This window comes from Dermacentor andersoni, chromosome 10 (assembly GCF_023375885.2).
Source record: "Dermacentor andersoni chromosome 10, qqDerAnde1_hic_scaffold, whole genome shotgun sequence".
NCBI lineage: Eukaryota > Metazoa > Arthropoda > Arachnida > Ixodida > Ixodidae > Dermacentor > Dermacentor andersoni.
Genome location: NC_092823.1, coordinates 109,710,634 through 109,781,529, shown reverse-complemented (window position 1 = coordinate 109,781,529; position 70,896 = coordinate 109,710,634). Strand labels below are relative to the sequence as shown.

The 70,896-nt window shown below is 48.6% G+C and overlaps 6 protein-coding genes and 3 non-coding genes across 9 annotated transcripts; 3 read left to right on the top strand and 6 right to left on the bottom strand.

Annotated features, from left to right (window-relative positions):
• The first annotated feature begins 1,130 nt into the window (after positions 1 to 1,130).
• On the top strand, positions 1,131 to 1,223 carry TRNAY-GUA (transfer RNA tyrosine (anticodon GUA)). The gene is made up of 2 exons: positions 1,131 to 1,167; positions 1,188 to 1,223. It is a non-coding gene; the product is annotated as a tRNA-Tyr (tRNA).
• Positions 1,224 to 9,350: 8,127 nt separating this feature from the next.
• Positions 9,351 to 11,189, bottom strand: LOC129388077 (solute carrier family 22 member 7-like). Its single transcript, XM_055078102.1, has one exon. It carries the CDS (start codon positions 11,187 to 11,189, stop codon positions 9,351 to 9,353), a length of 1,839 nt encoding a protein of 612 aa, XP_054934077.1.
• A 5,135-nt stretch (positions 11,190 to 16,324) lies between these two features.
• Positions 16,325 to 18,178, bottom strand: LOC129388076 (solute carrier family 22 member 7-like). Its single transcript, XM_055078101.1, has one exon. It carries the CDS (start codon positions 18,176 to 18,178, stop codon positions 16,325 to 16,327), a length of 1,854 nt encoding a protein of 617 aa, XP_054934076.1.
• A 9,727-nt stretch (positions 18,179 to 27,905) lies between these two features.
• Positions 27,906 to 29,606, bottom strand: LOC129388075 (solute carrier family 22 member 13-like). Its single transcript, XM_055078100.1, has one exon. It carries the CDS (start codon positions 29,604 to 29,606, stop codon positions 27,906 to 27,908), a length of 1,701 nt encoding a protein of 566 aa, XP_054934075.1.
• A 13,274-nt stretch (positions 29,607 to 42,880) lies between these two features.
• Positions 42,881 to 44,734, bottom strand: LOC129388074 (solute carrier family 22 member 7-like). The gene has a single exon (XM_055078099.1). It carries the CDS (start codon positions 44,732 to 44,734, stop codon positions 42,881 to 42,883), a length of 1,854 nt encoding a protein of 617 aa, XP_054934074.1.
• A 6,154-nt stretch (positions 44,735 to 50,888) lies between these two features.
• On the top strand, positions 50,889 to 50,961 carry TRNAA-AGC (transfer RNA alanine (anticodon AGC)). The gene has a single exon. It is a non-coding gene; the product is annotated as a tRNA-Ala (tRNA).
• Positions 50,962 to 52,103: 1,142 nt separating this feature from the next.
• On the bottom strand, positions 52,104 to 53,201 carry LOC129388073 (solute carrier family 22 member 7-like). The gene has a single exon (XM_055078098.1). The coding sequence runs from the start codon at positions 53,199 to 53,201 to the stop codon at positions 52,104 to 52,106; it is 1,098 nt and encodes a 365-aa protein (XP_054934073.1).
• A 3,120-nt stretch (positions 53,202 to 56,321) lies between these two features.
• On the top strand, positions 56,322 to 56,414 carry TRNAY-GUA (transfer RNA tyrosine (anticodon GUA)). The gene is made up of 2 exons: positions 56,322 to 56,358; positions 56,379 to 56,414. It is a non-coding gene; the product is annotated as a tRNA-Tyr (tRNA).
• Positions 56,415 to 64,767: 8,353 nt separating this feature from the next.
• On the bottom strand, positions 64,768 to 66,606 carry LOC129388072 (solute carrier family 22 member 7-like). Its single transcript, XM_055078097.1, has one exon. The coding sequence runs from the start codon at positions 66,604 to 66,606 to the stop codon at positions 64,768 to 64,770; it is 1,839 nt and encodes a 612-aa protein (XP_054934072.1).
• Positions 66,607 to 70,896: the final 4,290 nt, after the last annotated feature.

The following is a 70,896-nucleotide window of genomic DNA, read 5'->3' as shown; positions in this document are numbered from 1 at the left end:
TTGTTCCAAGTTCTCTATTAGGACACACCCAGTGACACGTACACCCAGTGGCTCAAGGGACAGAAGAGAACATTTCTAATTCGAGAAAAGCAGAGAAGCCTCCCGGAAAAACTTCGCTACTCTGAGTCGATAACAGAAAGAAGAGCAAGGACCAAGTTGACGTGAAAGAGGCTAAATGCGGATCGACGACATTCCCGGAATGTCGGGGATGTTATCTGATGACAAACAGACGGATGGGCATCCTGAGCGAGAACCTAATGACCTCTTAAATAGCCACTACCATAGGAAAAAAAGGATTTACGAAGGTTTGAAGTCCCGATAAATCCGCTCCTATACATTATCATTCTAATGCGTCTTTTATTTAGCGTTTTTGACTGAAGATGTTGAAGCAGTAGAAGTAGACGACAGTAATAAAAATTGTCGCGTATTTATGAAATCCTTCGGTCGAATGTCTATATGAATCTATTATCTTCATAGATCTGGTCCGGCGCCCTCCTCCTTATCGACGTGAAGATGAGTCGATAGAAAACTTCTTGTCATGCCGCGATTTCTCTCGATTAAGAAAGCATACTTGAGTGGGAGAATTTCACGATGTTGGATCAAATGTAGTCTTTCCCGAAATTCTATATTTGAAAGCCTCCTCGCTAGGACAGTATCATACGGATGTTGTTGCAGCTATTGCGAGGTTCGTAAATAATTCAGGACGACTTTCTTGCTAAATTTTTGAATATTTAAAATCTAAACTTATTATCTTCTTTTGATATATTCAAAGTTTATCATTAGTGTTTCTCTTTAGATTCGACTAATTGTATTCATGAATGATCCTATATTCTTTGTCAATCATCCATAGTGAGAACGAGGCACTCGCTGAAGAAACTCAACCAACACTCGCGTTTATACTTTGTTTAAACATGTGCACTTAGTAGTTCGCGACGACAGCCTCGATTACAAAGGAAGAAAGACGCATAGAAGGCGCGCAGTCGCTCTTTTCTCCTCAAAGACAAACGCCGCGACTCAAGAGACAACTTTGCAGTCTGTTCCACGCGCCAGGCCTCGATTATCTCGTTACTCGGCCACGTTGCGTGCTGCCTGTGCAGTCCAGACAAGGCGGTAGACGCGCTGACACCGTGCCGTCGATAGCTCAGTTGGTAGAGCGGTGGACTGTAGAGGTTTCATCCCAAGCGGACATCCATAGGTCGCTGGTTCGAATCCGGCTCGACGGACTTTATGTATTCTTTTCTTGATAATCCTGCAGACTTTTGTTTGGCGTTGTGTAGCAATAAAAAAAAATCCATTTGTGTCGAACAAACACAGGCGCTTTGAGCAGAAATGCTGTTGCCTGTAATTCCAGGTGTTTCGAGAACACCTTCAAAATTTTGGTGAGTTGGTCATCTCGAAGAGGCGGGCATTATGTGCAAAAAGGAATATTAAAGTAATGTAAAAGTGAACTAATTATGTTTTGAACTAATTACCTTACTGCACAAGTTGCAATTTACAAATTCTAGCCGTGTTGTTCACAAAGCGGATCCACTTGGAACAAATTCTCAGGATGACAACCTTTTCGAGAGGTTGACATCCAGGTACTTTTGTGCTTAAATGCAAATAAACTACGTTTTGATAAGGAAGTAACTGGAACGCGAATGCATTTCTCCGCAAAGTTTGAGAATGAATATCTCGAAACTGGTGTCATGCTGAGAATTCGTTCCAAGTGGATCCGCCTTGCAAACTCCCCGGCTATAATATGTAAATTGCAATATGGACAATGACTTAATCAGTTAAACTTAATTAGCTAACTTCTGTTAATTAGTCGATAATGCGTTTCAATTTCTTGTGCAAGTAGTGTCCGCCAGTTCGAGTAGACCAACTAATGAACAAGAATTGTATTTTCTGGCACAGAAAACCTTAAATAATTTCTGAAAGTGCTCGCTGAAACACCGTGTTTGTGCCACGGAATTGGTGCCAAGGAAAAGAAAATGCAACCGTAGAAGGCAGAGGACCACATCTCAATGAAGTTCATCTAATGGATGACACAGCATATAAAAACATACGCACAGTATATACATAACGTCACCTATCATGTACATTACTGTAACGGCGTACAACGTCAACACATCTAGCAATAATGCGAGCGTCCCCGTCAGAAAAAAAGAAAGAAAAATAAGTTTGTGTCCACTGATTCCCAGGTTGCGTTGGATCCGCATAACGTTTTTCCCACATTTACGCGACGGAAGTATAATTATTACTGCCGCCCAACATGGCAGACTGCACAGCAGTAGCCTCAAAACGGCCCAGAACACATTTCAAATACCGAATTAACCCTAATGGGGTTCGTAGAGTGCCCTTTGCCTCCTCGACCTTGAGTGACCTGCGCAAAAAACCTAACCTATTGCGACGCAGTGAGGATAGGCCCAGTGTACTGTTCGCATGCGGTAGTGCGTGCCAATTATGCGGTATAACTCACATTAGATAACAGACTTACGCTTCCTCCGAAAAGCTTCGCTACGGCTACTGCGCCTTTCCCTGTCTAAAGTATTCTAGAGAAAATTTCCGACATGTGCGAGAAGGAAGGCAGAGAAGCAATAGCGGCTTACTATAACCAACCTCGATATTAATTAGCGTCAACACATTTAGCAATAACATTTGTTTTTGGTTTAAACAATCAATGGTGTAGCAATCAATACCATGTATTATAAGTTTGCATCTGCTGTAGAGAGGCTGCGTGCTTCCAAGATGATTTTCATTGGGTATGTATAGTGGCATGGTCTCTTGAAGGTCACGGGAAATTTCTGTATGCAACTTTACACGTGTAGTCTGCGTGCAGGTACAGGCAATGACCGCAGACAGTTGCTCCGTCCGAGTATCTCTCTTTTTCCAGTGCGGAGATAAACGTGACGCAGAATAAGAGGCTGTCGAGCTGGCCTAAAATAAATCTGAAATTTTTAGCTCCAGCGTTAAAAAGTCAAGCCAAGTCAGTCATTAATGCTTGATAAGACAGGAAGGATGCCGGAACGGAATGGCGCCATCACATTGAAATTCTTGCAACAGATCCCTTTGACATCTTGGGTTTTGTAAGCGTCCGGTGGGTCTGTGTTAACTGCCAGTCGATAAAGAATAACAATCCCTACTCTGTATTTTCAATGTGAGCGAGGATAACTGAATCTGGCTGCCTCTTGGGAACTCTTACCTTGTGACCTTATCCAAGTACGTGGAATTAAACTGAAATCTCCCATGTTACGTAGATGTCATCCGCGTGGCGGAATTCACAAATTGAGAGTTTATTCATTTTCTCAACGGATAATCAACCTCATTAAGCCGTACAGATGCAAAAGATGTCCGAATCACACGCTGATAGTCTATATCAAGTAGTGCTACTCTTAATGGAATGCTTGCAGTAAAATTATTTATCCCCCCTTTTTTTAAAGTTAGAGTTCAACTTTAAAATAAAGCTATCGAACCTGCATTGGTCGAGTGCCACAAACAATTATTCTTTTTTTTTCGCGTGAGTTTCCACGGGGTATATAGCGCTAGAATGAAATTACGTGTAAACATTCACGCCTGCTTTATGTGGACAAACTACAACGAAGACTAACTAAATCAATTACATCAAGTTTTATGCGACCACTTCAAAGTGTGCGCAAAGTACTGCGCTGTTGGTGCTGAAAACAGCTACATCGGCCCTTCCTAATGTACGCCCATACACTAGAAGTAACTTTCTTATTCTAAAGGTTATGCGAATCTCACCTCGCAAATTAGCCCTTCTCTTTGCTCTGCAGCTTTTCGGCTGTGGCATTGCGCTGGTGAGCTCTATGTCATGGGTTCGAACCCCGTCGCGGGGACCGCAGATGAACGGGGGCGAAGCGAAAAACGCTCGTTAGGTGCACGTTAAGGAACCTTATGTGGTCAAAATCATTCTGCAGTCAAGTATTTCAAGCCGCGCTTCGGCAATGAAATCGTGGTTTTGAGGCGTAATTCGGCAACATTCCGTCATATAATTTCTCGCTGCACTGGACACGCATTTTGACGGGTTCGCAGTAGCGAGGAACATGGTTAATTGTCGGTTGTACTCACAATGAATTCAAGCTTGAAAGCATCATTATTTACTCGATTGTTTTTTCTTTGGGTTATAAAAAGAGGAAAGAAAATGGAGGAGGGTTAAGCTTCGCCTTTAGGAGTGAAACGCGACAGCGTTCGAAGATCCCTGACTTGATCCCACTCTTCCCAGCAATTGCAGCTCACGCGGCCGTAACGTTTACTGGGAAACGCAGGCTGTGAAAGCTGCGCACGAAGTCGAGCTGTTTCGAGGGCCGATCCCGGAGGTAGTGCACAGCGGCGAGAAATCTCAAACGGCAGCAGGAAAAAGGGGTTTGTGTTTGAGCTTCCGCGTAACATAATTATGTTTTCTCGAATATTCAAATAAATATCCGAAGGTATCAAGTCTGTAGGTTGTGTGTAAGTCGTACTTTACGAGTTTCCTGCCGCACTTTACTTTGAGAAATCCAATCAGTACACTAACGGCTCTGCGCCACGTGGAGAGCCTGCGTGGTTCGGGATGATTTTTCCCTGACAGACAACGTCGCCGATGCCGACATTGAATTTTCTGCGACACGCGCACACGCATACACACATGAACACACACGCACGCACGTCCGCACGCCTCCGTTAATTGTTTGTGGTCTCTACTTTTCTGCCACCAAACATCCAATCGCCTCTTATTACTCCCTATTGCACACATGTTTGCTTTCCTTCATGCTATCCCAGAACTCAAGGACTTCGAGGAGGTCTAAACCTACAGAACCTAAACCGACAGCTGGGTAGATATCTGCACGTTCTAAGACATGTTCCATCGTTTTAATAGCTTTTCCGCAGCAAGCGCATGCTTCTTCTTCCTTGGTGTACCTCGCTTTATAACTACGCGGTCTAAGGCATCCCGATCTCGCTACGAAAAGTAATTAGCTTCCCTTTGAGTTATCGTAAAATGATTCTATTCTGATTTCTCTTTTTCTTTTTAGGTAATTGTTCAGTGCAGGTTTCTTTTCCATTGCTACCACCCATGAGATTATCTCAGCCTCTATGACTTTTCGCTTGACGTTTTTTGTCGCCGTGTTGCTCAACGTACCGGTCACATAGCTGCGGTAAGCTTCCTAGTTCTTTTCCTCTATACTTGATATCAATGTTTTTCCTCTACAAATACCTGAACACTCTGATGTATGACGTATCAGGATCCCCTCTGAAACGCGGTATTGACAAATATTCAGGTAGCCTAATTGAATTATTAAAGTATGCTGTACATGCTATTTCATTGGAGCATTTTTGTGTAATCTCCTCAATCTTAGTCCATTTCTTCAAACCTTCTCTGTCTACCTTGTACCACTACCTATGCCTGCAACGGATCTGGTCGTATCAATCTCTTCCCTGGTTTTTTCCCACCAATACTCCTAACGATGCTTGCTTATCTCGACTGCAGACCGGTTGATGCTTCCTTCCACTTTAAATCCATGCGCTTCTGGAAAGTGCAAGTTACCTGCGAGTATCAATGGGTGAATTCCTTCGCATTCTATTAGCATGTCCTGAGTGGTCTTTGGATTTTGCTGTGCAGCCTACCCATGCGTCATCTAGGTGCGAAAATTTGCTCCTGCATGTTTTCGTCCTTAGGAAATCATCTCAAGCTTCAAATCGGGAGGGAATTCACTTGGTGTTACCGCACGGATTTTCCCTTCTGATTTATTTCTTCTCATTCTTGTAAATCTCCATGGTCCTTGTTGTTTTTATTTTTTGTCATCCAATCCATTGTCTCTGTTTCTCTCGCTTTCTTTTTGGTGGCTCCTGGTTGTCTATTTGCGCTTTCAATTTCCATCTGGTTGCCATGTCGGTAGGTAGGTAAAACTATTCGACAAAAGTGTCGTTCAAGGGGGGACGATAGCCTGTAATGTCTTGCCTTCTAGCCACCTCCCCGGCTCTGTTCACGGCCTGTAGCTGATCCTCCTTGCTTGTCCCGGCGAGGAGGGAGCGGCCATGATAGAGTCGGGAGGTGGGTGTTTCCTTCCTGCAGCACCGGATAATATGGTTTAGTGTAGCGATCTCTCTACGTAGCTTACAGTGGAGGTCGATGTTCCTTCGACCATTCAGCAAGAAGAGTAGTGGGCTGTAGAGCTTGCACCCAGAGGGGACATTCATATATCGCTAGTTCGAATACGGCTGTACAATCAACGGTTCTTTCTTTGGAGCACACGCCTGCCTTCCCTGCGCCTCTTTTGCGGACCGTGGCTGTCTGCTGCTACTGCTGCTGCTGCTCTTGCGTTCTCGCCGAAGAGCTCACAGTCGGCGGCGTGATCTAGGAGCGATGGCTCACGCTACTTCGCCCGCAGCTGTGGAAAGTAAAGGTGTAAATCGGGACTGCGCGTGCGGGTCGCTGGCCGCTGGCGGTGAGGCTAGGATGCCGCGATGAGGCGGGAGAGAGGCCTCTACTCCTATGGCGGTGGTATATGGCACGGCTGAGCGTGGCCGCGTGGTCTCTACCTTGAAAGCCATCTGAGGTGGGCAAAGTGTCTAGGCGTGCCGAGGGTTGGCGGCTTTATGCATGTATGATGTGTTCTCGGCGCTTAGTTCGTGTTGAACCGAGACGCAGTAGGAAAGGCAACTCGCTCGCGGCTGCTGCCGCGATTCCTCTCGCCAGTGTGTTGACAGAGAGTGTCCGCCGTCATCGAAGCGATTTGTGTTCAGGTTTGCCTGTGTGCGAATGACACCATGCTCGTTAATTTAATTACAAAGAATGCCGACATATTTATGTGGCCGATAGAACAACTATCCAAACTTCGTATAGACGTCTCGACCTTTCGTCTTTCGAGCGAAACTGCGGCATTTATTTCTGCACCCTTTGGAAATGAACTTCGCGCCTTCTTCATTGCATCTCATTGCATGAGAAGCAAGCACTGCATTGCATTGCACACTGAGAGCACGCTGTAAGAAGCCGTCGACGCTATCGAAGACCAGCTGAACGGTTCCGGTTTGATCTGCTCACCGAGCAAGTCAGAACTGCTTGGTGAGCAGTTCGAGCAAGCGAACTTAACAAGAGCGAACCAAGAAGACTTACCAAGAATACTTAACAAGAGCGAAGCGAGGGACTACGAGGCTATCAAGATCGTGACGAGGAACGGCCAAGCGATCCCGGAGGTCGACAAATTCCGGGTGCTCGGCATGATTATACATAAGCGACGGCGCAACGGCGAGACCATTTCCCGCCTCACAGCCAAGATTAGCAACGCAATGCGTCTCACCAGGCGGGTCGCAAACCACAATGCCGGGATGAAGGAGGAAAGCTTGATTCGGCTTGTGCACTCACTCGTAATCAGCTACGTCACCTACGTTGCAGCCTTGCACAACTGGTTGCACTGTGAAAATAATAAGATCAACGCCCTAATCCCGCGAGCTTACAAGGCGGTGCTCGGACTATTCAAGTGTATGAACAGCAACAAGCTCCTGAGCCGGGGGGTACACAATACCCTTGAAGAAATTGCGGAAGCGCAACGGACCACCCTGTTGGACCGGCTCTCTATGACCGAAGCCGGCAGGCGCATACTTCAACACTTCGGCTTCACGCCCGGGGCGAAAAAGGCGAGTAGCGACGTTCCTGTCCCGGACGGGACCCGGCGCGGGATTCGGGTAGACCTCATCCCGAGAAACATGAACCCGGAGTTTAACAAGGCGAGAAGAGCGGTGGGGGCCAAGGCCCTCATCGACTTTCACGCCAAGGACGAGCACGCAAGGTTCGCGGATGCGGCAGAATATCAGGGAGACAGCGCGGCGTTCGTAGCTACAGTCATCGAGGCGTCGTCCGGCGCGCGACGAGGGCAGCGGTGAGCTTACGGGGCCGAGAGGCGTGTCAGGAGGAGGTGGCCATTGCCCTGGCCATTGCCGACCTCGGGTGCCAGACAGTGTTGTGGGATTCGCGAAGGGCAGTGTGGAATTATGCCAAGGGCAAAATTTGTGGTGAGGCTGTGCGCGTTCTATGCACTACTGACCTGCAACGAGAGAATAGGTATGTTAAAATCAAGTGGTTCCCGGAGCACGCGGGCAACAATACGTCCTAGAAGCACGATAACCACAATGAGATGGCAGACTCAGCGGCACGAGCGCTAACCAACCGCGCCGCTGCAACCGACCGTCCAACATTGTGCAGTGCCATGAACCGCATGACGACGTTCAACGAACTTAAACAGTTTCACCGCCTGGCTCGAAGCACTTTCCCACCCCCGCACACGGGGCTGAACCGAGCGGAGGCGGTGCTGTTAAGACATTTACAAACTGGTTCCTTGCCCACCCCCGTGTTAATGAATCATCTGTACGCGAAAGTATATGAGTGATGTGTGCTGCGTGTCCCAGCGGGAGAGGGCCACCCTGACGCACATCCTATGGTATTGCTCAAAGTTCCCCGACGAAGTTTCGACAAGTTCAACGATTCCGCCGTGACTCGCGGCTGCGGCGGAATGCTACGACCACGAAATCCAAACCTGAGCCGTCCCGCAGGTCCGGCGGCTCTTTAATTACAAAGGATGAGCGAAACCGACGGGTCTGTCCCCCTCAGGGCGACAGACCGCGGGAGTAACACGCGCTGGGGTTGAGTAGAGACCACCCGCTGACCAGACGTCCGGGACCCACGTCGCGGCGCCGTTTAGTCATGGTGTCGTTCTACAAGCGACTAAATAAAGTTGTTTCTCTCTCTCATTGCATGGCTCTGTGCACATTAGTTTTATATTTAACTTATTAGGGGAACTCTGGCGCGGTGGTAGTACGACCATTGTGGAAATCATTTCGGAGTGTAGTCTTCAATTTGAAGTTAGTTACATTCGCAGGCCAAGGAACAAAGTCGCCTTTATCGGGGAATCCCTAGTCCACGTAATTTTGGTCAGGGTATTACGCATATATATGTGCGCGTGGTGATTATATCATGTGTGCATGCGTTTACGTGTATATTCGCAATGAAAAAAAATCATGCTTTTTTCCATTCCCAACGTGCAGCCTGCAATTCTGAAGTAAGTTTCAGTAGTCTCGTGGTCAAACACACACATCAACTTTCAAAGGGCCAATGCTTTAGCTGTCCAAAGGATAAAATTATATTTGCCAGATATAAAAAACGCTCACGAAACACACAAATATACTCTGTGCCGTCGAAGCAGAAAGGAATTAAGTTAGAACATTGAGTTCGTGCTTTTCATTGTTATGAGCGCAAAAGAATATTTGAATCCATAAATATAACAGATATGAACTCAAGAAACGAGTTTTTGATGTCGCCAACAGGACATCGCGCCCAGTAATTTCATACAAATCTTCCGGTGGCTTGACTTCAGCATTGGCTAGGTTTGAAATCGACGAGACACATTAGAAATGCCAGAACTTTTGCTGCCACCAGTCCTCCCACTCTTCCTGCTGGATGACTTGGAGCTCTCCAGGCTTCCAGTCTTGCACTTCTTGCGTAATATCCCCTGTACGAGGGTTCGTTTCATGTGATCCATGGCCATCCTGGAGAAGTCTGAAGTGCTCCTTGCCACGATTCGTGCTTCTTCCACCACTGTCGTGCGTGGCAGGACGCGGATGACGAGAAGGGAGACGAAGAGGAAAAGTCCCGCAATGGCGAACATCAGGTCTTCGTGTCCAGCTGGCTTCAGGACGAGGGTCATTGCCGCGCACACGGTCGCGACGCGCCCGAAGGCAAACGCCCAGCAGAAGACACCGGCTCGCACTGCCGTTGGAAAGAGTTCCAGGACGTAGGTGTAACAGTGTACAAGGACTACGTTAGAGACACCCTTGGACAGGACGAGTAAGGTCTTTGTGATCGTGACGTATCCACCGCCCACCGCCACACTCAGCGCGCATTGTATGGAGCCCGTCAAGAGGAAGCACACGCTGAGCACTCTGACGAGTGCGACGCCGGTGATCAGGAAGTGCATCCCCGCGTACGTCGCCAGTGTGATGACAACCGTGAAGCACGGGATCCAAAATTCGTTATACGACACCGTCGAAAAGGCGCCGATGTAAAATGTAAAAGACATGGAGAAGCAAACGGCAAACATGGCCAACGCTCGACGCCGGAGGGAGCGATAGTCGACCAAGTCTTCCGTGTCCGCACCTTCGCGACTTGCGTGGTGCTTTATCTGTTCTCTCAGCTTCTCCACGAGACAGGCCGTGACAGGAAGTGGGACATTGTTGGTTTCGGCAGCCTCCATCATTAGTGCTTCCACCGCGTCCAGTCTTCCTTTCGCGACGAGCCATCGGGGCGACTCTCGGGCGGTAGACAAAGCCGGGAGCAGGAGAGCCGTCGGGGCCAAGAACATCACCTGCTTCAGACGCCAGTCGATGACCACCGGTTTGACGATGACACTCCAGACCTCACATAACGTCATGCCCAGAACCGCCAGGAGGAGCACTTGCTGCGGCCTGTGCGCGTGCGTCATCACCTCGAACGGTATGATGCAAGTAAAGATCATGTGTACCGCGACACTGGCCCCGGTAAGGAAGCGCACTATAGCGTAGCCTACGTAATTAGTGGCCGCGAAGGTGCACACCGTGCAGGTCACTAACGCTGCGGCGGAGGACAGCAGCATGGCTCTCCTTCCGACGTAGTCAACGAAGACTCCGGCTAGGATGAGGGAAACAACGGCGCCGGCGTTCTGCAGGGCGACAAGAATGGCCGGCAGCAAACGTTGGTCGCACACCATGTTCCAAGAGCTCACCGCACTGGCCTTGGCCGTCCGAACATCGTAGTCCCACTCTTCACAGGGCACGTCGCGTAGGTCGCTGGTGTCCTGGAAGCATCGGCTGTACCACTCGTCGGCCCCGGTTAGAACAGCGCCGCTCTTGCGATGCTCAGCGGAATCGATGTGGTCAGCGGGCGGCTTGCAGCGTTCATAAACACGGCAGCGGCTGAAGCGTCCATTGGCCTCGATCGGTATGGCAATATTCTTCCAATCGGCTCCAGAGATGTTGAAACCGGCGAGCGGCTTGCACCAATGATCGATGTCACCTGTGACAAGGGAGATCACGATTGCTTGGCAATTAACCGAGAAAAGTCCCAGAAGAACGAGAACGAGCATCCTTGTCTGAAAAGGGCCGTGACCAAAGGCTTCCTCGCAGTCAAAAGACTCGCTTGTTCGGAGATCGGCGCCGGCCAGACGCTGGGGGAGGATGACGTCCATCGCCTGGTTCTCAGATGTCGCTCTTCGGGTTTAGTAGTGTTGTGCGGTATCCAAAGAGACGATTCAAAGAGACGAGAGCTAGCGGTGCGGAGGGGCCGAAACGAACACTTCTTCTTCATCAGCTCGCGCACTTCACAGTCTATCACAGTGTCGCGCGCCTTTGTACAGCGTTTGCATCTCCACTTTATACTTGGCGAACCAAAAATAGTTCATTTCGCTTCATCCTTTAATAAAGCGATTACCATAATTATCCTAGGAACCTGTCCTACTAGTCTGGTCTGCTCTTATCTTAATGTTAATCCGTGATTTTCTTTAAAAAGAATATTCGGTGAGCCCCTGTCATGATCAATGCAGGCGTTCATGCGAACAACACTGAAGCCAGGTAGGGACAGACTGTCTTGTTGCATTCTTCCCTCCTATGTAGTCGATGTCGCTCAATTTTCTGGTACGGACATCTTCACTTTTTTGCTGCTCAACCATCCACGCTCAATTCGCGCTATTGTCATATTCGGGTCATTTCACCACTTTCCTCACGCGCGGCTGTTCTTTATTCTGGCTTTTTCCCTTCTCTGTTGTTGACTTCTAAAATTTTATGATGCCGATATGTAGCACCTTGGCTCTTCTTTTGCTTGCCTATCGGTGCACCTACTCAGTGGCACATACCCATTGTGGAGGACATTCACATACTTGGTTTCACATTTGCATTTGCACATACCGAATGGACAAAGCGGACTATTCGGGCACACACCCAGTGACACATGCACAGTTGCACATATTCAGGGACCCAAGTTATCCATTCTTGCACATAACTAGGGGCACATACCCAAGGTCTCAAGCGGCCTACTCCAACATTACCTATTCGGAGACATAACAAAATGGCGCACATACCTAGGGGCCAAGAGGGATGAGGGAACATTCCTAATGTGAGAAAGCAGAGAGGCCGGCAGAAAAAGCTTTGTGTGTGGCCTGCTACTCTGCGAAGGGAAAGGTAAGAAGAGTAAAGACCAAGTTGACGCAAAGGATGTTCGATCCAGGCCGACATACTGAAGAATGCCTTTAGTTCTGAAAGAATGCCAATTGCACTGAAATTCCACTTTGCAGTGGCCCATATTGTCTATTTTTTTAAATACCCAGTGCTACGTGCCCATTACACATACGGAATGGGCCAACATGTCTTTTCGGATACACACTCAGTGGGTACAATCGCTCGTGCCTTGCGTACCTTCCAGAATTGGCAAACCTATTCGTCTCGCGAATACAGTGTGAATGCACAAGGTTCGGCGATAACATGGACAACAGGTTATTGGTGATAACTTCGGCAAGCAACAAATCGTAGTTCAGGCTGAACCAGCTCCAGGAACAGAGAAGCCCGAGCGATTAAAAAATTAACTTAGAAAGCCTTTACATAAACAGAAGAGATGAGACATCTCTACCACGACAGTAGGACCAGATGGAAATCCCAATACAGCTGATCAAAGAGCTGGCTCAAAGCATACCCAAGAATTTCGGACATTGCCACTTCGGCAATCTGTTCAACCTTGCTTCAATGCACCAGCGTAACTCATAGGGCAGCACTTTCGAAAATTCAATTTCAAACGATCGGTCTAGTTTCTACAAGCTTTTTTTAACAACGTCGATAGGGTGTTCTTTTTAATTAGCAAACGCATTTATGACACCTAAGCGGCACTTAGGGCTGCATTATAGCGGTGTTTCGGTCCTGACGAAAAGAGAGAGAAAAAAAAATGAAGGGCCAAGTGACAACGTGAACTAGACGCTCGCTATAAACACATCTGCTACGTTGGGCTGGTTGTGCTCGTCGTCCCAATTTCTCCCATCATACATTACGTCATGCCTCACGTTGATCAGACCACTGATTACTCTTTTATAATATCCCGCTTACGTATAACTGCGCGCGCAACGAATGTGGATTGTTGGGATGGTGGATACCCATCCGGCGTTGATTAAATGGTAGGGGTCACAGCTAAACGTGCCATTAGCCAGACGTACAAGGCGACCAAGTAGAGATGACGACGTTGCGTTGCAAAAATTGGAACGTTTTAGTTAGAACAAGGTGAAGGCTTCAGATGACATGACATATTAAGCTGCGTATCGGGGCTGTTTTAATAACCCAGAAGGGAGAATAAAATGAAAGCAATCATCGGACGCCCGGCCGGTGGGTGCTATTAGCTTCAGGAGACGAACCGCTGTCTTGGTTCTTGAAAATCTCCGAGGCGACCACTTTTGGCTCTTCCCTTCCCTCAGTTGGAGGTCAGCGTTCTTCAGCGTAGCCCGCTTCTGTTGACCGGAGAAAAAGCAACTGACGTCAGCAGCGCTTCATCAGACGTGGCCGCTGCATACCACTATGTTTGAATGAGGGGCGCATTCTTCCGTTTTCCCCAGAGCTCAAACTCTTACCTATTCTTTGTGGCCCGAAAGGGGCGTACTCTACCTCCGTCTCGTTATCACCGCCTCATTGTCACCCCCAAAATGACCTTGTCGACAGGTAGTCCGTTCTTCCTGGCGAAGGAACACTCGACAGGTGTGTCGCAGATGGGTAAGCCATTTACTTCAGTGTTGAACAGCCACGCAACACGACACACGAAACAAGGAGAACCCACGTCTTATGGAAACCCATGCCGCAGTTGGAGCTGGCAGGGCTAGCGCCAGGTCACTCCCGAATTCGCGAGACACGAGTCACGTGGCACACTGAATCGGGGCTTTCAGAATGGTGAGTCGCGACACGACCAATGTGATGGGAAAGTTGCACTCGTGGAAGGGAAAGATATAAATCATCACGTAAGAAGCAAACGCGTACTTTCCCGTGGCTAGTCCCTCCAGGATTACTTTGCAGCGTCGTACGATTTTAACGTCACCGGTGTTATCGCGTTAATGGCGAAAGCACGCGTGTATCTCATGCCCGCCGCTTATTTGAGGAGAGAAAGCCCACGGGTTCACCCAAGCACAGCCTCCGGCGGCTGCTCGCAGCAAGGGCTTCACGCTCTGTCCATATTTTCGCGCGTCGATCCCGCCACTCTCCCAGTATTTTCTAGTACATTCTAGCACAGGCGGCGCAGAAACGCGAAACAGCGCGCCAAGGGGGAGCGTGGCGTCTAAAACTTCGGACACCACGAAGCTCTCGAACAAGAAGCCGTGCATATAAAAGGTCAACGGACGGGTGTGTTTCTCTGCACACTTCCGTAATTCCTTCAATAACAGCAGGCGGCAGAGTGTCACGGATGTTTCACAAATCGATTTCATCAGTCGCCTCGGACCACTTGCCTCGCCTCCTCTCAGTTACTGACTGCATTTTGTTATGACGGAAATGACGTCACGCGCAGACGAGTGAGGACGGCGTAGTTGATTCGACGATCCTGAGCTATACGTATAAGGGGACATTGCACTAGCGCGTAAAAAATGACGCGTGCAGGAACATGAAAAAAGGCGCACCGAAACCATTCCCGGGGAAGGGGGTAAAACGCCTAAGATAGCAAGCAGCCCGCATCAAATCAGTGGTTAGGGCTTACCCTAGGTATTTGTGTTGCATCGCGGTGCGATGGGTTGCGCTTGACGCTGGTGGTTTGGCGGCATGTCGAAGGCGAACGACGATTCATGGCTGTCGATTTCATCGGAATAGGAGCTGTCACTGTCAGACAGCTCCGAAAAGCTGGTGCGGCTGACATTGTCACCCGAAGACCTTGTGGCAATGGTCCGGCACGGTCACGAATCGGCTGAGCGTCTCTGCCCTTCGCCGTTTTCGTTGACTAACATTTACGTCACATGAAGGGGTTCGCTCGAATGCTCGGCCAGATGTAAATTTTGTTGTTGCGCTGTTTTGCTTATATAAAGTTAGTTTCCAATTTGCTAATAAATTCCACTATCTGATACGTCATACTAGACAGGAAGGTCTCAGGAACATGAAATTGCCGTAACCCTGTTGCAGTAAAAATAATATCGCCGGAGTTGCCCTCAAAAGAACTTTCGACGTTGAACGTGTACTGCAACACGGTACCGTGAGACCACGAGCCATCAGCGGAAAAAGCCCGTTGACCCAGAAAATGGGTTAAAAGCCAAAGAAAACGATCCGCGCATAAATAACTAAATAAATAAATAAAATAAATAAGTGAATAAATAAACCAAATGAAGCAGCTAATTGTTTGCTATCTGGCGGTGCGACTGTCTCGAAAGAAAATTTAACAAAAGTTCCGGTGCACTCGCTGTATTCAAAATGTTGGCCATAGTAGTCAGCGTACTGGTTACAAAGGCAAATAGGGCAATAAAACGTGCATTATTTATGTACCATGATGCAACAATACGTACAGGCAAGAACAAGGGGACGATCTTATTTATCATTGTTCCATGGTTGTTAAAAGCGACCGGTGGAGAAAATGCTTAATACGCTTACTCTTCTTAAACAACACGCGGTTGCGTACGGACCTTGCATTTCATTCGTGGTTTCATTAATTTCGAAAGCGCCTGGCTACAAACATGAGCTCCGCACCTTCTTCACTGCATCTCATTGCATAACTCGGTGCGCAACAGTTTCATATTTAAGTAACTAGGGGAACTATAGCGCGGTGGTAGTCCGACCATTGTGGAAATCAGTTTGGACTCTAGTTTTCAATTTCAAGTTACCTTCGTAGGCCGAGGAACAAAGTCGCCTCTATCGGGGCAATCCCTACTCCAAGTAATATTGGTCAGTGGAGTGCGCATATATATTAAACGTGCGCGTGGACATTAAAGGAGGTATGCATGCGTTTATGTATATATTCGCAATGCAAAAAATTATGCTCCTTTTTTTCCATTCCAAATTTGCAGCCTGGACTTCTGAGGTAAGATTGAGTAGTCTCGCGGTCGAGGGCACACATAAACTTTCAAAGAGCCAATGTTTATCTAACAAAATGATGGAAATTATATTTGCCAGGTAAAAAAAAATGCGCACGAAACAAAGAAGGATACTCTGTGCAGACAACACAGATAGGAGGTTAGAACATAAGAAAGTTCCTGTTTTTCACTGGGCTAAGTGCAAAAGAACATTTAAAAGCATGATTATAGCAGACACGAATCCAAGAAGCGACTTTTCGAAGCCGCCAACACGACACCATGCCCAGTCACTTGATACTAAGCTTCCAGTGGCTTCATTCCGGCGCTTGCTCGGTTTTAAATCGACGAGACACTTTAGAACTTCCAGGCGTTTTGCTGCCACCACTCCTACCACTCTTCCTGCTGGATGACTTGGAGCTCTCCATGCTTCCGGTCTTGGGCTTCTTGCGTACCATCCTCTGTACGAGGGTTCGTTTCATGTGATCCATGGAGATCCTGGTGGAGTCTGATGCGCGCCTGGCCACGATTCGTGCTTCTTCGACCACTGTCGTGGGTGGCAGGGCGCGGATGACGAGAAGGGAGACGAAGAGGAAAAGTCCCGCCACGGCGAATACCACGTCTTCGTGTCCGGCTGGCTTCAGGACGATGGTCATTGCCGCGCACATGGCCGCGATACGCCCGAAGGCGAACGCCCAGCATGCGACACCGGCGCGGACTGCCGATGGAAAGAGTTCCAGGACGTAGGTGAAACAATGTACAAAAATTACGTTAGAGACGCCCTTGGAGAGCACGAGTAAGGCCTTGCTGATCATGACGAATCCAGCGCCCACCGCCACACTCAGCGCGCATTGTATGAAGCCCGTCAACAGGAAGCAGATGCTGAGAACTTTGACGAGGGCGACGCCGGTCATCAGGAAGTGCATCCCCGCGTACGTGGCCATTGTGACGACAACCGTGAGGCAGGGGATCCAAAATTCGTTGTACTGCGCCGTCGAGAAGGCATCGAGGTAAAAAACAAAAGATATGGAGAAGCAAACGGCAAACATCGCCAACGCTCGACGCCGGAGGGAGCGATAGTCGACCAAGCCTTCCATGTCCGCACCATCGCGACTTGCGTGGCTCTTGATCTGTTCTCTCAGCTTCTCCACGAGACAGGCCGTGACTGGAAGTGGGACATTGTTGGTACCGGCAGCCTCCATCATGAGTGCTTCTGCCGCGTCCAGTCTTCCTTTCGCGACGAGCCAACGAGGTGACTCTCGGGCAATAGACAAAGCCGGGAGCAGGAGAGCCGTCGGGGCCAGGAACACGACCTGCTTCAGACGCCAGTCGATGACCATGGGTTTGAGGATGACACTCCAAACCTCACATAACGTCAGGCCCAGAGCCGCCAGGAGGAGCACTTGCTGCGGCCTGTGCGCGTGCGTCATCACCTCGAACGGTATGATGCAGGTAAAAATCGTGTGTACAGCGACAATGGCCCCGGTAAGGATGCGCAGCACAGCGTAGCGCACGTAAGTTGTTGCCGCAAAGGTGCACACCGTGCAGGTGACTACCGCTGCGGCGGAGGACAGTAGCATGACTCTCCTTCCGACGTAGTCTACGAAGGCTCCGGCTAGGATAAGGGAAACTATGCCTCCGGCGTTCTGCAGGGCGACTAGGATGGCCGGCAGCAAACGTTGGTCGCACACCATGTTCCAAGAGCTCACCGCACTGGCCTCGGCCGATCTAACGTCGTAGTCCCACTCTTTACAGGGCACGACGCGTGTGTCGCTGGTGTTCTGTACACATCGGTTGTACCACTCGTCGGCCCCGGTTAGAACAGCGCCGATCTTGCGAGGCTCAGCGGAATCGCCGTGCTGGGCGGGTGGCTTGCAGCGTTCGTAAACGCGGCAGCGGCTGAAGCGTCCATCGGCCTCGATCGGTATGGCAACATTCTTCCAATCGGCTGCAGAGATGTTGAAACCAGCGAGCGGCTTGCACCAATGGTCGACGTCACCGGTGATAAGGGAAATCACCAAGGTATGGCAATTAACCGAGAAGACTCCTAGAAGAATGAGGACGAGCATCCTCTTCTGGAAAGGGCCGTGACCAAACGCTTCCTCGCAGTCAAACGACTCGCTTGTTCGGAGATCGGCGCCGGCCAGTCGGTGGGGTAGAAGGACGTCCATCGCCCAGTTCTCAGGTGAGGCTCGCCGGGCTTAGCAGTCTTGAACAGTATTGGAATTGAAGATTTTCACTAAACGCCAGCTGTGCGGACCTGCCGAAAAGAAGGCTTCTTCTTCTTCTGCTTCAGCGCATGCACTATACAACCTGTCACGTTGTCGCGCGCCTTTGCACGGCGTTGGCATCTCCGTTTACTACTTGGCGACCAAAGATTGCTGATTTCACTTTATCCGTTAATAATTAGATTACCATGTTTATCATAGTAACCTGTCCTATTAGTCTGGTGTGCTGCTATCTAAGAACTATCCCATGATTGTCTAAAAAAATATCCGTTGGAGCTCCTTTCATGATTAATGCAGACGTTCATGCGAATAGAACTGAAGCGATGTGTAGGGACACGCGGTCTTGTCTAATTTTTCCCTTCTCTGTAGTCGATTCGCTCAATTTTCTGGTAAGGACATCTTCACGTTTCTATTGCTCAACGATCCACACTGAATGAGCGCTATTGCCCCATTAATTACACTACTCTTTTCACACTCGACTGTTATTGATGCGGGCTTTTCCGCTTCTCTGTAGCTGACCCCTCAAATTTTATGCTGGCGATAAGTAACCCCTCGGCTCCTCTTTTGCTTGTCTATCCGGGAACCTGCACAGTGGCGCATACCCATTCTGGGGGATGTTCACATACTTAGTTTCGCATTTGCATTTACCCATACCGAATGGGCGAAGCGGAATATTCGGGCACATACCCAGCGACACATGCCCAGTTGCACATATTCAGGGACCCAAGTTGTCTATTCTTGCACATGTCTATTCATACCCAGTGGCACATACGAAATGGCCCAAGCGGCCTACTCGCAAATTACCTATTCGGAGACCGAACGAAATCGTACACATACCCAGCAGCCAAGAGGGATGAGGGAACATTCCTAATGTGAGACAGCAGAGAAGACGTTCGGTAAAGCTTTGCCTGGGGCCTGCTACTCTGCGTAGGGTAAAGTGGGAAAAGGAAAGGCCATGTTGACGTAATTCATGTTGATCCAGGCCGACATGCTTGATCAGTATGTCTGCCGTATGATGGGAGAGAGAGAAACAGAGAGAGAGAGATATATAAAGCTGAAGTTAGTAGGCCGGCTGTACTGCATTGAGGTTTACAGCACAAAAATTTGCCTTAAAGATGACTGGTTGCTATGTCCATTAGACATTTCATTACGCACTGAAGGTCTGGTAGTGGAAGACCATGCGACATCAGCGCTTACTTTCACGCATTAGTACCACCGGCCGCCGACGACTGGAGCCACCTTCGTGTCTTCGTCGGTGTCATCAGCTACGCCGAAAGCTTTCCGAGATGTTTGCCAATTACTACGTATTTACTCACCACTTCTCTTTATCGTGGCTCCGGGCCTTTAGAGTATGCAAATAAATAAATGAATGAATGAATAAAAGAATGAATAAATATAAAAAAATTAAAGGGGAATCGTATTGATTCAGGTTTTAATAAGGAAAGAATGAAGGCAGTGCGGTATTTCGTGCAACTCTAATGAGTATTTGAATCGTTTAATTTCTTCGACCTCGCTTTTGCGAAGTGTCGCAGAGTTTCTTGAATTGTTTAAGTGGTCTTGTGCTCGTATTCCAAGGCAGACTCGTGATAAGGAGGAGCCAGCCGGGTAGGGGGAGCTGAAGTTGGTGACCGACAGCAAAATTCAACGCTAACCTTCCTCCTTCTCACCCATAGATTGGATGGTCGCGTGAGTCTAAGGTATCGACCCGTGCGAAAAAGACGTTTTGAGGTGTCCACTTGCGCGGACCGGCAAGAGCACACACACGTCCAATGCGTCCGAAGCAAATGACGTGTTTTGGGGGATAAGGCGTTTCAAAGTGACACTAGGTGACCGGCTCGGTGGCCTAGTGGCTATGTATGGTAGTCGTTGTGCTGTTGAGAAAGAGGCCGCGAGTTCCATTCGGGTCTGCAACGGCACTGTTTGCGAGGGGGTGGAATGCGAAAACGCTCGTGTACCGATAAGGAGGTGCATGAAAACCCAGAAAGTGACTGTTATTGTCCAGTCCATCACTACGCGTATACACGTAGTCCGTTTGATGCTTTTGGCTGTAAACAGAATCAATCAATCAATCAATCAATCAATCAATCAATCAATCAATCAATCAATCAATCAATCAATCAATCAATCAATCAATCAATCAATCAATCAATCAATCAATCAATCAATCAATCAATCAATCAATCAATCAATCAATCAATCAATAAGTATTTGTTGGGAAACTTACGCATCGGAAGAAGATTTGGACCGCGCCTTTAAGTGGCCACACGAATGAAGCCTCCTTTCCGCTCCATGGACTTACGCGCAAATGTTTGCAGATTTATTCATAGGGGAGTAAGCTTCATCCGGTCCGCATCTCTCACTGACATCTCTCGCCCGTAAAAGTGATTCGAATATAGCACGTCATTAAAGTGCGAACCCGTTGCCTCCGGAAGTCTCCGGTCTCTCCGCTTGACGTAGTTTTACGCGAAAAGCGGTACGGAGTGAAAAGCCGTTACGTTACCGGTATTGCTTGTCGGCGGTGTAGCTCGGATGGTAGAGCGCTCGCTCGCTTAGCGTGCGAGAGGTACTTTGATCGATACCCAGCACCTGCAATGAATTTTTTTTTCTAATTCGGAGAGAAATTGCCTTATTCGGTTAAAATGTAATGGAATACCCAAGGATATACTGCCACAAAATTTTGATGTCATAGCGTTAAGGGCCTGTGTTTCAGAAAATCCGCTGTCGGCGCCGGCGGTGTTGTCTATGAGAGAAAACTACTCTCGAACCACACAGGTCCTCCACGTGGCGCAGAGGCGTTATTGAACTTATTGAATTTCTCTGAGCAAAATGCGTCAGAAAATTAGTAAAGTACGACTTACACGCAACCTACAGACATGATAGCGTCGGATTTTCATTTGAGTATACGAGAGAAATTAATTTTGTTATACGGAAACGCGTACACAGACCTTTTATCGAGCTGCCGTTTGAGATTTCGCGCGGCTGTGCAAAACCTCCAGTACCGGCCCACGCAAAAGGCCGTGTTTCTACCAGAGAGTTCGCCTTAGTGCGTGGCGTTCACCACCAGCGTTTCCCGGTAAACATTGCGGTTATATAAGCTGCAGTTGCTTGGAAGCGTGAGTAGCAGTTCGGGATCTTCGAATGCTGTCGCGTTGCACTCCTAAAGGTGAAGCTTAAGCATCCTCCAATTGTTTTCTCTTTTTAAGACTTACCGAGAAAGCAATCGAGTAAGTACTTGTGGTTTCGAGCTTCAATTCTTTGCGAGTATAAGGAATAACTAATCATGTTCCTCGCTACAGCGAAACGCTCAAAACACGTGTCCACTGCAACGAGGGATATTATTAGGAAATGTTGTGGTATCACGCCCCAAAACCAGGGATTGCGAAGCACGGACTAAAATAAATGACAGTAGCATTATTGCGACCACATAAGGTACCTTAACGTGAAGCTAAAGAGCGTTTTTCACTACCCACGCCATTTAACTGCTATCTCCGTGACGGGGATCAAACCCGTGACATAGAGCTCAACAGCGCGAGCAACCAGAGCTAGAAAGCTTCAGCAACGAGAAGGGTGAATGTGTGAGTGTGGGATCTGCATAACTTTTTCAACAGGAGAATATTTCTAGCCTATGGGCATACAATAGGAAAGGCCGAAACTGCTACGTGCCAGTTTTCAGCACCAACAGCACAGCACTTTGCATGCATTTAGCGCGCGATCTTAACTGGCCAGGTCGTGAAATCGGCGGTGTCTGTGTAAAGCCGCGAAGCAAGTGAACGAGGAGGGCGCCTGGGCTTGCACGCTGGCTCCGGTTTGTCTGCTCGTTTCTTCTCAAATTTAATGGGCACTATGGACAACCACAACACTGAAATCTGAGAATAAAATTCGTTAAAGCAACACTCTGAACACAATGACTGACACGCATATATGCCTGAAGTTGCGCTGCCTTAAAGTTTGCAATTGTGGATAACGATAAAAATATAAGAACCAACCCCAAGCACTTTTCAAGAACATGTTAAGCAGGCGGAGGGAGGTGGTTATTTCCGGCAATATACTGAACACTGTTGTGGGCGGCGCTCCTCTTTGCCACCATGCCTTACCTGTACGCGGAAGCCATGGCAACCGGTGCTTCGAGTGCCACTTCCTCAAGAAACGCATTCGGAAACCCGTGCAGCGTCAGCCACCGCCTCTGATCGCAGACGCTGTGACCAGAGGCGCAACGTCTCAACGACAGCGCCTCAAATCGCTGGCTGGCGGGAGCGAAGAACGCGAGGACGCTCTCCTTACCACACTGCCACCGTGCCGTACTCAACGGTGCCACCCCGCCAGCGGTACCACCGTAGTGTCTCCCACGGCGCGGTTTTCTACGTGCAAGCGGAACTTGCCAGCTTGTGAAATCGGTGGTGTCTGTCTGATGCCGCGAAGCAAGCGTATGAGCAAGGCGCCCGTAGGTGAAGAGAATCCTGCGCCGGGGCAAGCAGGAATTGAGCACGCTGTACGCGCTGCACAATGACTCCACTCAGAGGAATGTTTAGGTAACGCTGAGCGAAGTGGGGATAGAGAAACGAGGCCAAGCGTCGCGGAAGAGGAAGGTAGGCGGAGGCGCGCTGGGTTGACTTACTCTGTCAGTTGCTACCGGTTTGTTGTGCGGTGCATACGTACCGCGTTCGTCTCGTGATAACACAGTCTTCGCGCGACGCGTACGCTGTGTGTGCGAGTGAAAGCGTGCGGCGGCGAGCCGACGACTGCGTCTCAATATCGCGTGCGCCAGGGGAGGAAGCGCGTCGACTTCCGTCGGGCGCACGGCGGCGGCGCAGGGAGGGGGGCGTTCTACTTCGACCACGTGGTCGCGCGGGCTTTATCTTGAAAGCGGTCTGGTTTGGGGGCGCATTCTACTTGGGGCGACGGTTCGTAGCTTTGCGTACGCTGTGTTCTCACCGCGCAGTTGGCGTTGAAGGGATAGGCAGCACGAAGGTCACTTCGCTCGCTGCTGCTGCCTTAATGCAGCGTTTTGACAGCGAATGTCCGCGGTCATCGAGTGTGAAGTGCTCACGTTGTCGTCGTTCCTCCTTAGTATTTACGCAAAGCCCCATATTTTGTGGTGACGCAAAGGCAAGATTCCACATCAGGAAGTCCCAAGATATCTCTCTGGGGACATTTTGGATGGGTCAAATGTGACAAAGAAGCTTTCGTCCGCGGACGTCCTTCTCCCTTAGCGGAATTTGCTTCACCACTGCGGAACCTCTGGTCTACAGTCCATACTACTCTCGTTTTCTCTTCTTTTGCTTGTCCCGATGAAGTGATAGCTGCTCGGCGGGCCAATGTATTATGACTCTGTGTAATAACCAGGTGACGGAACGGAGGGTGTGTGCGCATTGCGGCAACCGGGACACCCACTCCACTTTTTATTCATGGAGCGTAGCTTCGGCCACGTCTCGCGCGTTGCACTTGAATTGAATACGATGGTACAGCAACCGCCTGCACTCCTACCGCCGGACCAAAAAAAAAAAAAAAAAAAAAAAAAGCAACAAAGATAGATCTCGCCGAGCGCAGCTCTGCAACATGGAATTCTTCAATTCCAATGGACGAACAGACACATAGGCTGTGTAACATCCTCAGCTGGCCTATCTATGCGGCAAAGAAAAAAAAGTCCTTTTTCTTGACATCATTGGTCAACTAACTGTTGCTCACGACTGCATACAACTGATCAAAAGTGAAAAATGGGTGAGTTGGTATCGAAGCACGGCTAAATTCAGAGTGCGAGTTACTGCATGGGGCACGAGCTAAAGCACAAGAAAAGACGGAACATGGCATGTACTTGCAACTGAAAGTTTCTTCGTAAAGTAAAAGCTTTATAAGCCCAACATGTCCTATGTCATCAGATATCATCAAACGACATAAAAGCAGGAAAATGAAAAAAAGATACGAGAAAGATGAATATAAATCGGTGTTAGCACGCCAATAAAATTGCCACGTGTTAGGCCGTATCAAGACAAGATATTTCAGTGTCATGAAGCGCTATGGAAGCATGATTGACACACCCTGCCCCCGTTTTATTTATTTAGCGGGCCTCTACTACTTCTTTCGTTGTTCGATCTTCTTGCTTATAAAGGACTGTTGTATTTTCAAACTTGGGTGTCCATTTACCTCGTGAATTGCAGTCTCTTATATGCATTCCAATATGTGTGTGCGTAATCTCTTTTGTGGAATTCAAACGCTTCTTCAGCCTAATGTTTAGACAACGGAAATTTTGGCCCACATACGTTTTGTCACACCAGAAAGGCACTAAGTACACCATTGAATTTGAGCATAAAACGAAATCGTTTCGTGATTAACACTGCAACCAGACCGATCGCTTACATCTGTAGTGGAGCTGCTTGATCTTCCACTGCGCCTGCGCACGGCTGAAGAAATGGTGGCGACCTTGTTCTCCGTAGCCAAAACGACATCCGCGCCATAGCCATACGCTAACTTTTTCAACCTATGCGAAAGGCAATGGGCATAAGGGATGACGGCCAGCTTTTCTTTCTCAGTCCCTCTATATCTTCACGTGCGCCCTTTCTCGCTGCCTGCTTCTTTAATCGTTCGGGCAATTTTCTTTCCCGACGAAGATATGACGGAATGTGGGAACGCCGCCATCTGCAGCCGGGCTACTTGCCCTGACATGCTATCGCCTACTTTGTGGAGGCACGACTTCCACAAAGCGTTCCTTAGGCTCGAGAGAGCCATGCCATTCTTGATCAAATTGGAGTGGCTGGAACAAAACTCCAGGATTGACTTTTTGGATCTGGGCTGGTACTCCCAGGTGGGGACGGTGAGTGTCATCTATACAAAACCAGTACAATCCACTTTTTCTTGAGATTTTCCCGCTAAAGCCTACAGCTGTTGTTCAACAGGAGCAGGACTCATTTCCGTGAAAGCAAGCATTAAGCAAGCATTCCTAAGTTTGCCTCGTCTATCCTCGTTGCCCTATTGTGTATACAGTGGCAACCATTATGGGTGTATAGATGGATGACGCGTGCGTTCTTCTTTTTAGCGTTTTTCAAGTTAGCGTTTTTGATTGAAGATTTAGAAGGAGCGGAGAAAGTAGACGACAGTAATCAAAACCGTCGCCTATTTACCAAATTCATCTGTCGAATATCTTCATTAATCTATTCTCTGCATATATCTGGTCTAGCGCCCTCCTCCTTATTGTGGTGAGGATGAGACGGTAGAATACTTCTTGTCATTACGCCCTTTCTCTCGATTAAGAAAGCATACTTCAGTGGGACGATCTCACTGTAGTGGATCGAATCTAGCCGTTCCCTATATTTTATATTTCAAAGCCTCCTCTCAAGGACATTATTATACGGATGTTGTTGCAGCTGCTGTGAGGTTCATAAATAAACCAGGACGACTTCCTTGGTAAATTCTCGAATATTTTAAAATTTAAGCTCATTCTCTTGTCTTGATATATAAGAAATTTCATATTAGGGTTTCTTTTTAGATTCGACCATTTATATTCAAGAATGAGCCTATATACTTGGTCAATCATCCATATTGAGAACGAGGCACTCGTTGAAGAAACTCAACCAACACTCGCGTTTATACTACGTTTAATCGTGTGGTTTTAGCAGTTAGCGACAACACGCCTCGATTACAAAAGAAGGAAGGCGCATAGAAGGCGCGCAATCGCTCTTTTCTGCTCAAGCACAAACGCTGCCATTCAAAAGACACCTTCGCACTGCGTGCCACGTGCCTGGCCTCAATTATGCCGTTACTCGGCCACGTTGTTGTGCAGCCCAGACAAGCCGGTGGAGGCGTTCTCACCGTGCCGTCGATAGCTCAGTTGTTAGAGCGGCGGACTGTAGAGGTTTCATCCGAAGAGGACATCCATAGGTCGCTTGTTCGAATCCGGCTCGACTGACTGAGCGTATTTGTTTTCTTTATTGATAACCTTGCAGACTTTTGTTTAACGTTGTGTGACAGTCAAAATAAAAATCTATTCGTGTCGAACAAACATAGGCGCTTTCAGCAGAAATGCTGTCGCCCGTTATACCACGTGTTTCAGAGAACACTTTCAACATTTTGTAAAGGTTTCCTGCTGCACAATTCTAGGTCATGAGTTGGTCTACTCAAAGAGGCGATGCCTTCAGGATTGGCCCAGTGTACTGTTCGCATGCGGTAGTGCGTGCAAATAACGTGGAGACACTTTAGATTAAAGGCATGCGCCCCCCGCGAAACCCTTGGCTAGAGCTACTGCGCCTTCCCTGCTTAAAAAATTAAGAGAGAATTTCTGACATATTCGAGAAGGAAGGCAGAGCAGCAATTGCGGCTTACTATAACGACCCTTGATATTAGCGTCCAAACTTTGAGCAATAACAATTTCTTCCGTGTAGATAATCAATAGTGCAGCATTCAACAGTAAGCAGTGTAAATTTGCATCGGCTTAAAGGAGGCATATTTCTTCCAAGAGGATTTTCGCTAACTATATATCCTGATGTTTTCTCTGAAGGGCACGGTGAATTTCTGTATGCAATGCAACTGAAAACTGCAGCATTTTGTCATTCCTACTTTACGTCTATACATTAGAAGAAACTTTCGTATTGTAAAGGTTATGGAGATGCCACACTCACAGATTGGCCATTCTCGTTGCGGTACAGCTTTCTGGCTCTGGTCGTTGCGATGGTGAGCTCTATGTCGCGGGTTCGATCGCCATCGCGGAGACAGCAGTTGAACGGGGCGAAGGGAAAAACGCTCGTTGGCTACACGTTAAGGAACCTTATGTGGTCGAAATATTTATGGCGTCAATTATTTTTGGCCGCGCTGAAGAGTAACAATCCGATTTATTGGACTCTTGCGCCTTTATATGAGCCTCCCGGCTGACAGGCTTACATAGCATGGTTGCCAAGCTTGAGGACCCTGGTTGCCAGGCCCGATACAGCTTATTTATGTGGCCGAAAGAGCAACTATCCATATTTTGTATAAACGTCTCGACCTTCCGTTTCGTCTTGCGGGAGAAACGGCGGCATTTATTTCTGCCCCCTTTGAAGATTAGCTTCGCGCCTTCTTCATTGCATCTCATTGCATGGCTCGGTGCACTATAGTTTCATATTTAACTTACTAGGGGAACTGTGGCGCAGTGGTAGTCCGACCACTGTGGAAATCACTTTGGTCTGTAGTCTTCAATATGAAGTTACATTTGTAGACCGAGGAACAAAGTCTCCTTTATCGGGAAGTCCCTATTCCCAGTAATTTTGGTCAGGGGGGCATGCATATGTACTATACGTGCGCGTAGTCATTAAAACATCTGTGCATGAATTTATGTATATATTCGCAATGGAAAAAATCATGGTCCTTTTTTCCCATTGCCAACGTGCAGCCTGGAATTCTGATTAAGTTTAAATAGTCTCGTGGTCAAAAACACACATCAACTTTCAAAGGGCCAATGCTTTAGCTATCGAAAGGATAAAATTATATTTGTCAGGTAAAAACGAACGCTCACGAAACACACAGAAATACTCTGTACCGTCAAAACAGATAGGAAGTTAGAACATAAGTTTGTGCTTTTCTTTGGGCTGAGTGCAAATGAACATTTAAAATCGTAAATATAGCAGATACGAACTCAAGAAGCTATATTTTGATGTCGCCAACAGGACATCGCGCCCAGTCATTTCATGCTAAGCTTCCGGTGGCTTCATTCCATGATTTCCTCGGTTCGAAATCGACGAGACTCTTTAAAACTTCCAGGACTTTTGCTGCCACCACTTTTCCCGCTCTTCTTGCTGGATGACTTGGAGCTCTCCACGCTTCCGGTCTTGGACTTATTGCGTAATATCCTCTGTACGAGGGTTAGTTTCATGTAATTCATGGACATCCTGGTGAAGTATGAAGAGTGTCTGGACACGATTCGTGCTTCTTCCACCACTGTCGTCCGTGGAAGGAGCCGGATGACGAGCAAGGAGACGAAGAGGAAAAGTCCCGCAACGGCGAACACCAGGTCTTCGTGTCCAGCTGGCTTCAGGATGAGGGTCATTGTCGCGCACATGGCCGCGACACGCCCGAAGGCGAATGCCCAGCAGGCGACACCGGCGCGCACTGCGGATGGAAAGAGTTCCAGGACGTAGGTGAAACAGTGTATAAGGATTACGTTTGAGACGCCCTTGGACAGGACGAGTAAGGTCTTGCTGATCGTGACGTATCCAGCACCGACCGTCACACTCAGCGCGCATTGTATGGAGCCTGTCAATAGGAAGCAGACGCTGAGCACTCTGACGAGTGCGACGCCGGTCATCAGGAAGTGCATCCCCGCGTATGTCGTGAGTGTGACGACAACCGAGAGGCATGGGATCCAAAATTCGTTATACTGCGCTGTCGAGAAGACATCGAGGTAGAAAACAAAAGATATGGAGAAGCAAACGGCAAACATGGCCAACGCTCGACGCCGGAGGGAGCGATAGTCGACCAAGTCTTCCGTGTCCGAACCATCGCGACTTGCGTGGTTCTTCATCTGTTCTCTCAGTTTCTCCACGAGACAGGCAGTGACAGGAAGTGGGGTATTGTTGGTTTCGGCAGCCTGCATCATGACTGCTTCGGCCGCGTCCAGTCTTCCTTTCGCGACGAGCCAACGAGGCGACTCTCGGGCGGTAGACAAAGCCGGGAGCAGGAGAGCTGTCGGGGCCAGGAACATGACCTGCTTCAGACGCCAGTTGATGACCATGGGTTTGATGATGACACTCCAAACCTCACATAACGCCAGGCCCAGAGCCGCCACGAGGAGCACTTGCTGCGGCCTGTGCGCGTGCGTCATCACCTCGAACGGTATGAGGCAGGTAAAAATCGTGTGTACCGCGACACTGGCCCCGGTAAGGAAGCGCACCGCAGCGTAGCGCACGTAATTTGTCGCCGCGAAGGTGCACACCATGCAGGTCATTACCGCTGCGGCGGAGTACAGTAGTATGACTCTCCTGCCGACGTAGTCTACGAAGGCTCCGGCCAGTATAAGGGAAACAACGGCGCCGGCGTTGTGCAGGGCGACAAGGGTGGCCGGAAGCAAACGTTGGTCGCACACCATGTTCCAAGAGCTCACCGCACTTGCCTCGGGCGTCCTAACGTTGTAGTCCCACTCTTCACAGGGCACGACGCGTGTGTCGCTGGTGTCCTGTACACATCGGTTGTACCACTCGTCGGCCCCGGTTAGAATAGCGCCGATGTTGCGATGCTCAGCGGAATCGCCGTGTTCAGCGGGTGGCATGCAGCGTTCGTAAACGCGGCAGCGGCTGAAGCGTCCGTCGGCCTCGACCGGTATGGCAATATTCTTCCAATCGGCTGCAGAGATGTTGAAACCGGCTTGTGGCTTGCACCAATGGTCGACGTCATCGGTGACGTGGGAAATCATCACGGTTTGGCAATGAGCCGAGAAGAGTCCGAAAAGAATGAGAAAGAGCATCCTCCTCTGGAAAGGGCCGTAACCAAAAGCATCCTGGCAGTCAAACGACTCGCTTGTTCGGAGATCGGCGCCCGCGAGTCGGTGGGGGAGAAAGATGTCCATCGCCTGGTTCTGAGGTCTTGTTCTTCTGGTTTAGTAGTCCTGGACAGTCTCGGAAGAAAGGATTCCTGACGAGGGCTAGCTGTGCGGACCTGCCGAAACGAATACTTCTTCTTCTTCCCCAACGCGCGCATTGCACACTCTGTCACAGTGTGGCGTTGGCATTTCCGCTTGCTACTTGGCGAACAAAAAATAGTTCATTTCGCTTCGTCGTTTAATAATGCGACTTCCATGTTTATCCTAGTAACCTGTCCTACTAGTCTAGTGTGCTCCTATCTAAAGGCTATCCCATGAGTTTCTTTAAAAAATACCCGGTGGAACTCCTGTCATGATTAATGCAAGCGTTCATGCGAATAACAGTGACGCAATGTAGAGAGACACCATTTTGTCAAATTTTCCCTTCTTTCTAGTCGATTCGATCAATTTTCCGGTTCGGACATCGGCACTTTTTTGTTGCTCAGCGATCCACACTGAGTGCACGCTATTGCTACATTCGGTTAATTTCGCCACTTTCTTCACGCTCGGCTGATCTTGACGCTGACTTTTCCACTTCTCTGTAGTGGACTTCTAAAATTTTATGCTGTCGATATGTAACACTTTGGTTCTTGTTTGGCTTGTATCATCATCATCATCAGCCTGGTTACGCCCACTGCAGGGCAAAGGCCTCTCCCATACTTCTCCAACAACCCCGGTCATGTACTAATTGCGGCCATGCCGTCCCTGCAAACTTCTTAATCTCATCCGCCCACCTAACTTTCTGCCGCCCCCTGCTACGCTTCCCTTCCCTTGGGATCCAGTCCATAACCCTTAATGACCATCGGTTATCTTCCCTCCTCATTACATGTCCTGCCCATGCCCATTTCTTTTTCTTGATTTCAACTAAGATGTCATTATCTCGCGTTTGTTCCCTCACCCAATCTGCTCTTTTCTTATCCCTTAACGTTACACCTATCATTCTTCTTTCCATAGCTCGTTGCGTCGTCCTCAATTTGAGTAGAATCCTTTTCGTAAGCCTCCAGGTTTCTGCCCCGTAGGTGAGTACTGGTAAGACACAGCTATTATACACTTTTCTCTAGAGGGATAATGGCAACCTGCTGTTCATGATCTGAGAATGTCTGCCAAACGCACCCCAGCCCATTCTTATTCTTCTGATTATTTCCGTCTCATGATCCGGATCCGCCGTCACTACCTGCCCTAAGTAGATGTATTCCCTTACGACTTCCAGTGCCTCGCTGCCTATTGTAAATTGCTGTTCTCTTCCGAGACTGTTAAACATTACTTTAGTTTTCTGCAGATTAATTTTTAGACCCACTCTTCTGTTTTGCCTCTCCAGGTCAGTGAGCATGCGTTGCAATTGGTCCCCTGAGTTACTAAGCAAGGCAATATCATCAGCGAATCGCAAGTTACTAAGGTATTCTCCATTAATTTTTATCCCCAATTCTTCCCAATCCAGGTCTCTGAATGCCTCCTGTAAACATACCTCCTGGCTTGTATATCCGCGCATGTACACATAGGCACAGACCCATTCTGGAGGACGTTCACATACTTAGTTTCAAATTTGCATTTGCACATACCGAATGGGCGAAGCGGAATATTCGGGCATATACCCAGTGACACTTGCCCAGTTGCACATATTCAGTGACCCAAGTTGTCTATTCTTGCACATAACTAGGGGCACATACCCAATGTCCCAAGTGGTCTACTCCAACATTACCTATTCGGAGACAGAACAAAATGGCGTACATACCCAGTGGCCAACAGGGATAGGGAAACATTCCTAATGTAAGAAAGCAGAGAGGCCGGTCGGAAAAGCTTTGTCTGTGGCCTGCTACTTCTTGCAGGGAAATGTGAGAAGAGGAAAGGTCAAGTTGGCGTATATGATGTTAGATCCAGGCCGACATACTGAAAAGTGCCTGAAGTTCTCAAAGAATGCTCATTGCATTTAAATTACACTTTACAGTGGCCCATGTTGTCTATTCTTGCAGATACCCAGTGGTACATGGGAAGGAAAGGAGGAAAGAGAAAAGCAGAAGTGTGGGAGGTTAACCAGAATAACGTCTGTTTGGCTACTCTACACTGGGGCAATGGGAAAGTGGAAAACAAAGATCACAGGGAGAGAGAGGAGGGAAGGAAAGAAGGAAATTGCGGTGAGTTCGCTGACGCGTGTGTTCTTACTGAAATTGCATTGATAGTCACAGATGGTCGCACAAGCCCGTCGTCCTTAAGAAGCAGAAAAGCGCCTTCGCCGCTTTTGATGCAGCTCGGTCTCCTCCTTATAGAATTTGTCCAGGGATCACATACATTAAACATAAATTATAAGTGCGTTGCCATTGCCAAAGATACTGCAAACGAATTCTTGAACGCGGCGCACTATAAAGACGAGTACAATGTGCATTTGGTCATAAGAGAATATACACGTATGTCTGAAAAATTGTGCCGGAAATAACTGATATCAATGCTTCCATGTTATCTCTATATTTAATACGTAAAGCAAATATCACACCAACTTTAGAGCTATATCAGTTTCAAACCAGCAAAGCAGTGTATGTCGCCGATATGAAAAATGTAAAGGCCATGAAATGAACCCGATGCGGACAAATATTTTTATAAAACTTTATAAGCCTCCCTGCCTTTCTCTCAGTTGCAGCTCTCTCTTTCTCTGTCATTCAAGAAGCTTGTTTACATTTTTGTACATATGCAACGACCAGGAAAAAATCTCAATGACGCTCTCCTTTGTTTAAATGTGTTGTGCAGAAGCAGCTGTCACTGGTCGTGTATGGTGAGTAATTGCACCAAAATTATGGTCTAAGCAGAGAGAATATATAGAAAGCAGAAGTTCTGCAAAATGTATGAAGGCGAGGGAAATGAAAGTGAGCCAATGCGAATATATAACAAACAGGGTACTTTATTTAAAAGTAGCCTCCATGAGCATTTAGACATTTGTCCCACTGACTAACTAGTATCATGATTCTAATAAAACTCCTTGGGTTGTTGCTTCAAAATGTCTCTGACTATTTCACGCAATTGTACGACATAAATATGGTTCCCTTGAGATGACTTTTTAATGCACCAAAATGTGGAAGTCGCAAGCCAAGAAGTCTGGGCTGTATGGCGGATGTTGCAGCGTTTCCCACTTGAACTTTGCCAGTTTTGTATTAACCACACCAGCGACGTGGGGACGGGCATTGTCGTGGAGGAAGATGACCCCACTCCTCAATTTTCCACGGTGTTTGTTCTTGATTGTGACACGCAGCCGATCCAACGTTGCATAATATGGGAAACGATTGATAGGCTCTGCAGGCTTAGCAAATTGGATGAATAATGGCCCCTGACGATCGAAAAAAGAAGTCAACAACACCTTTCCGACAGAAATGACGGCCTTTGCTTTCCTTAGGGGTAGTGAATTCAAATGTTTCCACAGTAAGCTTTGCCGTCGTGTTTCAGGCTCGTAGTAGGGGCACCATGATTCGTCCCCGGTCACAATTGCAGACAAAAAGTCGTCACCCTCATCATGATACCGGATTAGATGAGTGAAGGCAGCGCCGAACTTCTCCATATTCTAGCGGTGGTTCAAAATATTGGACGTCCATTGCGCACACAAGAGCTGATAACCGAGATGTTCATGAATAATTGTAGGTCTCGAACCGTGACCGATGTTCACACGCCCTGCAAATTCTTCGATGCTTGTCATCCTTTTTTTTCTAATCAGCCTTTGCAATTGTGTTGGAGGCTATTGCACGGTGGCTATGGCCCGGTCTTGGATCGTCCTCGCAACTTTCCCGTCCTTCTTTGAACCGTTTGCTCCAATGCTTTACAGTGGCCAATGAAATGCAATATTGAACGTACACGGCAGCCATACGGCAACTAATTTCTTTTTGGGAAACATCATCTGTCACGAACCTCACGACACCCCACCGTTCAACTTTGGAATATCCATTACGTGACGCAACCATGTTCAACCTAGTGTATGAGAGCATTAAAAAACCTTGATCCTCACACCTGCGTGTCACTTTTGTAAATGAGAGATGCCTCTGTGCCTCGCGCATGCGTCGCAGATAATGAACCGAGTCAATATTGCGCAGGATGAGTTGGCTCACTTTCATTTGACTCGCCTACGTACATTAGAAATACGAAGATACAATGGAATACACAAATGCGAAGATACACCTTGATAAATGACAAAAATGTGTAACTGGAAACAAAGTTCACTGCACATATACACAAAACCTCGCAATTAAATATTTAAATATACGTATAACTATCCAATAAACCTACGTATATAAGCAAAAGTCACTATATATGATGCGTCAACCAAGGCAAATAAACATGTTGCGCAACCACAGATTCAAAGATCACCGCCCCCTCCTCCTTCCAATCCCCCGATGCATCGCGCGTGACTGAAGGCGGCGCGCTTACTCCCCTATTTTCTCCCTTGCACACACAAGACTGCGCAACCATCGTCGGCTCACCTATGCCGCCCCCCCCCACCCCCTTTTGCTTTCACTCGCACATGCAACATGCCGAGGGCGGTCACGATGTTATCGCCTTTGAACTTCATAGAGAACATGAGTTCGACGGCGACGGCAGGAATGCGCCTGGAGCTTCCATATAACTGCTATCGCAATAATATAATAAGAGTACCCGGCAACTGAAGCGCCCCATGGCCCCTTTATCCGCCGCAAGAGAAATAACGAAATCGAACTTTCACCATGCGGCATTTCGCTGCGCCGCAACAATGTTTTTCTTTTTCTTTGTGGGGCGCAGGCACCAAAATGAAAAAAAAAAGACACGAAGGAAAGCATGTTGGCTACAATCGAATGCCCACTTTGGGCACCTCATGTGGCTACCGAATGAATATCGAAGAAAACGTGAGACGCTTGACCCACAGAGAACCATACGCATACTCCTCGGCATCCTACACCGGCGAGACAGGACTTTCCGGACAGATTGCGCTCAAGCGAACGCGTTGCAATCCGTCGTGTCCCCACTGTGATGGTGGCGAGGGACCATTGTTTCTTTTACTCGTCTACTAGCCAGAAAGCGTCCAAAACTCTGCCAGGCAAAAAGCCACTCGGTCGGACAAACGAATACGCACCGAAGTGCGCCGCGCGGTGGTCGGGGCAACACGAGAAAAACGCATGCGCTCTGGCTGGCTCTGGCAGCCCGCGGGTAACGAGAACAAGAAAAGTGAAGAGGCTAAATGTGTACTCGCGAATAAAAGTAAACGTCGAAAAATGAATAAGAACGTAGTTACCTTCGCTGGGTTTAGTGTCTTGACATGGATGCTTTGGCGCAGGTGAAAAACATGTTGATATTCTTTTCTGTGACATAATGGCACAAATGAACCCCCACAACGCTTCGACTCATCGGACCTCGCTGCGTACTTAGCAAACTTGTCTGTTAGTGTGTTGATTTGCTCTGTCTCATTGTATGGTCCGAGGTACGACTTTAGAAAACTTAATGCACCTTTGGCGTGAAATGTTTATAACATTAAACCCGCAATGTTCCGGAATTTAAAATCTAAAGCACGACTTTAGAACTGTCAATGCACCTTTCGCATCAAAATGTTATGATAACTTTATACACATAAAGTTTCAGAATTGAAATCCAAGCGCTCCGTAGATTCCACGTCCTCCGCGAGATGCAGCGACACGCCCGCTAGCCATCAAAACGCCTTTGAAACTGCTCGTATGGAGCTCCTTGGGAGGGGGGAGGGGGGGCGTTACGATGTTACTCCCGGTGCACTGGCGTTGCCGCGAATTTCACCCCAATGTCGTAATGTTTGTGCTGAAAGGCCTTTTCGAGAGTGAAAAGGACACTCTGGACAAAATCGAGCATGATTTCCGGTGCCGAGGTTGCTTTAGTCGGCGGGGCATCACAGCACGAAAGAATTTCAAGGGGGGGGTCTGAAGCCCCATAAGCCCCCCCCCCCCCCCCCCCAGGCTACGCCCCTGTCTTCATGCCTTAGATGGCTACAAATTCCGAAAGAACCTCTATCGTGCTGGGAATTTGTCCGTAACAGTTCGTGTAGAACCCACGTCCCTGAGCATAGCACCGCCATGCTCTAGCTATCACACCAAGCGCAACGACATATCCGCTAAGCCACCGCAGCGGGTAATGTACTGCTGAGAACGCAAATAGAGAGAGAGAGAGAGAGAGAGAGAGAGAGAGAGAAAGAGATAGAGAGAGATTAATGGCAGCTGAAGATGTTAGGCCTTCTGTACTACACTGAGATTTACTGCACTAAAATTGACCTTAAAGTAGAGTTGTTCCTACGTCCCATCTGACATTTCATCTCGCACTAAAGATCTGGTACTGGTAAGGCCATGCAGACATCGGCGTTTGCTTTCACGCATTAGTACCACCGACCCCCGACGACTGGAGCAACCCTCCTGTCTTCGTTGCTGTCATCATCTACGCGGAAAACTTTCAAGATGTTTGCTAATGACTACTGATATACTCCCCACTCCTCTCTATCGAGCCTCCGGAACTTTAGAGCTAGGAAATAAATAAATGAATGAATGAATAAACGAATGAATAAAATAAAAGAAATAAGAGGCTAATGCTATTGATTCAGGTTTTAATAAAAAAAGAATGAAGGCAGTTCGGTATTTCGCGCGGCTTCAATGAGTATTTGAATAGTTTAATTTCCTCGACCTCGCTATTGCGAAGTGTCGCAGAGTTTCTTGCATTGTTTAAGTGGTCCTGTGCTCGTATTCCACGGCAAAATTGTGATAAGTACGAGTCTGGCGAGGGGAGGGAGCTGACGTGGGTGAGAGTCAGAAATTTAACAAAAGCCTGCCTCCTACACGCCCAGAGATTGGATGGTAGCGTGAGTCTAAGGTATAGCACTGGATGCTTTGAGGTGTGCACTGGCGCCGACTGGCAAGAACGCACACACTTGCAATGCGCCTGTAGCAAATGACGCGTTTTGGGTGATAAGCCGTTTCAACACGACACTTGTTGACCGTCTCGGCAGCCTACTGGCTATATAAGGTATATATATGGTAGTTGTTCTGCTGTTGAGAAAGATGTCGCGAGTTCCGTTCGAGGCTGCGGCAGCACCGCTTTGCGATGAGGAGGAATGGGATAACGCTCGGGTACTGAAATTTAGTTGCATGAAAACCCGGCAAATCAACCTCGCAAACAACCACGCATATACCTCTCAGCCTGTTTGATGCTTTTGGCCATAAGCACAATCAATCAATCAATCAATCAATCAATCAATCAATCAATCAATCAATCAATCAATCAATCAATCAATCAATCAATCAATCAATCAATCAATCAATCAATCCCAGTATTCTTTGGAAAACTTCAAATAGGGACAAGATTTGGACCTCGCCCTTAAGTGACCACACGAAGGACAAGCCTTCTTTTTGCTGCATGGAATTACCCGCAAATGTTTGCAAACTTCTCCACAGGTGACTAAGCTTCGTCCGAACTACAGCTCTCACTGACATCTCTCGCCGATAAAAGTGATTCGAATGCAGCACGTCGTCCCAGTGGGAACCGGTTGCCTCCAGGAGTCTCCGGTCTCTCCACTCGACGTAGTTTTCAGCGGAAAGTGGTACGGAGTGAAAAAGCGTTACGTTACCGGTAAAACTTGTCGGCGGTGTAGCCCAGATGGTACTCCTACTCCACCAATACTCCTAATGACGCTTGCTTATCGCGACTGTTGACCAGTTGATGCTTCCGTCCACTTTAAATACACGCGCTTCTGGAAAGTGCAAGTTACCTGCGAGTATCATTGGGTGAATTCCTTCGCAATCTATTAACATGTCCTGAGTGGTGTCTGGATTTTTCCTGTGCCGCCTACACATGCCTGTTCTAGTTGCGAAAATTTGCTCCTGCATGTTTTTGTCCTTAGGAAATCACCTCAAGCTTCAAATCGGGAGGGAATTACCTTCGTGTTATCGCACGGATTTTCCCTTCAGATTTATTTCTTCTCATTCTTGTAAATTTCCATGGTCCTTGTTGTTTCCATTTTTTTCATCCAATCCATTGTCTATGTTTCTCTCACTTTCTTTTTGGTGACTCCTGGTTGTCTATTTACCCTTTTAATTTCAATTTGGTTGCCAGGTCGGTAGTGTTGCGACTTTGAGATGGTCCTGTAACGCTCGTCACCCGTTTCGTGACAGAGCGTCGCCAGCTCTCTAGTGGGTACCGAAGATTCCGAGTCAGGCGTCGGTGAGAATAACGAAAGGGACTTTATACGCTATATACAGTTCATTATACAGGAGAAGATCGGATCGGCACGGGAGCCAAAAGCTAACAGCAACCGCGACTGTTCCCGCACGGCGACGTCCGGCGAGACTCCAACGCGTAACACATCTCACTCCACTCGAGAGCGGCACTCGGCTCACGGTGCTTCGGTGGATTCGGTTCTCCTTGCAGGCGGCGGCGTTGGGTCTTATAAAGCCCAGAGAAACGATTGTCCCTCAAACGGCCCAATACAAAGCCAGCACTCGACGGTCGTCCGAGAGGTCCAACCAGCGACCGCGCTGGCCACCCGCTTCAAATTTGCCGCGAGCGGTGACCTACAGGGGAAAGGAAATACGGCGTCGGGCTGTTTAGTACTTTGTTGCACGTTTGGACATGTCGCTCACCGATGCTCCTCCACAGGACGCCCCTGCCTGGCGGCGCAGCATCTTGACTTGTCAAGGGAGCGTTAGGGCGCTGTGCCTTTCGGCGACCCCATGGGTTTGTCCAAAGGGCGTTCGCAGGATAAATTCTGCATCTTGTAGATTAGGAATCCGGGCTGGTTGTACGGGCACAACAGTAGGTACGTAAAATTTTATTCGGCAAAAGGTGTCGTTCAAGGGGGGAGGGTAGCCTCTCAGGTCTTGCCTGCCAGCCACCTCCCCGGCTTTGTTCACGCCCTGGAGCTGATCCTCCTGGCTGGTCACGGCGAGGAGGGAGCGGCCATGAGAGAGTAGGGGGGAGGGTCCTTCCCGCAGTCCCAGATAATATGGTTGAGTGTGGTAATCTCTCCACATAGCTTACTGTGGAGGTCGACGTTCCTTCGACCGTTTAGCTAGAAGAGTGGTGGGCTGTAGAGCTTGCGCCTAAAGGGGAAATTTATATATCGCTAGTTCGAATATGGCTGGACAAACGACAGTTCCTTTAAAGCGAAGCTTTCTTTGCAGCATCGCCTCCCTCCACCCCCTTCCCTGCGCCTCTCTTGCTGACCGTGACTATCTGCTGCTGCTCTCTCGCTGAATAGCTCACAGTCGGCGGCGTGATCTAGGAGCGATGGCTCACGCTAGTTCGACCGTAGCTGTGGAAAGTGAAGATGTAAATTGGGACTGCGCGTGCGGGTCGCTGGCCGCTTTAGGCATGTGTGATGTGTTCTCGGCATTAGTTCGCGTTGAAGAGAGATGCAGTACGAAAGGCAACTCGCTCCCGGCTGCTGCCGCGATTCCTCACGCGACTGTGTTGATAGCGAGTGTCCGCCGTCATCGAACCGATTTGTGTTCACGTTTGCCTGTACGCGCGTGACACCATGCTTGTTAATTTAATTACAAAGAATGCCGACATATTTAGGTGGCCGATAGAACAACTATCCATACTTCGTATAGACGTCTCGGCCTTTCGTCTTTCGGGGGAAACTGCGTTATTTATTTCTTCCATCTTTGAAAATTAGCTTCGCGCCTTCTTCATTGCATCTCATTGCATGAGATGCAATGCATTGCATTGAATTAGGAGCATTGCATTGCATTGCACAATGAGAGCACGCCGCAAGAGGCCGTCGACGCGATCGAAGACCAGCTGAACGGTTCCGGTTTGATCTCATCACCGAGCAAGTCAGAACTGCCGGTGCTACCAGCGAAGTACGTCAGACTTAACAAGAGCGAACCGAGGGATTACGAGGCCATCAAGATCGTGACGAGGAACGGCCAAGTGATCCCGGAGGTCGACAAAATCCGGGTGCTCGGCATGATTATAGACAAGCGACGGGGCAACGGTGAGACCATTTCCCGCCTAACAGCCAAGATTACAAACCCAATACGTCTCATCAGACGGGTCGCCAACCACAAGGCCGGGATGAAGAAGGAAAGCTTAATTAGGCTTGTGCACTCCTTCGTAGTCAGCCACGTCACCTACGTTGCAGCCTTTCCCAAGTGGTTGCAGTGTGAAAAGAATAGGATCAATGCCCTGATACGACGAGCTTACGAGGCGGCGCTCACTCTATTCGAGTGTACGAACACGAACAAGCTCCTGAGCCTGGGGGTACACAATACCCTCGAGGAAATTGTGGAAGCTCAACGGCCCGCCCAGCTGCAGCGGCTCTCTATGACCGAAGCCGGCAGGCTCATACTTCAATATTTGGGCTTCGCGCCCGGGGCGAAAAAGGCGAGTAGCGACCTTCCTTTCACGGACGGGACTCGACGCCGTATTCGGGTACACCTCATCCCGAGAAACATAAACCCGGAGTTTAAAGAAAGAGAGAAGAGCGGCGATGGCCAAGGCCTTCCTCGACTTTCACGCCGAGGACGAGCGCGCAAGGTTCATGGATGCGGCAGGATACCAGGGAGACAGCGCTGCGTTCGTAGCTACCGTCATCAAGGTCTGTCTCCAGTGACGGTTCCGCTGCTGCTGCGTGCACGGCACCGGACATTTTTGCGTCCCGGCAGTGCCGTCTCCGTTTCCCTGCCTCATCGACAGTCGCCGAACTCGCGGCCATCGACCTTGCGGCTGACCTTCTTCACCAGTGCGGTGTCTCGTCTGCTGCGATCCTGAGTGACTCGCGCGCGGCTCTGTGCATGCTGCGGAAAGACTATGCCGGCGTCCCACTTGTGCAGCGCGTGGGATCGAAACTGCGCCACGTCGTAAATGAGGGCTGCGACTTGGTTTTGCAGTGGGTCCCCGCGCACATTGGCCTGCCCGGAAACGAAGCAGCCGACGCCCTTGCGAAGCAAGCTCTCGCGGCTCGCTTGCCCCTCGCAATCTCCGTCACTCGCTTCGACGTGGCCAAGACGGCCATACTGCGCACCCTCCGCGCGCATCATCCTGACTGACGTGTTGCTGCGGGGACGCCCCCTCGCCACTTCCCCCGCACCGGCCTCTCCCGCTGGGATCGCTCCTTTCTCCTGCGGCTGCGCGTCGGCTGCTTCAGCACGGCCGCCCGATTGCACAGACTGCACGGAACAGGCAGCCCCGCGTGTACGGAATGCGGCGAGGATGAGACACTGGAACACCTTCTCCTGCGTTGCCCAGCCTTCGACGTTAAGCGCACCGCGCTCTGTGCTTCATATCGCCGAGTCGGACTACCGTGCAGCACGGAGGGTGATCTCCTATTTCCCGCAGCCCCCGCCTCCATCGCCAAGAGAGCGCTTGCTGCCCTCCTTGGCTTTTGTGACGAGACTCAGCTGAGAGCGCGGTTGTAAGCTCCGCTTTGCTTCTTCTTTAACCTTCTTGTTTTTTTTTTGTTTTTTTTCGCTCTCTTTCGTTCCCTCTCTAATCTTTTTCTCCCCACTTCCCTTACCCCGTGCAGTGCTGTTGAGGTGCCCCCCTTGAGAGACAGTTACGGCACTGCACGTTTATCTTCCTTTCATCTTAAAATCACTACTACTACTACCGTCATCGAGGCGTCGTCCGGCTCGACGAGGGCAGCGGCGAACTTACGAGTCCGAGAGGCGTGTCAGGCGGAGGAGGTGGCCATTGCCCTGGCCATTGCCAGGGCAATGGCCAGGGCCATCACACATTATCAAACGGTGATGTGTGATTGGCGAAGTGCAGTGTGGAATTATGCGAAGGGCAAAGTTTGTGGTGAGGCTGTGCGCGTTCTGTGTTCGACTGACCTGCAGCGAGAGAATAGGTACGTTAAAATCAAGTGGTTCCCGGCGCAAGCGGGCCACGATGTGTCGTAGCAGCATGATAACCACAAGGAGACGGCACACGAATTGGCGCGAGCGCTAACCAACCGCGCCGCTGCAAGCGACCGTCCAACACGGTGTAGTGCCAAGGACCGCATAACGACGTTCAACGAACTTAAACAGTTTCACCGTCTGGCTCGAAGGACTTACCAATTCCCGCACCCGGGGCTGAACCGAGCGGAGGTGGTGTTGTTCAGACAATTACAAACTGGTTCCTTACCCACCCCAGTGTTAATGAATCATCTGTACCCGAAAGTATATGAGTGATGTGTGCTGCCTGTGCCAGCGGGAGAGGGCCACCCTGACGCACATCCTATGGTATTGCTCAAAGTTCCCCGACGAAGTTTCAACAAGTTCAACGATGCCGCCGTGACTCGCGGCTGCGGCGGAATGCTACGACCACGAAATCCAAACCTGAGCCGACCCGCTGGTCTCGGCGGCTCTTTAATTACAAAGGACGAGCGAAACCGACGGGTCTGTCCTCCTCAGGGCGACAGACCGCGGGAGTAACACGCGCTGGGGTTGAGTAGAGACCACCCGCTGACCAGACCTCCGGGGCCCACGTCGCGGCGCCGTTTAATCATGGTGTCGTTCTACAGGCGACTAAATAAAGTTGTTTCTCTCTCTCATTGCATGGCTCGGTGCACATTAGTTTTATATTTAACTTATTAGGGGAACTCTGGCGCGGTGGTAGTCCGAGCATTGTGGAAAGAATTTCGGACTGTAGTCTTCAATTTGAAGTTAGTTACATTCGTAGGCCGAGGAACAAAGTCGCCTTTATCGGGGAATCTCTAGTCCACGTAATTTTGGTCAGGGTAGTATGCATATATATGTGCACGTGGTCATTATATCATGTGTGCTTGCGTTTATGTGTATATTCGCAATAAAAAAAAAAACATGCTTTTTTCCATTCCCAACGTGCAGCCTGGAATTCTGATGTAAGTGTCAGTAGTCTCTCGGTGAAACACACACATCATCTTTCAAAGGGCCAAATCATCAGCTATCCAAGGATAAAATTATATTTGCCAGGTAAAAAAAAAAAAAAAACTCACGAAACACACAAATATACTCTGTGCCGTCGAAACAGAAAGGAATTAAGCTATAACAAGTTCGTGATTTTCTTTGTTAGGAGTGCAAAAGAACATTTAAAATCATAATTATAGCAGACCAAAACACAAGAAGCGACATTTGATGTCGCGAAATGGACATCGCGCTCAGTAATTTCATACCAATTTTCCGGTGGCTTCACTCCAGCATTGGCTTGGTTTGAAATCGACGAGACACATTAAAAATGCCAGGACTTTTGCTACCACCAGTCCTCCCACTCTTCCTGCTGGATGACTTGGAGCTCTCCAGGCTTCCGGTCTTGCACTTCTTGGGTAATATCCCCTGTACGAGGGTTCGTTTCATGTGATCCATGGACATCCTGGAGTAGTCTGAAGTGCTCCTTGCCACGATTCGTGCTTCTTCCACCACTGTCGTGCGTGGCAGGACGCGGATGACGAGAAGGGAGACGAAGAGGAAAAGTCCCGCAATGGCGAACATCAGGTCTTCGTGTCCGGCTGGCTTCAGGACGAGGGTCATTGCCGCGCACACGGTCGCGACACGCCCGAAGGCAAACGCCCAGCAGAAGACACCGGCTCGCACTGCCGATGGAAAGAGTTCCAGGACGTAGGTGAAACAGTGCACAAGGATTACGGTAGAGACGCCCTTGGACAGCACGAGTAATGTCTTGCTGATCATGACGTATCCACCGCCCACCGCCACACTCAGCGAGCATTGAATGGTACCCGTCAACAGGAAGCACACGCTGAGCACTCTGACGAGTGCGACGCCGGTGATCAGGAAGTGCATCCCCGCGTACGCCGCCAGTGTGATGACAACTGTGAGGCACGGGATCCAAAATTCGTTATACTGCGCCGTTGAGAAGGCGTCGAGGTAAAAAACAAAAGATATGGAGAAGCAAACGGCAAACATGGCCAACGCTCGACGCCGGAGGGAGCGATAGTCGACCAAGTATTCCGTGTGCGCACCTTCGCGACTTGCGTGGTTCTTGATCTGTTCTCTCAGCTTGTCCACGAGACAGGCCGTGAAAGGAAGTGGGACATTGTTGGTTTTGGCCGCCTGCATCATGACTGCTTCGGCCGCGTCTATTCTTCCTTTCGCGACGAGCCATCGGGGCGACTCTCGGGCGGTAGTCAAAGCTGGGAGCAGGAGAGCCGTCGGGGCCAGGAACACAGCCTGCTTGAGACGCCAGTCGATGACCACCGGTTTGATGATGACACTCCAAACCTCACATAACGTGATGCCAAGAACCGACAGGAGGAGCATTTGCTGCGGCCTGTGCCCGTGCGTCATCACCTCGAACGGTATGATGGAGGCAAACATGGTGTTTATCGCGACACTGGCCCCAGTAAGGAAGCGCACTACAGCGTAGCCTACGTAATTTGTGGCCGCGATGGTGCACACCGTGCAGGTCGCTGCCGCTGCGGCGGAGGACAGCAGCATGGCTCTCCTTCCGACGTAGTCAACGAAGGCTCCGGCCAGGAAGAGGGAAAGAACGGCGCCGGCGTTCTGCAGGGCGACAAGTGTGGCCGGAAGCAAACGTTGGTCGCACACCATGTTCCAAGAGCTCACCGCACTGGCCTCTGCCGTCCGAACGTCGTAGTCCCACTCTTCACAGGGCACGTCGCGTTGGTCGCTGGTGTTTTGGAAGCAGCGTTTGTACCACTCGTCAGCCCCGGTTAGTACAGCGGCGCTCTTGCGATGCTCAGCGGAATCGCCGTGGTCAGCAGGTGGCTTGCAGCGTTCGTAAATACGGCAGCGGCTGAAGCGTCCATCGGCCTCGATCGGTATGGCAATATTCTTCCAATCGGCTGCAGAGATGTTTAAACCGGCGAGCGGCTTGCACCAATGGTCGATGTCACCGGTGACAAGGGTGATCACCACGGTTTGGCAATTAGCCGAGAAGAGTCCTAGAAGAACGAGAACGAGCATCCTTGTCTGAAAAGGGCCGTGACCAAAGGCTTCCTCGCAGTCAAAAGACTCGCTTGTTCGGAGATCGGCGCCGGCCAGTCGCTGGGGGAGGAGGACGTCCATCGCCTGGTTCTCAGATGTCGCTCTTCGGGTTTAGTAGTGTTGTGCGGTATCAAAGAGACGATTCCAGACGAGAGCTAGGGGTGCGAAGGGGCCGGAACGAAAACTTCTTCTTCTTCATCAGCTCGCGCACTTCACAGTCTATCACAGTGTCGCGCGCCTTTGTACGGCGTTGGCATCTCCGCTTTATACTTGGCGAACAAAAAATAGTTCATTTCCCTTCATCCTTCAATAAGGCGATTACCATAATTATCCTAGGAACCTGTCCTGCTAGTCTGGTGTGCTCTTATCTGAATGTTATTCCATTATTTGCTTTAGAAAGAATATTCGGTGGAGCTCCTGTGAGGATCAATGCAGGCGTTCATGCGAATAACACCGAAGCAATGTAGGGACACGCTGTCTTGTTGCATTTTTGCCTTCTGTGTAGTCGACTTCGGTCAATTTTCTGGTACGGACATCTTCACTTTTTTGTTGCTCAACGAGCCACACTCAGTGCGCGCTATTGTCCCATTCGGTTCATTTCACCACTTTCTTCACGCTCGGCTGTTCTTTATTCTGGCTTTTTCCCTTCTCTGTAGTTGACTTCTAAAATTTTATGATGCCGATACGTAACTCCTCGGCTCTTCTTTTTACTTGTCTATCGGGGCGCCTGCTCAGTGGCACGTACCCGTTCTAGAGGACGTTCACATACTTAGTTTCACATTTGCATTTGCACATAGCGAATGGACAAAGCGGAATATTCGGGCACACACCCAGTGACACATGCCCAGTCGCACATATTCAGGGGCCCAAGTCGTCTATTCTTGCACATAACTAGTCGCACATACCCAATGTCCCAAGTGGTCTGCTCCAACATTACCTATTCGGAGAAAGAACAAAATGGCGCCCATACCCAGCGGCCAAGAAGGATGGAGGAACATTTCTAATGTGAGAAAGCAGTGAGGCCTGTCGGAAAAGCTTTGTCTGTGACCTGGTACACTGCGCAGGGTGAAGTGATAAGGGGAAAGGCCAAGTTGGCGTAAAGGATGTTAGATTCAGGCAGACATACTGAAGAGTTCCTGAAGTTCTTAGAGAATGGTAATTACATTAAAATTTCTCTTTACAGTGCCCCATGTTGTCTAGTATTATAGATACCTTGTGGTACATGCCCATTACACACACCCAATGGGCCACTTTGCCTTTTAGGATACATACACAGTGGGTAACTCCTGCGGTGGCGAAGAGGTAGAGCATCCGCCTCGCGTGTAAGAGGACCGTAGTTCTAATTCCGGTGCCGCGCAATTTTCCACCGGATAAAAAAAAATTCCGCGTGTTGATAAAATTGCGTAAACAGGGCTGCAGTGCGGCCTGATCCCGGCGACGAGAACCGGTAACGCACTCTCACACCAGAGCAGGATTGGCCACCCTGGTGCAGCACTTGGCCCCAACCTCCTATATGAATACAACAATCAAACCCCGGCCCTCAGTCCCCTGCAGCCGCTAGTAAATATTCAGCTAGCCTAATTTAGTTATTAAGGCATGCTATTCATACAGGCCGCCATTGAAATCTGAACCTGGCAACGTTTAACGTTATCTAGTGAGGCGAGTCTAGCAAAGTTACTGGAGGAATTAGAGGGTAGTAAATGGTATATAATAGGGCTCAGTGAGGTTAGGAGGACAAAAGAAGCATATACAGTGCTAAAAAGCGGGCACGTCCTGTGCTACCGGGGCTTAGCGGAGAGACCAGAACTAGCCGTCAGATTCCTGATTAGTAAGGATATAGCTGGTAATATACAGAAATTCTATAGCATTAACGAGAGGGTGGCAGGCCTTGTTGTGAAACTTACTAAGAGGTACAAATTGACGGTCGTACAGGTATACGCCCCTACATCCACTCATGATGACCAAGAAGTCGAAAGCTTCTATGAAGACGTGGAATCGGCGTTGGGTAAAGTCAAAACAATATACACTATACTGATGGGCGACTTCAATGCCAGGGTAGGCAAGAAGCAGGCTGGAGACAAGTCAGGGGGGGAATGTGGCATAGGCTCTAGGAATAGCAGGGGAGAGTTATTAGTACAGCTTGAAAAACAGAATAATATGCGGATAATGAATACCTTCTTCCGCAAGCGGGATAGCCGAAAGGGCACGCGGAGGAGCCCGAATGGCGAGACTAGAAATGAAATAGACCTCATACTCCGTGCCAACCCTGGCATCATACAAGATGTGGACATGCTCGGCAAGGTGCGCTGCAGCGACCATAGGATGGTAAGAACTCGAATTAGCCTAGACTTGAGGACGGAACGGAAGGAACTGGTACATAAGAAGCCAATAAATGAGTTAGCGGTAAGAGGGTGACTAGAGGAATTCCGGATCAAGCTACAAAAGAGGTATTCGGCATTAACTCAGGAAGAGGACCTTAGTGTTGAAACAATGAACGACAATCTTATGGGAATCATTAAGGAGTGTGCAATAGAAGTCGGTGGTAACTTCGTTAGACAGGATACCAGTAAGCTATCGCAGGAGACGAAATATCTGATCAAGAATCGCCAATGTATGAAAGCCTCTAACCCTACTGCTAGAATAGAACTGGCAGAACATTCTAAGTTAATCAACAAGCGTAAGACAGCTGACATAAGGAACTATAATATGGATAGAATTGAACATGCTCTCAGGAACGGAGGAAGCCTAAAAGCAGTGAAGAAGAAGCTAGAAATAGGCAAGAATCAGATGTCTGCGTTAACAGACAAAGCAGGCAATATCATTACTAATATGGATGAGATAGTTCAAGTAGCTGAGGAGTTCTATAGAGATTTATACAGTACCAGTAGCACCCAGAACGATAGTGTGAGAGAGAATAGTCTAGAAGAATTTGAAATCCCACAAGTAACGTCGGAAGAAGTAAAGAACGCCTTGGGAGCTATGCAAAAGGGGAAGGCAGCTGGGGAGAATCATGTAACAGCAGATTTGTTGAAGGATGGTGGGCACATTGTTCTAGAAAAACTGGCCACCCTTTATACACAATGGCTCATGACCTCGAGCGTACTGGAATCTTGGAAGAACGCTAACACAATCCTAATCCATAAGAAAGCGGACGCCAAAGACTTGAAAAATTATAGACCGATCAGCTTACTGTCCGTGTCCTACAAAGTGTTTACTAAGCTAATCCCAAATATAATCAGGAACACTTTAGACATCTGTCAACCAAAGAACCAGGCAGGATTCCGTAAAGGCTACTCAACAATAGACCATATTCACACTATCAATCAGGTGATAGAGAAATGTGCGGAATATAATCAACCCTTATATATAGCTTTCATTGATTACGAAAAAGCGCTTGATTTGGTCGAAACCTCAGTAGTCATGGAGGCACGAAGGAATCAGAGTGTAGACGAGCCATATGTAAAAATACTGAAAGTTATCTATAGCGGCTCCACAGCCACCGTAGTCCTCCAAAAAGAAAGCAACAAAATCCCAATAAAAGAAAAGGCGTCAGGCAGGGAGATACGATCTCTTCAATGCTATTCACTGCGTGTTTACTGCGTGCTTATTAACTCAGGGGACCAATTGCAATGCATGCTCACTGACCTGGAGAGGCAAAGCAGAAGGGTGGGTCTAAAAATTAATCTGCAGAAAACTAAAGTAATGTTTAACAGTCTCGGAAGAGAACAGCAGTTTCCGATAGGTAGCGAGGCACTGGAAGCGGTAAGCGAATACATCTACTTAGGGCAGGTAGTGACCACGGACCCGGATCATGAGACTGAAATAATCAGAATAAGAACGGGTTGGGGTGTGTTTGGCAGGCATTTTCAAATCATGAACAGCAGATTGCCACTATCCTTCATGAGAAAAGTATATAACAGCCGTGTTTTACCAGTACTCACGTATGGCGTAGAAACCTGGAGGCTTACGAAAAGGGTTCTGCTGAAATTGAGGACGACGCAACGAGCTATGGAAAGAAGAATGATGGGTGTAACGTTAAGGGATATAAGAAAAGAGGAGATTGGGTGAGGGAACAAACGCGAGTTAATGACATCTTAGTTGAAATCCAGAAAAAGAAATGGGCATGGGCAGGACATGTAATGAAGAGGGAAGATAACCGATGGTTATTAAGGGTTACGTACTGGATTCCAAGAGAAGATAAGCGTAGCAGGGGGCGGCAGAAAGTTAGGTGGGCGGATGAGATTGAGAAGTTTGCATGGACAACATGGCCACAATTAGTACATGACCGGGCTAGTTGGAGAAGTATGGGAGAGGCCTTTGCCCTGCAGTGGGCGTAACCAAGCTGATGATGATGGTGATGACCCAGTGGGTACAATCGCCTAGTGCCTTGCGTACCTTTCAGAATCGGCAAACGTATTCGCATCGCGAATACATTGTGAATACACAAGGTTCGGCGATAACATAGACAACATATAATATCAACGATAACATTCGAGAAAGTTGCTTTGCATGCATGGGCGCGCGTGCTTCCCTGAGCAGTACCTTCAATTTTCCGGCGGGTGAAATGTGGTCCCCCGAAAAATCACAACCAGATAAGCGTGTCAATATCCAAAGACAAGCGTGCGTGAAGCAGTGGCAACGACATCGCCGCTAAGCCACTGCAGACGGGTAACGGATTGCTGGGAACGTAGAGCGAAAGAGAGAGAGAGAGAGAGAGAGAGAAAGAGAGAGAGAGAGAGAGAGAAAGAGAGAGAGAGATTGATGGAAGCTGACGATCTTAGGCTTGCTGTACTGCACTGAAATTTAGTGCACTAAAATTGACCTTAAAGAAGAGTTATTGCTACGTCCATCTCATATTTCATCTTGCACTGAAGGTCAGGTACTGGTAAGGCCATGCAACATCAGCGCTTGCTTTCACGCATTACTACACCCGACCGACGACGACTGGAACCACCTTCCTGCCCTTGTCGCAGTCATCTGCGGCGCCGAAAAATTTCAAGGTGGTTGCCAATGACTACATACATACTCTCCACTCATCTGTGTCGTGCCTCCGGGCTTTTATAGTATGCAGATAGATAGATAAATGAATGAATACAGTAAAAGAAATAATAGGTGAATGCTATTGATTCCGGTTTTACTAAGGAAAGAATGAAGGCAGTGCGGTATTTCGTGCAACTTCAATGGGCATTTTAAGCGTTTAATTTTCTCGACCTCGTTATTGCGAAGTGCCAAGAGTTTCTTGAATTTTTCAAGAGGTCCAGTGCTCGTATTCTACGGCAAAATCGTGATAAGGACGAGTCAGGAGGTGGGGGGGGGGGTGCAGCTGACGTGCGTGAGCGTCAGCGAAATTTAACGCTGACCTGCCTCCTGCTCACCCCGAGATTAGATGTCCACGTGAGTCTAAGGTATCGCACTAGACGAGAAAAACACTTCGAGGCGTCCACTTGCGCGGACTGGCAATAGTACATGCACTTCCAATGCGTATTTAGCAAAGGACGTGTTTTGGGTGCTAAGCCGTGTCACAGTGACACTCGGTGACTGGCTCGGCGGCCTAGTGGCTATATATGGTCGTCGTTATGCTGTTGAGAAAGAGGTCGCGAGTTCTATGCGCGACTGTGGCGGCACCGTTTTGCGAGGGCGGCGGCATGCGAAAATGCTCGTGTACTAAAATTTAGGTGCACTAAAACCCAGCAAGTGAACATTATTCTCGAGTCCACCACTACGCGCACACCTCGTAGCCAGTTTGATGCTTTTGGCGGTTAACACAATCAATCAATCAATCAATCAATCAATCAATCAATCAATCAATCAATCAATCAATCAATCAATCAATCAATCAATCAATCAATCAATCAATCAATCAATCAATCAATCAATCAATAAATTAATTACTTAATTAATTAATTAATTAATAAATAATTAATTAAATAATATATAATTAATTAATTAATTAATCAAGATTTCGACCGCGCCCTTAAGTGAGTTCACGATTGACAAGCCTTCTTTTCGCGGCACATATTTACGCGCAAATGTTCGCCAACTTCTCGATAGACGAGTAACCTTCGTCCGGCCTGCATCTCTCACTGACATCTCTCGCCCATAAAAGTGATTCGAATGCAGCACGTCGTTCCAGTGGGAACCGGTTGCCTCCGGGAGTCTCCGGTCTCTGCGCTCGTAGCTTTACGGGGAAAGCGGTACGGAGGGAAAAGCCGTTGCGTTACCGGTATTCTTTGTCGGGGGTGTAGCTCAGATGGTAGAGCGCTCGCTTAGCATGCGAGAGGTACTGGGATCGATACCCAGCACCTCCAATGAAATATTTTTTTGTTTTTCTAATTCTGAGAGAAATTGCGTACTTCGGCTAAATGTAATGGAACATTAAAGGATATACTGCCACAAAATTTTGACGTGATACCAATAAGGGCCCCGTGTCGCAGAAAATCAGATGTCGGCGTCGGCGGCGTTGTCGTGAGAGAAAAAATCATCCCGAACCGCGCACACCGCTTCACGCAGGCCCTTCGTGTGGCGCAGAGGCTTTACTGAACTGATTGAATTTCTCAAAGGAAAATGTCTCAGAAAACTCGTAAAGTACGACATGCCCTGACACGCTGTCGCCTACTTTGTGGAGGCATGACTTCAACAAAGCGTTCCTTAGGATAGACAGAGCAATGCCATTCTTAATCAACTGGGGGCAACTGGAACAGAAGTCCAGGATTGGGTTTTTGGATCTAGGCTGTTACTCCCAGCTTGTGACGGTTAGTGACATCTTTACAAAAACAGTACACTCTACTTTTTCTTGACATTTCTCCCCTAACGCCTCCAGCTGTTGTTGAACATGAGCAGGGCTAATTTCCGTGAAAAGGAAGTATTAAGCAAGCATTCTCAATTTCGCCTCGTCGATCCTCGATGCGCTTTTGTGTATACAGTGGCAACCATTATGGGTGTATAGATGGATGATACGTTCTGCATACTACTGTCAACATTCTGAGGTGATAAAGACTAAGACACAGAGGAAGAGCGCGCAGAGGAGCAACCCTGAAAAAAGTACAAGAATCTCATTAAAGTAACATATTAAGCTTGCCAAGAGAAAGAAACATAAACGTAGTGTTTACGCGCGCACAATAATACAATATACACAACTAAGTGCTAATTCTAACTTATTTTCCGGCTTTTTGCTTCGGCGTTTGACCAAAGGCGAAACCGCCGTACGAAGAAGCTGCCTTGATTCACCTTCTGCTTCAAGGAACAAAAAGCGCTGTCCAACTGTGATGGACTACTTGGTGCATGCAGTAACCCGTGTGCAGGAGATACGCCGCGGTGTATTTCCCTCTATTGCCCCAGAAAGCAGATCGCCAGTATAATAACATCAATATACAATCAAGCGTTAAGGCAGTCAGAACTGAATCATGCATTTCCTGTGTTTTCTTCACCTCACCGGTGAAACAGTAAGTGGCTATGTAAATGCATAAGTAGATAATCCCTGAGGAAAAGCGTACGCAACCACGCAACCCCCGTGGTTCTCGATGTGCTTCTTCAGCTTCTCCGCAGGACAGACCGTGATAGGAGGCGGGAAATTGTTGGCCTTGGCCGCCTGCATCATCACTGCTTTGGCCGCGTCCAGCCTTCCATTATCGACTAGCCACCGCGATGATTCCCGTGCGGCAGACAAAGGAGGGAGCAGGACAGCCGTTGGTGCTAGGAAGATGACCTGCTTCAGGCGCCAGTCGGTGACCACGGCATCGACGATGACAATCCAAATCTCACATAACGTCAGGCCTAGAACCACCAGAAGCAGGGCATGCTGCAGCCTGTGCGCGTGAGTCATCACCTCGAACTGCATGAGGCTGGTAAAAATTGTGTGTACGGCAACACTGGCTCCGGTAAGAAGGCACACCACAGCGTAACGCACACAATCTTTCGCCGCGAAGGTCACTATTGCTACTGCAGAGTCCAGGAGCATGGCTCTCCTGCCGACGTGGTTTACGAAGGCTCCAGCCAGTATAAGGGAAACCAAGGCACCAGCGTTATCCAGGTCGAGAAAGGTGGCCGGCAGCAAACGTTGGTGGCACACCATGTTCCAAGAGCTCACCGCGCTGGCCTCGGCCGTCCGAACGTCGTAGTCCAACTCTTCGCAGGGCACGTGGCGTGGGTCGCTGGTGTCCTGGAAGCATCGGTTGTACCACTCGTCAGCCCCGGTTTGTACAACGCCGCACTTCCGGTGCTCAGCCGAACCGCCGTGGTAAGCGGGTGGCTTGCAGCGTTCGTAAAGGCGGCAGCGGCTGAAGCATCCTTCGGCCACGATCGGTATGGCAATATTCTTCCAATCGGCTGCAGAGATGTTGAAACTGGCGAGTGGCTTGCACCAATGGTCGACGTCACCGGTGACGAGGGACATCACCACGGTTTGGCAATTAACCGAGAAGAGTCCCAGAAGAACGAGAACGAGCATCATCCTTTGGAAAGGGCCATGACCAAAGGCTTCCTCGCAGTCAAACGACTCGCGTGTTCGGAGATCGGCGCCGGCCAGTCGCTGGGGGAGGACGACGTCCATCGCCTGGTTCTCAGGTCTCGCTCCACGGGTTTAGTAGTCCTGGAGAAGGATTGCTGACGAGAGCCAGCTTTGTGCACCTGCCGAAAAGAAGGCTGCTTCTTCTTCTTCTTCTTCAGCGCGTGCTTCTCAGGTTGTCGCAGTGTCCCGCGCCCTTGCACGGCGTCAGCTTTCTTGGTTACTGTTTACCCAACATATATTGGTAATCAAATCTTAACCTTTATTAATGCGATTACAAAGTTTGAACTACTAATGCTATGTAAATGCTGTTTCATGACTCATTTAAAAAAAAAAAAAACATCCGACGAAAAGCCTACGAGGAATGATGTCGACGTTAACGAGAATCGAACTGAAGCAATGTAGAGACCTATCTTATTGTCACGTTCTTCCATTAAGTGTAGCCATATTGCTCAATTTTCTGTTAACGACATTTCGTTCCCTTTTTTTTCTAGCTCAACGCGTATTGCTCAATGCATGCTGCAGATGGTCCAATTCTGTTAATTTCATTCATTCATTCATTCATTCATTCATTCAAATAACTTTATACAGTGCCCTGCGATATGCTGGGGTGGGCCTAGACCCCACCTAGGTTTCGGCCGAGGGTTGTTGGCCATTGGCGGCTTCTTCGGCTCGCTGGACGGCCCAGAGTTGGTGCTGCAAGTCCGTGCTAAGCAACGCAGACTGCCAGCGCACGCGGAGGCTGTCGCTGTTTGAGGCTGCATCACCATTATCCTGTATTACAGCCGTACATTCCCATAGGATGCTCCAGGGTGGCTCTATAGTTGCAATGTCTGCACTTGTCCGTTGGGTATATGTCTGGGTGTATTAAACTCCTTTCTCCACATTAAGCTGTTCTTGGGGTCGGCTTTTGCACTCCTCTGTAGCTGACTTCTTCTATTATATGTTGCCGACTTCACTTCCCGTCTCTTTTTCTGCATGGCTATTAGGGCAACTACCCAGTGGCGCATACCCATAATGGAGGATTCACCAAGAATGTTCACGTGTCGAGCTTTACATTTGCAGTTGCACATACCTATAAGGAGAGGGCTCACTCAAGGAGCCACAATCTCTCCAATGCTATTCACGGCATGCTTAGAAGTATCAAGCTACTATAATTGGAAGGCTCAGGAGTGAGGATCAACACGAATATCTCTGCAACTTTCGGTTTGTCGGTGGTATTGTCCTGTTCAGACACAGGGGACCGACTACAACAAGCTATTGAGTACGTTAACCAAGACAATTTAAACGTGGAGTTGAAGATCGATATGCAGAAGAAAAAGGTAATGTTCAATAGCCTGGCAAGAGAACAAGAATTCATCATCTCCACTCAGCCTCTCGAGTCTCTGCAGGAGTTTGTTTGCCTTGGTCAATTACTAATTACTAATACTTCTCATCATGATAAGGAAATTTACAGAATAAAGATGGGTGAGAGTGGATACGGCAGGCATTACGAAATCCTGACTGGGAGCTTACCACTGTCGTAGAAAAGCGTGCAATCATTGCATTATACCGACGCCAGCATATGGGACAGAAATTTGGAAGCTAACGAAGAAAGTCGCGAAAAAGTTAAGGACCGCGCGAAGAGCAATGGAACGAAAAATGTTAGGTGTAACGCTAATAGCCACAAGGGAACAGTGTGAATCAGAGAGCATACGGGGACCGCCCATATTATAGTCGACATTAAGGGAAAAAAAGACGGAGCTGAGCAGGCCATGTAAGGTGTAGGGTAGATAACGAATGGACCATTAGAGAGTTACAGAATGGGTGCCAAGGGAAGGGAAGCACAGTCTAGGACGGCAGAAAATAAGGTCAGGTGATGAAATGAGCAAAACTGCAATCGAGAGCTGGAATCATCTAGAGCAGGAAAGGGGTAATTGGAGATCGCTGGGAGGCCTTCATCCTGCAGGGGACACGAAAAAAAAAAAAAGATAGGCCGAGGATGATACCGAATGGCCCAAGTGGTTTATCTGGCAACTACCCCTTCACCCAGGTTGTTCCAAGTTGTCTATTGGGCAACACACCCGGTAATACGTACACCCAGTGGCTCAAGGGACAGAAGAGAACATTTCTAATTCGAGAAAAGCAGAGAGGCCTCCCGGAAAAACTTTGCTACTCTGAGTCGATAACAGAAAGAAGAGCAAGGACCAAGTTGACGTGAAAGAGGCTAAATACGGATCGACGACATACCCGGAATGTCGGGGAAGTTATCTGATGATCAACAGATGGATGGCCATCCTGAGCGAGAACCTAATGACCTCTTATATAGCCACTACCATAGGAAAAAAAGGATTTAGGAAAGTTTGAAGTCCCGATAAACCCACTCCTATGCATTATCATTCTATTGCTTTTATTATTTAGCGTTTTTCACTGAAGATTTTGAAGCAGTAGAAGTAGAGGACAGTAATCAAATATGTCGCTTATTTATGAAATTCTTCGGTCGAATATCTATATGAATCTATTATCTTCATAGATCTGGTCCGGCGCCCTCCTCCTTATCGACGTGAAGATGAGTCGATAGAAAACTTCTTGTCATGCCGCGATTTCTCTCGATTAAGAAAGCATACTTGAGTGGGAGAATTTCACGATGTTGGATCAAATCTAGTCTTTCCCGAAATTCTATATTTGAAAGCCTCCTCTCTAGAACAGTATCATGCGGATGTTGTTGCAGCTATTGCGAGGTTCGTAAATAAATCAGGACGACTTTCTTGCCAAATGTTTGAATTTTTAAAATCTAAACTTATTATCTTCTTTTGATATATTCAAAGTTTATCATTAGTGTTTCTCTTTAGATTCGACTAATTGTATTCATGAATGATCCTATATTCTTGGTCAATCATCCATATTGAGAACGAGGCACTCGTTGAAGAAACTCAACCAACACTCGCGTTTATACTTTGTTTAGTCATGTGCACTGACTAGTTCGCGACGACAGCCTTGATTACAAAGGCGGAAAGACGCATAGAAGGCGCGCAGTCGCTCTTTTCTCCTCAAAGACAAACGCCGCGACTCAAGAGACAACTTTGCAGTGTGTTCCACGTGCCAGGCCTCGATTACCTCGTTACTCGGCCACGTTGCGTGCTGCCTGTGCAGTCCAGACAAGCCGGTAGACGCGCTGACACCGTGCCGTCGATAGCTCAGTTGGTAGAGCGGTGGACTGTAGAGGTTTCATCCCAAGCGGACATCCATAGGTCGCTGGTTCGAATCCGGCTCGACGGACTTTATGTATTCTTTTCTTTCTTGATAATCCTGCAGACTTTTGTTTGACGTTGTGTACCAATAAAAAAATCCATTTGTGTCGAACAAACACAGGCGCTTTGAGCAGAAATGATGTTGCCTGTAATACCAGGTGTTTCGAGAACACCTTCAAAATTTTGTAAAGGTATCCTATGGGAGATAGTACAATTCTAGCTCATGAGTTGGTCATCTCGAAGAGGCGGGCATTATGTGCAAAAAGGAATATTAAAGTAATGTAAAAGTGAACTAATTATGTTTTGAACTAATTACCTTACTGCACGAGTTGCAATTTAGAAATTCTAGCCGTGTTGTTCAGAAAGCGGATCCACTTAGAACAAATTCTCAGGATGACAACCTTTTCGAGAGGTTGTCATCCAGATACTTTTGTGCTTCAATGCAAATAAACTACGTTTTGATAAGGAAGTAACTGGACCGCGAATGCATTTCTCCGCAAAGTTTGAGAATGAGTATGTCGAAACTGGTGTCATGCTGAGAATTCGTTCCAAGTGGATCCGCCTTGCAAACAACGCTGCTATAATATGTAAATTGCAATATGGACAATGACTTAATCAGTTAAACTTAATTAGCTAACTTCTGTTAATTAGCCGATTATGCGTTTCAATTTCTTGTGCAAGTAGTGTCCGCCAGTTCGAGTAGACTAACTAATGAACAAGAATTGTATTTTCTGGCACAGAAAACCTTAAATAATTTCTGAAAGTGCTCGCTGAAACACCGTGTTTGTGCCACGGAATTGGTGCCAAGGAAAAGAAAATGCAACCGTAGAAGGCAGAGGACCACATCTCAATGAAGTTCATCTAATGGATGACACAGCGTATAAAAACATACACACAGTACATACATAACGTCACCTATCATGTACATTACTGTAACGGCGTATAACGTCAACACATTTAGCAATAATGCGGGCGTCCCCGTCAGAAAAAAAGAAAGAAAAATAAGTTTGTGTCCACTGATTCCCAGGTTGCGTTGGATCCGCATAACGTTTTTCCCACATTTATGCGACGGGGGTATAATTATTACTGCCGCCCAACATGGCAGACTGCACAGGAGTAGCCTCAAAACGGCCCAGAACACATTTCAAATACCAAATTAACCCTAATGGGGTTCGTAGAGTGCCCTTTGCCTCCTCGACCTTGAGTGACCTGCGCAAAAAACATAACCTATTGCGACGCATTGAAGATAGGCCCAGTGTACTGTTCGCATGCGGTAGTGCGTGCCAATTATGTGGTAACTTACATTAGATAACAGACTTGCGCTCCCTGCGAAAAGCTTCGCTAAGGCTGCTGCGCCGTTCCCTGCTTAAATTATTATTGAGAGAATCTCCGACATGTGCGAGAAGGAACGCAGAGCAGCAATTGCGGCTTACTATAACCAACCCCGATATTAATTAGCGTCAACACATTGAGCAATAACATTTCTTTTCGGTGTAAATAATCAATGGTGTAGCAATCAACAGCATGTAGTATAATTTTGCATCTGCTGTAGAGAGGCTGCGTGCTTCCAAGATGATTTTCATTGACTTTATATAGTGGCATGGTCTCTTGAAGGTCACGGTAAATTTCTGTATGCAACTTTACACGTGTAGTCTGCGTGCAGGTACAGGCAATGACTGCAGAAAGTTGCTCCGTCCGAGTATCTCTCTTTTTCCAGTGCGGTGACGCAGAATAAGAGGCTGTGCGAGCTGGCCTTAAATAAATCTGAAATTTTTAGCTCCAGCGTTAAAAAGTCAAGCCAAGTCAGTCATTAATGCTTGATAAGACAGGAAGGATGCCGGAATGGAATGGCGCCATCACATTGAAATTCTTGCAGCAGATCCCTTTGACGTCTTGGGTTTTGTAAGCGTCCGGTGGGTCTGTGTTAACTGCCAGTCGATAAAGAATAACAATCCCTACTGTGTATTATCAATGTGAGCGAAGATAACTGAATCTGGCTGCCTCTTGGGAACTCTTACCTTGTGACCTTATCCAAGTACGTGGAATTAAACTGAGATTCCCGATGTTACGTAGATGTCATCCGCGTGGCGGAATTTAAAAACTGAGAGTTTATTCATTTTCTCAACGGATAATCGACCTCATTAAGCCGTACAGATGCAAAAGATGTCCGAATCACACGCTGATAGTCCATATCAAGTAGTGGTACTCTTTATGGAATGCTTGCAGTAAAATTATTTATCCCGTCTATATTTAAAGTTAGAGTTCAACTTTAAAATAAAAGTATCGAACCTGCATTGGTCGAGTGCCTCGAACAATAATTCTTTTTTATTCGCGTGAGTTTCCACGGGGTATATAGCGCTAGAATGAAATTACGTGTAAACATTCACGCCTGCTTTATGCGGACAAACAACAACGATGACTAACTAAATCAATTACATCAAGTTTTATGCGACCACTTCAAAGTGTGCGCAAAGTACTGCGCTGTTGGTGCTGAAAACAGCTACATCGGCCCTTCCTAATGTACGCCCATACACTAGAAGTAACTTTCTTATTCTAAAGGTTATGCGAATCTCACCTCGCAAATTAGCCCTTCTCGTTGCTCTGCAGCTTTTCGGCTGTGGCATTGCGCTGGTGAGCTCTATGTCATGGGTTCGAACCCCGTCGCGGGGACCGCAGATAAACGGGGGCGAAGCGAAAAACGTTCGTTAGGTGCACGTTAAGGAACCTTATGAGGTCAAAATCATTCTGCAGTCAAGTATTTCAAGCCGCGCTTCGGCAATAAAATCGTGGTTTTGAGGCGTAATACGGCAACATTTCGTCATATTATATGTCGCTGCACTGGACACGCATTTTGACGGTTTCGCAGTAGCGAGGAACACGGTTAATTGTCGGTTGTACTCACAATGAATTCAAGCTTGAAAGCATAAGTATTTACTCGATCGTTTTTTCTTTGGGTTATAAAAAGATTTAAAGAAATATAGAGGACTCGTAAGCTTCACCTTTAGGAGTGGAACGCGACAGCGTTCGAAGTTCCCTGACTAGTTCCAACTCTTCCCAGCAATTGCAGCTTACGTAACCTTAATGTTTACTGGGAAACGGTGGCGCCGAACGCCAAGGACTAAGGCGACCTTTCTGGTAGAAACACGGCTTCTTGCGTGGGCCGATCCCTGAGGTAGTGCACAGCCACGCGAAATCTCAAGCGGCAGCAGGAAAAGGGGTTTGTGTTTGAGCTTCGGCGTAACATAATTGCTTTCTCGTATATTCAAATAAATATCCGACGATATCATGTCTGTAGGTTGTGTGTAAGTCGTACTTTACGAGTTTCCTGCCGTACTTTACTTTGAGAAATCCAATCAGTTCACTAACGGCTCTGCGCCACGTGGAGGGCCTGCGTGGTTCGGGATGATTTTTCCCTCACGGACAACGCCACCGAGGCCGACATCGAATTTTCAGCGAGACGCGCACACGTATACACACACATGCACACACACGCACGCACACGCTCACACACGCGCGCACACGGCCACACACGCCCAAACACGCGCACACACGCCCACACACGCCCACACACGCACATACACACGTACACGCACGTACACACACGTACACACACACACAAAGGCACGCGCATGTACACACGCACATAGAAATACGCGCACGCACGCGCACGCACGTCAGCACGCCTCCGTTAATTGTTTGTGGTCTCTACTTTTCTGCCAACAAACATCCAATCGCCTCTTACTATTACCTATTGCACACACGTTTGCTTTCCAGCAGCTATCCCAGAACTCAAGGACTTCGAGGAGGTATAAACCTACAGAGCCTAAACCGACAGCTGGGTAGATATCTGCACGTTCTAAGACATGATCCATCGTTTTAATAGCTTTTCCGCAGCAAGCGCATGCTTCTTCTTCCTTGGTGTACCTCGCTTTATAACTACGCGGTCTAAGGCATCCCGATCTCGCTACGAAAAGTAATTAGCTTCCCTTTGAGTTATCGTAAAATGATTCTATTCTGATTTCTCTTTTTCTTTTTAGGTAATTGTTCACTGCAGGTTTCTTTTCCATTGCTACCACCCATGAGATTATCTCAGCCTCTATGACTTTCCACTTGACGTTTTTTGTCGCCATGTTGCTCAACATACCGGTCACATAGCTGCGGTAAGATTCCTAGTTCTTTTCCTCTAGTTGATATCAATATTTTTGCTCTACAAATACCTGAACACTCTGATGATTATGACGTATCAGGATCCCCTTTGAAACGCGGTATTGACAAATATTCAGGTAGCCTAATTAAAATATTAAAGTATGCTGTAGATGCCTTTTCATTGGAGCATTCTTGTGTAATCTCTTCAATCTTAGTCCATTTCTTCAAACCTTCTCTGTCGACCTTGTACCACTACCTATGCCTGCAAGGGATCTGGTCGTATCAATCGCTTCCCTGGTTTTTCCCACCAATACTCCTAACGACGCTTGCTTATCTCGACTGCAGACCGATTGATGCTTCCGTCCACTTTAAATCCATGCGCTTCTGGAAAGTGCAAGTTACCTGCGAGTATCATTGTGTGAATTCCTTCGCATTCTATTAGCATGTCCTGAGTGGTCTCTGGATTTTGCTGTGCAGCCTATACATGCGTCATCTAGTTGCGAAAATTTGCTCCTGCATGTTTTCGTCCTTAGGAAATAATCTCAAGCATCAAATCGGGAGGGAATTCACTTGGTGTTATCGCACGGATTTTCCCTTCTGATTTATTTCTTCTCATTCTTGTAAATCTCCATGGTCCTTGTTGTTTCCATTTTTTGTCATCCAATTCATTGTCTATGTTTCTCTCGCTTTCTTTTTGGTGGCTCCTGGTTGTCTATTTGCTATTTCAATTTCAATCTGGTTGCCAGGTCGGTAGGTAGGTAAAAGTATTCGACAAAAGTGTCGTTCAAGGGGGGACGGTAGCCTGTCATGTCTTGCCTTCTAGCCACCTCCCCGGCTCTGTTCACGGCCTGTAGCTGATCCTCCTGGCTTGTCCCGGCGAGGAGGGAGCGGCCAGGAGAGAGTCGGGGGCGGGGGGGAGGGGGTGTTTCCTTGCTGCAGCCCCGGTTAATATGGTTTAGTGTAGCGATCTCTCTACATAGCTTACAGTAGAGGTCGATGTTCCTTCGACCATTCAGCAAGAAGAGTAGTAGGCTGTAGAGCTTGCACCCAGAGGGGACATTCATATATCGCTAGTTCGAATACGGCTGGACAATCAACGGTTCTTTCTTTGGAGCACACGCCTGCCTTCCCTGCGCCTCTTTTGCGGACCGTGGCTGTCTGCTGCTACTGCTGCTGCTGCTCTTGCGTTCTCGCCGAAGAGCTCACAGTCGGCGGCGTGATCTAGGAGCGATGGCTCACGCTACTTCGCCCGCAGCTGTGGAAAGTAAAGGTGTAAATCGGGACTGCGCGTGCGGGTCGCTGGCCGCTGGCGGAGAGGCTAGGATGCCGCGATGAGGCGGGAAAGAGGCCTCTACTCCTATGGCGGTGGTATATGGCACGGCTGAGCGTGGCCGCGTGGTCTCTACCTTGAAAGCCATCTGAGGTGGGCAAAGTGTCTAGGCGTGCCGAGGGTTGGTGGCTTTATGCATGTATGATGTGTTCTCTCCGCTTAGTTCGTGCTGAACCGAGACGCAGTAGGAAAGGCAACTCGCTCGCGGCTGCTGCCGCGATTCCTCTCGCCAGTGTGTTGACAGAGAGTGTTCGCCGTCATCGAAGCGATTTGTGCTCACGTTTGCTTGTGTGCGAGTGACACCATGCTTGTTAATTTAATTACACAGAATGCTCACATATTTATGTGGCCGATAGAACAACTATCCAAACTTCGTATAGACGTCTCGACCTTTCGTCTTTCGAGCGAAACTGCGACATTTATTTCTGCACCCTTTGGAAATGAACTTCGCGCCTTCTTCATTGTATCTCATTGCATGAGAAGCAAGCATTGCATTGCATTGCACACTGAGAGCACGCTGCAAGAAGCCGTCGACGCAATCGAAGACCAGCTGAACGGTTCCCGTTTGATCTGCTCACCGAGCAAGTCAGAACTGCTTGGTGAGCAGTTCGAGCAAGCGAACTTAACAAGAGCGAACCAAGAAGACTTACCAAGAATACTTAACAAGAGCGAAGCGAGGGATTACGAGGCTATCATGATCGTGACGAGGAACGGCCAAGTGATCCCGGAGGTCGACAAATTCCGGGTGCTCGGCATGATTATACACAAGCGACGGCGCAACGGCGAGACCATTTCCCGCCTCACAGCCAAGATTACCAACGCAATGCGTCTCATCAGGCGGGTCGCAAACCATAATGCCGGGATGAAGGAGGAAAGCTTGATTAGGCTTGTGCACTCACTCGTAATCAGCTACGTCACCTACGTTGCAGCCTTGCACAACTGGTTGCACTGTGAAAATAATAAGATCAACGCCCTAATCCGACGAGCTTACAAGGCGGCGCTCGGACTATTCAAGTGTATGAACACCAACAAGCTCCTGAGCCTGGGGGTACACAATACCCTTGAAGAAATTGCGGAAGCGCAACGGACCGCCCAGTTGGAGCGGCTCTCTATGACCGAAGCCGGCAGGCGCATACCTCAATACTTCGGCTTCACGCCCGGCTCGAAAAAGGCGAGTAGCGACGTTCCTGTCCCGGACGGGACCCGGCGCGGGATTCGGGTAGACCTCATCCCGAGAAACATGAACGCGAAGTTTAACAAGGAGAGAAGAGCGGTGGGGGCCAAGACCCTCATTGACTTTCACGCCAAGGACGAGCACGCAAGGTTCGCGGATGCGGCAGAATATCAGGGAGACAGCGCGGCGTTCGTAGCTACTGTCATCGAGGCGTCGTCCGGCGCGCGACGAGGGCAGCGGCGAGCTTACGGGTCCGAGAGGCGTGTCAGGAGGAGGTGGCCATTGCCCTGGCCATTGCCGACCCCGGGTGCCAGACGGTGTTGTGGGATTCGCGAGGGGCAGTGTGGAATTATGCCAAGGGCAAAGTTTGTGGTGAGGCTGTGCGCGTTCTGTGCTCTACTGACCTGCAACGAGAGAATAGGTATGTTAAAATCAAGTGGTTCCCGGCGCACGCGAGCAACGATACGTCGTAGAAGCACGATAACCACGATGAGACGGCAGACGTAGTGGCGCGAGCGCTAACCAACCGCGCCGCTGCAACCGACCGTCCAACATTGTGCAGTGCCAAGGACCGCATGACGACGTTCAACGAACTTAAACAGTTTCACGGCCTGGCTCGAAGCACTTTCTCACCCCCGCACACGGGGCTGAACCGAGCGGAGGCGGTGCTGTTCAGACAATTACAAACTGGTTCCTTGCCCACCCCAGTGTTAATGAATCATCTGTACGCGAAAGTATATGAGTGATGTGTGCTGCGTGTGCCAGCGGGAGAGGGCCACCCAGACGCACATCCTATGGTATTGCTCAAAGTTCCCCGACGAAGTTTCAACAAGTTCAACGATGCCGCCGTGACTCGCGGCTGCGGCGGAATGCTACGACCACGAAATCCAAACCTGAGCCGTCTAGCAGGTCTCGGCGGCTCTTTAATTACAAAGGGCGAGCGAAACCGACGGGTCTGTCCCCCTCAGGGCGACAGACCGCGGGAGTAACGCGCGCTGGAGTTGAGTAGAGACCACTCGCTGACAAGACGCCCGGGCCCACGTCGCGGCGCCGTTTAGTCATGGTGTCGTTCTACAGGCGACTAAATGAAGTTGTTTCTCTCTCTCATTGCATGGCTCGGTGCACATTAGTTTTATATTTAACTTACTACGGGAACTCTGGCGCGGTGGTAGTCCGACCATTGTTGAAATCATTTCGGACTGTAGTCTTCAATTTGAAGTTACATTCGTAGGCCGAGGAACAAAGTCGCCTTTATCGGGGAATCCCTAGTCCACGTAATTTTGGTCAGGGTAGTACGCATATATATGTGCGCGTGGTGATTATATTATGTGTGCATGCGTTTATGTGTATATTCGCAATGCAAAAAATCATGCTTTTTTCCCTTCCCAACGTGCAGCCTGGAATTCTGAAGTAAGTTTCAGTAGTCTCGTGGTCAAACACACACATCAACTTTCAAAGGGCCAATGCTTTAGCTGTCCAAAGGATAAAATTATATTTGCCAGATATAAAAAACGCTCACGAAACACACAAAAATACTCTGTGCCGTCGAAGCAGAAAGGAATTAAGTGAGAACATTGAGTTCGTGCTTTTCATTGTTATGAGTGCAAAAGAATATTTGAATCCATAATTATAACAGATACGAACTCAAGAAACGAGTTTTTGATGTCGCCAACAGGACATCGCGCCCAGTAATTTCATACAAATCTTCCGGTGGCTTCACTTCAGCATTGGCTAGGTTTGAAATCGACGAGACACATTAGAAATGCCAGGACTTTTGCTGCCACCAGTCCTCCCACTCTTCCTGCTGGATGACTTGGAGCTCTCCAGGCTTCCAGTCTTGCACTTCTTGCGTAATATCCCCTGTACGAGGGTTCGTTTCATGTGATCCATGGCCATCCTGGAGAAGTCTGAAGCTCGCCTTGCCCCGATTCGTGCTTCTTCCACCACTGTCGTGCGTGGCAGGACGCGGATGACGAGAAGGGAGACGAAGAGGAAAAGTCCCGCAATGGCGAACATCAGGTCTTCGTGTCCGGCTGGCTTCAGGACGAGGGTCATTGCCGCGCACACGGTCGCGACACGCCCGAAGGCAAACGCCCAGCAGAAGACACCGGCTCGCACTGCCGATGGAAAGAGTTCCAGGACGTAGGTGTAACAGTGTACAAGGACTACGTTAGAGACACCCTTGGACAGGACGAGTAAGGTCTTTGTGATCGTGACGTATCCACCGCCCACCGCCACACTCAGCGCGCATTGTATGGAGCCCGTCAAGAGGAAGCACACGCTGAGCACTCTGACGAGTGCGACGCCGGTAATCAGGAAGTGCATCCCCGCGTACGTCGCCAGTGTGATGACAACCGTGAAGCACGGGATCCAAAATTCGTTATACGACGCCATCGAAAAGGCGCCGAGGTAAAATGTAAAAGACATGGAGAAGCAAACGGCAAACATGGCCAACGCTCGACGCCGGAGGGAGCGATAGTCGACCAAGTCTTCCGTGTCCGCACCTTCGCGCCTTGCGTGGTTCTTTATCTGTTCTCTCAGCTTCTCCACGAGACAGGACGTGACAGGAAGTGGGACATTGTTGGTTTCGGCAGCCTCCATCATTAGTGCTTCCGCCGCGTCCAGTCTTCCTTTCGCGACGAGCCATCGGGGCGACTCTCGGGCGGTAGACAAAGCCGGGAGCAGGAGAGCCGTCGGGGCCAGGAACATCACCTGCTTCAGACGCCAGTCGATGACCACCGGTTTGACGATGACACTCCAGATCTCACATAACGACATGTCCAGAACCGCCAGGAGGAGCACTTGCTGCGGCCTGTGCGCGTGCGTCATCACCTCGAACGGTATGAGGCAAGTAAAGATCATGTGTACCGCGACACTGGCCCCGGTAAGGACGCGCACTACAGCGTAGCCTACGTAATTAGTGGCCGCGAAGGTGCACACCGTGCAGGTCACTAACGCTGCGGTGGAGGACAGCAGCATGGCTCTCCTTCCGACATAGTCAACGAAGACTCCGGCTAGGATGAGGGAAACAACGGCGCCGGCGTTCTGCAGGGCGACAAGAATGGCCGGCAGCAAACGTTGGTCGCACACCATGTTCCAAGTGCTCACCGCACTGGCCTTGGCCGTCCGAACATCGTAGTCCCACTCTTCACAGGGCACGTCGCGTAGGTCGCTGGTGTCCTGGAAGCATCGGCTGTACCACTCGTCGGCCCCGGTTAGAACAGCGCCGCTCTTGCGATGCTCAGCGGAATCGATGTGGTCAGCGGGCGGCTTGCAGCGTTCATAAACACGGCAGCGGCTGAAGCGTCCATTGGCCTCGATCGGTATGGCAATATTCTTCCAATCGGCTCCAGAGATGTTGAAACCGGCGAGCGGCTTGCACCAATGATCGATGGCACCTGTGACAAGGGAGATCACGATTGCTTGGCAATTAACCGAGAAAAGTCCCAGAAGAACGAGAACGAGCATCCTTGTCTGAAAAGGGCCGTGACCAAAGGCTTCCTCGCAGTCAAAAGACTCGCTTGTTCGGAGATCGGCGCCGGCCAGTCGCTGGGGGAGGATGACGTCCATCGCCTGGTTCTCAGATGTCGCTCTTCGGGTTCAGTAGTGTTGTGCGGTATCCAAAGAGACGATTCAAAGAGACGAGAGCTAGCGGTGCGGAGGGGCCGAAACGAACACTTTTTCTTCTTCATGGCTCGCGCACTTCACAGTCTATCACAGTGTCGCGCGCCTTTGTACAGCGTTTGCATCTCCGCTTTATACTTGGCGAACCAAAAATAGTTCATTTCGCTTCATCCTTTAATAAAGCGATTACCATAATTATCCTAGGAACCTGTCCTACTAGTCTGGTGTGCTCTTATCTTAATGTTGATCCGTGATTTTCTTTAAAAAGAATATTCGGTGAGCTCCTGTCATGATCAATGCAGGCGTTCATGCGAATAACACTGAAGCCAGGTAGGGACAGACTGTCTTGTTGCATTCTTCCCTTCTATGTAGTCGATTTCGCTCACTTTTCTGGTACGGACATCTTCACTTTTTTGCTGCTCAACCATCCACGCTCAATTCGCGCTATTGTCATATTCGGGTCATTTCACCACTTTCCTCACGCGCGGCTGTTCTTTATTCTGGCTTTTTCCCTTCTCTGTTGTTGACTTCTAAAATTTTATGATGCCGATATGTAGCACCTTGGCTCTTCTTTTGCTTGCCTATCGGTGCACCTACTCAGTGGCACATACCCATTGTGGAGGACATTCACATACTTGGTTTCACATTTGCATTTGCACATACCGAATGGACAAAGCGGACTATTCGGGCACATACCCAGTGACACATGCACAGTTGCACATATTCAGGGACCCAAGTCGTGTATTCTTGCACATAACTAGGGGCACATACCCAAGGTCTCAAGCGGCCTACTCCAACATTACCTATTCGGAGACATAACAAAATGGCGCACATACCTAGGGGCCAAGAGGGATGAGGGAACATTCCTAATGTGAGAAAGCAGAGAGGCCGGCAGGAAAAGCTTTGTGTGTGGCCTGCTACTCTGCGAAGGGAAAGGTAAGAAGAGTAAAGACCAAGTTGACGCAAAGGATGTTCGATCCAGGCAGACATACTGAAGAATGTCTTTAGTTCTGAAAGAATGCTAATTGCACTGAAATTCCACTTTGCAGTGGTCCATATTGTCTATTTTTTTAAATACCCAGTGCTACGTGCCCATTACACATACGGAATGGGCCAACATGTCTTTTCGGATACACACTCGGTGGGTACAATAGCTCGTGCCTTGCGTACCTTCCAGAATTGGCAAACCTATTCGTCTCGCGAATACAGTGTGAATGCACAAGGTTCGGCGATAACATGGACAACAGGTTATTGGTGATAACTTCGACAAGCAACAAATCGTAGTTCAGGCTGAACCAGCTCCAGGAACAGAGAAGCCCGAGCGATCTAAAAATTAACTTAGAAAGCTTTTACATAAACAGAAGAGATGAGACATCTCTACCACGACAGTAGGACCAGATGGAAATCCCAATACAGCTGATCAAAGAGCTGACTCAAAGCATACCCAAGAATTTCGGACATTGCCACTTCGGCAATCTGTTCAACCTTGCTTCAATGCACCAGCGTAACTCATAGGGCAGCACTTTCAAAAATTCAATTTCAAACGATCGGTCTAGTTTCTACAAGCTTTTTTTAACAACGTCGATAGGGTGTTTCCTTTAATTAGTAAACGCATTTATGACACCTAAGCGGCACTTAGGGCTGCGTTGTAGCGGTGTTTCGGTCCTGACGAAAAGATTGAGAGAAAAAAAATGAAGGGCCAAGTGACAACGTGAACTAGACGCTCGCTATAAACACATCTGCTACGTTGGGCTGGTTGTGCTCGTCGTCCCAATTTCTCCCATCATACATTACGTCATGCCTCACGTTGATCAGACCACTGATCACTCTTTTATAATATCCCGCTTACGTATAACTGCGCGCGCAACGAATGTGGATTGTTGGGATGGTGGATACCCATCCGGCGTTGATTAAATGGTAGGGGTCACAGCTAAACGTGCCATTAGCCAGACGTACAAGGCGACCAAGTAGAGATGACGACGTTGCGTTGCAAAAATTGGAACGTTTTAGTTAGAACAAGGTGAAGGCTTCAGATGACATGACATATTAAGCTGCGTATGGGGGCTGTTTTAATAACCCAGAAGGGAGAATAAAATGAAAGCAATCATCGGACCCCCGGCCGGTGGGTGCTATTAGCTTCAGGAGACGAACCGCTGTCTTGGTTCTTGAAAATCTCCGAGGCGACCACCTTTGGATCTTCCCTTCCCTCAGTTGGAGGTCAGCGTTCTTCAGCGTAGCACGCTTCTGTTGACCGGAGAAAAAGCAACTGACGTCAGCAGCGCTTCATCAGACGTGGCCGCTGCATACCACTATGTTTGAATGAGGGGCGCATTCTTCCGTTTTCCCCAGAGCTCAAACTCTTACCTATTCTTTGTGGCCCGAAAGGGGCGTACTCTACCTCCGTCTCGTTATCACCGCCTCATTGTCACCCCCAAAATGACCTTGTCGACAGGTAGTCCGTTCTTCCTGGCGAAGGAACACTCGATAGGTGTTTCGCAGATGGGTAAGCCATTTACTTCAGCGTTGAACAGCCACGCAACACGACACACGAAACAAGGAGAACCCACGTCTTATGGAAACCCATGCCGCAGTTGGAGCTGGCAGGGCTAGTGCCAGGTCCCTCCCGAATTCGCGAGACACGAGTCACGTGGCACAATGAATCGGGGCTTTCAGAATGGTGAGTCGCGACACGACCAATGTGATGGGAAAGTTGCACTCGTGGAAGGGAAAGATATAAATCATCACGTAAGACGCAAACGCGTACTTTCGCGTGGCTAGTCCCTCCAGGATTACTTTGCAGCGTCGTACGATTTTAACGTCACCGGTGTTATCGCGTTAATGGCGAAAGCACGCGTGTATCTGATGCCTGCCGCTTATTTGAGGGGAGAAAGCCCACGGGTTCACCCAAGCACAGCCTCCGGCGGCTGCTCGCAGCAAAGGCTTCACGCTCTGTCCATATATTCGCGCGTCGATCCCGCCACTCTCCCAGTATTTTCTAGTACATTCTAGCACAGGCGGCGCAGAAACGCGAAACAGCGCGCAAAGGGGAAGCGTGGCGTCTAAAACTTCGGACACCACGAAGCTCTCGAACAAGAAGCCGTGCATCTAAAAGGGCAACGGACGGGTGCGCTTCTCTGCCCAATTCCGTAATTCTTTCAATAACAGCAGGCGGCAGAGTGTCACGGATGTTTCACAAATCGATTTCATCAGTCGCCTCGGACCACTTGCCTCGCCTCCTCTTCAGTTACTGACTGCATTTTGTTATGACGGAAGTGACGTCACGCGCAGACGAGTGAGGACGGTGTAGTTGATTCGACGATCCTGAGCTATACGTATTAGGGGACATTGCACTAGCGCGTAAAAAATGACGCGTGCAGGAACATGAAAAAAGGCGCACTGAAACCATTCCCGGAGAAGGAGGGTAAAACGCCTAAGATAGCAAGCAGCCCGCATCAAATCAGTGGTTAGGGCTTACCCTAGGTATTTGTGTTGCATCGCGGTGCGATGGGTTGCGCTTGACGCTGGCGGTTTGGCGGCATGTCGAAGGCGAACGACGATTCATGGCTGTCGATTTCATCGGAATAGGAGCTGCCACTGTCAGACAGCTCCGAAAAGCTGGTGCGGCTGACATTGTCACCCGAAGACCTTGTGGCAATGGTCCGGCACGGTCACGAATCGGCTGAGCGTCTCTGCCCTTCGCCGTTTTCGTTGACTAACATTTACGTCACATGAAGGGGTTCGCTCGAATGCTCGGCCAGATGTAAATTTTGTTGTTGCGCTGTTTTGCTTATATAAAGTTAGTTTCCAATTTGCTGATAAATTCCACTATCTGATACGTCATACTAGACAGGAAGGTCTCAGGAACATGAAATTGCCGTAACCCTGTTGCAGTAAAAATAAAATTGCCGGAGTTGCCCTCAAAAGAACTTTCGACGTTGAACGTGTACTGCAACACGGTACCGTGAGACCACGAGCCTTCAGCGGAAAAAGCCCGTTGACCCAGAAAACGGGTTAAAAGCCAAAGAAAATGATCCGCGCATAAATAACTGAATAAATAAATTAAATAAGTAAGTGAATAAATAAACCAAATGAAGCAGCTCATTGTTTGCTATCCGGCGGTGCGACTGTCTCGAAAGAAAATTTAACAAAAGTTCCGGTGCACTCGCTGTATTCAAAATGTTGGCCATAGTAGTCAGCCTACTGGTTACAAAGGCAAATGGGGGAATAAAACGTGCA

Bases quoted from the DNA above. Each gene is read 5' to 3' on its own strand.
- LOC129388076 (XM_055078101.1), bottom strand. From the start codon at position 18,178: ATGGACGTCCTTCTACCCCACCGACTGGCCGGCGCCGATCTCCGAACA.
- LOC129388077 (XM_055078102.1), bottom strand. From the start codon at position 11,189: ATGGACGTCATCCTCCCCCAGCGTCTGGCCGGCGCCGATCTCCGAACA.
- LOC129388074 (XM_055078099.1), bottom strand. From the start codon at position 44,734: ATGGACGTCCTCCTCCCCCAGCGACTGGCCGGCGCCGATCTCCGAACA.
- LOC129388075 (XM_055078100.1), bottom strand. From the start codon at position 29,606: ATGATTTCCCACGTCACCGATGACGTCGACCATTGGTGCAAGCCACAA.
- LOC129388072 (XM_055078097.1), bottom strand. From the start codon at position 66,606: ATGGACGTCATCCTCCCCCAGCGACTGGCCGGCGCCGATCTCCGAACA.
- LOC129388073 (XM_055078098.1), bottom strand. From the start codon at position 53,201: ATGGACGTCGTCCTCCCCCAGCGACTGGCCGGCGCCGATCTCCGAACA.